Source organism: Theobroma umbraticum, unplaced genomic scaffold (assembly GCF_002168275.2).
Source record: "Theobroma umbraticum cultivar Fairchild unplaced genomic scaffold, ASM216827v3 scaffold_204.0, whole genome shotgun sequence".
Lineage (NCBI taxonomy): Eukaryota > Viridiplantae > Streptophyta > Magnoliopsida > Malvales > Malvaceae > Theobroma > Theobroma umbraticum.
The window spans coordinates 6,140,817-6,210,198 of NW_018397267.1; the positions used below are offsets into that span (position 1 = coordinate 6,140,817).

Consider the following 69,382-nt stretch of genomic DNA (forward strand, 5'->3'; position numbering starts at 1 on the left):
GATGATCTTAGACTCAACTTGCTTTTGCTATAGAGATATTTGATGCAAAACAAAACTGCTGTCACAAACACAACCCACAATGAACTCTCCATCATGGATGGATTTTTCTTCTTCCCCGCCGCACGCACGCACGCACGCTTTCTCTCTCTCTCTCTCTGTGCTGCTCTTAAATACCCTTAATCATGCTAGTAAACAATTGTACTCTCAACAGACAATTTTTTTTCTTACTTTGTGTTGTTATGGAAATATGATATGCATGCGTACGTGCACGCGTGTGGATGACAAAAGGAAAGAACAAAGGGATAAAAAGCCAGCGAGTGAGAGACAGAGAGAGGAAAAAAAAAAGATTGGAGCCTTGAATCCAGTTAGGGAGAGAATATTTGTACCGGGAGATGCATCATGCATGGATAAGCGAATTAGAATTACATTTCAATGAGTTAATGTTGATATATTTTCAAAATTAAAAGTTATGTCATAAAATGAAAAGTTATCTTAATTCAAGAATTATGTCATATAAACAAATATAATGTGTTTATTGGATTATGGACAGGTTTTCATATGAATAGTTATGTCTCTTAATAAAATGACATTCAAAAGTTATGAGACATATTGAAAAGACACCATAACTTAAAAGTTAAATATGAAAAATTATTGTTTCAAAAGTTAAAATTTATGAAATGAATAGTTATCTTTTTATAAAATAATAACTTTATTTAAAAGTTGTATTTGGTAAAATGAAAAAATATTTTTTAAACAAAATGATGTCTTAATAAAAAAGTTGTGTCCATGAAGAAGAGTTTGGTTACAAGTCTATATAAAGGATTTGTTGCCAACCACTTTGACAGATCAAAGCAAACACAAAAATAAAAGCAAAAATATAAAGAGAAAGAAAAATATTGCATTCTAATAACATAAACAAAGTTTCCATCAACTACAAAAGCTTTCAAATTTCTAATGGTCTATTTGCTGCAGAAAGTAGATTTTAAAACCAAATAACTTTGTAAACCCTCAAGTATCTAACGGTTTACTCTCGTTAATTATAAGATGAAATAAACGTTAGCTTTATTGTATTTTTAAAGCTATTCGTATTATTACCTTTTACATATAAAGTGATGAGGTAAAATAAATTTTAAAGATAGTATCTATTTAAAGACTCACATTGAAATCAATTTTACCTATTCTTTGAATTCCATCAAATCCCCATTTACACCAACGACTAATGCATTATATAATTATATACAAGGGGTCCGGTTCCTTTTGGAGAGCACCTATCCCTTTGTTGCTTTTAGACACAAAGTTCCAATATTTGATGCTTAACGGTAGCTAATTACATAAGGTTACCAATGAACAAAGGCAGGTAAATTATAAGTTAAAAGGTTCCTTTTATATATAATTTCAAGTTTAGGTAAAAGCAAGAATTAGAAAGAGATCTCCCATTATTTAACCTAACAAACAATTTCAGTTGTACAGTATATCGATGTTAATGCAAAAATATAAATATTGAATTGAAGTACGTGGAAAAGCACGGATTGGCATCAAGACTGATACTATACTACTATTTTTTTTTTTGCTTCTTATTGTACGGTTTCATGATTGTCTCCTATATATAGGAAAAAACAACTTTGGGAAAGTACATCTGGATCTGCTCAAACTGTTTAGGGTGGAGCTGGGGGAAATAATTTCACCCAAGCATATATATATATATATATATATATATATATATATATATACACGTAACAGTTATATGAAGATTTGATTTTAAAATTTATATTGTTATAAGGTGTTTAAGCACTTTGATTTAAGATAATAGATAGGTAATAGGAGCTGTTAGTTTGGGAGCAAAACCATGTGTGATTATAAGAATAAAGAAATCCTGAAATTCAAGTCAATAGTGCCTTGTTTGTGTGTATTAATAATGATAATAAGAAAAAAGGTTGAATGAGGAAGGGAAACGTGAAAACATGTTGAGAAAGAAACATCCCACGGATGAGTTTTTTCTTTGTATGGCCCCCATTGGGGGAAGAGTTTGGTTACAATCATGGGTGGCATGCGCCAAATAATTGTTACCAAGGTGAAAGAAAAGAGAACAAAATAAATATTGCTATAAAAGAAATTCCCTTGATGATAATGATAAAGTTAATTAAATAATAATTAATAATATTAGGGGGAGGAGGGGAAAACTAGTCCCCACTCAAAGTTGCATGATTGGTCTTGTGGTAACTGTGGGTTTGATGAGAGGCGTCCAGGCCAGGCCCTCTTCCCTTGACAGGTGCAGGGTAGCAGCAGCAGCTGGCTGCCCTCGTGCTTTCATGTGAGATTCAATAAGTCCAACCACATTCTCTCCATCATCAATATCTTTTCCTTTTTTTTTTTGTTTTCCCTTTCCTCTCTCTCTCTTTCTTTCTTCAACTTTTGTTTTGTCCTTAACTCTTATCTCTCTCCAATGAAATTATGACCCAATCCTTTGATACAAATACATGCACAAAAATCCTAGGCCAACCTCTCATGCTTCTTTCGTGCCCATCCTTTCTGATTTTATAAGGGAGAGGCCGCATGTGGCTACCTCTCTTTATATACCCAAAAAATACTTTAAATTATGTCAATCTGCCCCTATGCCTTCCCTTAATCTAATAAACATAAACATGCCAAAACTTTTCAATCAAAAAGATGAAATGGGTGGTCATGATTGACCTCAAATACAGCATCAAACATGGCTTGGTTGAGGCAAAAATGTCATTTCAGAATGCAGAAAGAAGGAAAATAAACAAAAGTATGAAGCCCATTATAAACCTAGCTTTTCTTAACTTATAAAATTCCTCCTTTGACTGTTGTCAGATTTGATTCAATATTCATCACAATGGCCCCGATTTTTTCTTGATTCCCCATGTAATATTTAATTCCCTAATCCGCCAGCTCCATTCCATGGCTTGCCTTTTGCCCATATGTTCAAACAACCCTAACTTATGATTAAGTATCTATGTTTTGTTAAATTAATACTCTAATTTTTCCATATCATGATTGCGTCAAATTGCTTTGCTAATCAACCGGCTTTCTCTCTCATGTTCTTTTTATGGGTTGCATTTGTTTAATTCTATTATATCTTTTAAGAATCCTAGAGAATATATCGGGTATATTTGATATATTGCTATGTTCTTTGAAAAGGTAAAGAAATTTAGAAACCTTAGATTATATTCGTATTACTTAGGGGATATCTGGGGGAAAGAAAGATTCATTTGTAGAGCTTAGAATGTTGGCCTGTTAGGTAGTTTTGGAGTTGGTTTGGTATTGCATGATGTGGGAACTTTGAGAATTAGGGGTGCTGTCCACATCCTTTTGGGAAATCGTGCATGCTTGCATAGTTGCATTAGGCCCATGTGAATCTCTACGCCTTAAAGTTGGACAATATGCCTTTCATCCCCATATTTAAAACAAAAGGAGACAGCAAATGAGATTGAATTCCCCCATTGCAATGATAATGATGATATGAAGATGAAATTCATTAGTTATTCCCTAGTCCATCCATTATCTTAACTTGATATTGCTAATTCAAAGTAGACAAGTGGGTTTAAGGTTGAGACAGCATGAACCGAAATCTAAGCTTGGTAAATCAGGTGGACTAAGCTGAGCTCGGTAAGTATAAATAAGCACTGTCCTTATAAACACCCCTATTACTTCATTGACATTTTAGATATAAGAAGGCAACCCACAGCCAGAAAAAGTATTGGAAGGCCAAAGCTTACTCCACTTCAAAAGGAAGATGAAGTTTTGGTGGTGTATGAAACACTGCTCCTTTTTTTGCCAAGATTACTGGAATCTAAGTCGCACTATTATTTACTTGCACTTGGACAGTCTATCAAGTTGAACAATTTAGGTCACTCAAAAGAGATCAGTCTGACTGGACTTCAAGTTCCATTCACTTCTGGACGTCTGCTGCTGGAAGCCAGCTGATGGTTTAACGAGCAGACACAAAAGTGGCAGCAGTCATCTAATCTCCAATAATGCATTGCAGATTTAAGTAAGAGTGGCAGAGTAGGCAACATTGTCACGAACATTACCCTTTGTGTGAAATTTACAGGGTGACAATTATACTAGGAAAGTACTTCTCAAGAAAATGATACAATTTCTTGCAGATTTTACCAAACCAAAATATTAAAACAAGAGAACTTGAAATTCAATAGAATGGAAACTAAACTTCCAAAATACTTAAAGAAAAGTTCATATCGAACTTTAAACAAAGCGTTATCAGTCATATCCGAGGAATGGATTCTGCTCGAATATATTGTTTGAGTATGGCTTTCTCTTCATCAAGGCGCTTCTTCTCCTCAGGGTCTTTTGGTTTGATTTTCCTTTTCTCTTCCAGTATATGCTTAAAAAGTTCACGCTGCTGGCTCTCAGGAATGGGTTCAACCAACTTCACAAGTTGTGTAATGGATGGTGAAGGTAAGGGCTTTTCAGTAACTGGAGGAGCAGTGACATCTGTAGTTGAAACAGGAGTCGCACCAACATCTCTTGCAACATCTTCATCAGTTATGCTTGTATCCTTTTTCCTTGTTCTCATGAAAAGGTAAGCTGCATCAATCATACAAATTTCTATCAGACAAGCTGCAAATCATGTTTCTGAGAAATTAAACTGTCAAGAACCCCACCTAAAACCTCCAACATTCACAAGTTTGACAATATTAAAAAGAAAATAAGATTAAAAAGTTGATTTGGGACCAGGGGAGGGGGGTTGAAGGAAGAAGGAAAGACCAGGTGTCATAAGTTGGTGGGATGGACCACAATACAAAATATGATTCTGTCAGACAAGATAAAAAGATGAAACTGTAAATATAACCAGATACCATGAAAAACAAAACAAACTGTTAATGCTAATTACTACAGCTTGACAACCAAAAGCAATCAAGATGTGCTCCTTAACTAAACAACACATATAGAGAAAAAAGAAAAGTTAGAGCTCATTAAAACCAGCTAGTCCTATTCGCATCTAAAGGTTATTATCATTAACTATTGGTAATTATAGGAACACAACACTGGAAAGAAATCCAGAGACAACATATCAAGACATTCTTTACTACCAATGAGCAATTGCTCATTTTCATCTCTTTTAAACGTAATTCAGGCTCTCTGTCGGTAATCATCAGTGCAAAAAGCTAGAGACAAAACTAAAAGCAAATAAAAGATATGCTTTCACTGATTGGAGACTACAAGTTCAACTTTCATCTAAAAGTAATTGCTCTATTGACACTAAAAAGAGCATAAAATATATGCTTTCACTGATTGGAGACTACAAGTTCAACTTTCATCTAAAAGTAATTGCTATATTGACACTAAAAAGAGCATAAAAGATATGCTTTCACTGATTGGAGACTACAAGTTCAACTTTCACCTAAAAGTAATTGCTATATGAACGCTATAGCAATCAACTACACCTGTAATCTTCCATTAGCTAACTTATGACTCGTACAGTTTGCAACTGATCACTAATATGTTGATGCACATATATAATCAACCAGCAGCTAAGCAGTCATTGTGTAGGTAGGTGCAGGGGACAAATTGTGAATATTTTCGCTCATCATCATCATTATAAGCCCCGAAGAATACGGAGATAATTACTGCATAATGCTCGGTGCTTGAGTTTGTAATATGTATTGAACAGAATACTACAACATGGTGTTTGCATACAGACATTTACTAACCCCCAAAATGAATGCTAATTCCAGCCAATTTACTAAAAATATTTAACTGCATTCATCCAATAACCCTTAGATTGTAAATACACCCAACTTAAGCGGTACTCGTTTATATCTCTACATAAACCAAAGCTCCTCTTTTGGGTGAAAACCAGAGAAATTAGCTGATGTTTCCATCTCTGTAGCTTAACTAAATATTTAAATAGTTGAAAAATAATCTGCTTGGGAGAAATTATCATAGTATTAGAACGTGCCAACTCATCATCTCTACTCCTAAAGATGATATTTTCCTTTACTTATCACAATGTGTTGTTCTATGTGAAGGTCTGAAGTGTATGGTTGGTCACTTCAACAAGTAAAAGATAAATTATTCTCTAATTGTGAAGTAATTACTCATTCAGTTACATGTACTAAAACATAACAATAGATCAGTGCTAAATGGTACACCAAAAGTATTCTTCCAAACAGAGAAGAATACACAAAGAACCTATAACCAATCCCAAGCACTAGGATTATGGCTGGGTTAAGTTGAGTTGTGTTAGGATATGATTGAACAAGAGAGAAATTCAAAGTTGCAGACTCACCTTATCATGCTTAGAGTGTCAAAATTGGTGCAATGGTTTCATTTTCATCATATCTCAAAATCTTAGGCACAAGGATAACAAAATTGCTTATCATTTCCATATCTTTTGCATCAAACCATGAAGCAAATTGAGACATATGCTTAACATGTCATCATATTGGTAGCATTAATATGTTTATCCAATAAAGAAAATAAGTAATTATGACTCAGCAGAATAGTTTTTGATTGTTTTAGAGAAGATCTGTGAAGCAATTCTCTTACCAAAGGTGCATAAATAATGCAATGCACCACATCTATGTTCATAGATTATTAGCATTCTTAGGCTCCATTTGATTGTTGCATTTGCTACTCACACTTTACTTCCAAAAGCAAAAACAAAAAGTGCATTCTGTTGCAAAAGCAACTAACATTTTTGAAGATTTAAAAGTCAAAGTTTCAGTGTGTAGGAAAAGAAACTTTAATTTTCTTGGAACATGATTTTACTTTTATGGGAAGCAATTATGTCAGAATTGGTGGTACCTTTTAACTATTTACTCATTTTTAATCAATTATGATTTTATACCCTACCATTTGCTGTTGCTTTATAACAAGTTTGAGGATGCAGAAAAGAAATAGCAAAAACTAGTAAAAGCAGCAACTAATAAAAGCCTTAATGGTATCCTTCCAGAATCCTCACAAGAGTCCAACTCTGAACATATTATTGGCATTCATGGGCTATGGCCAACCTTCAGTATTAAAAACATTTAGATCATCCAGATTCTGTCTTCTGCATTGGTATCATTCAAATCACTGAAGGTACAACAGACACAGTACTAACTTAAGCTGGAACATCTCCACAATATATCTTTAAGATTCAATTTGGGTGCATTTTACTTCAAGACATTGCTCAAGACAAATACACTTATCTCCCTTATATTACTAGTTTCCAGATGTAGCACATACATACTCTCAAATAGCACAATACATTTATTTTCCTAAGCAAAATCTTTATGACAGCTATCACCTACAATTATTAACATTATAATTCCAAGTCATTCTGCACCTAAGTATGACTTCTAGATCTGATTATGATGAGAGCTATAACCTGCAAATATTTTAGTAATTCCCAATTAATCCATAGAAGGAGGGTAAACTAAATCCAAAATTGTTGATTTAAATCAATGTATCTCAAACAAAACAAATGAGAACGCACTTGAAGAGCTTATCACTCTTGCCCTTCCTGCAATAGACAAAGACCGTCATATGCTTAATCTAATAGATACAAGGAATGGAAACTTTAAATTAAAAGTATTTACTTTCACTTCATATGTCCCTAACATAATTGCAGGATTTTTTAAGGCCTTAATATAAATTCTTACCTTCCTTCCTCACATGTAGAGAAACATAACCTTAACCAATGCTACTTTGAAAGCTTAGAAAGCTAGAAAATTTCTAGTTGAAACATAACATAGTATGGGTATGTTTGTGTGTGTGTGTGTATATTACACCCCTTAAACACACCAAACCAGGTTTACACCTAATAGAAGTATTCAACAAGCAAAGATGCCTTCTTATTTGCTACTCCACTATAGAGATATGGTTCAGCAGTAAATAATCATGCCCAAAAAGACAATTTTAAGATTCCTAGGACCCTCTAGCAATGGAACAAATAGACTATTTGCCAAATTTGGGGGTGCCCAAGTTTCTTAGATAAATATCAACAGCTAAATAAGTCTTCATTCAACGTAGGCATCCACTATCTAAACAGAATAGTTAGTTAAGACTTTAGATATATTTGTAACACTGTAGCATGCCGAGATAAATTGTGAAGGAGCAAATTTTAAGCAACCTTCAACAAACTAAGCCTAGGGTCAATTTTTCAACATCAGCACTCATAGGTGTCATGCAGCGCATATTGTTACTAGCAAACACTTGAGACAACAGATGATCGAAGAACAGAAGGCTTACAGTTAGCTAGAAAAGGGGAAAAAAAATAACTGAATATGTATAAAAAAAAACGTGTCACACAACACCATACATTTTCCATGGTTATTAGAAAGCAACAAAGAAGAATTATAATCAGGGGGTGTATCATGTACTTAATAATTCACAAGGAAAACCTGTCTTGTAATGCAACCTCTTAGTCACTGCTAAACTACCACACCAACTTTTCTTCAGGGCATGTTTGCTTATTCAAAACCACTTACCGATGCCAATCAGAAGGTTTGTAACATACACATACATGACTTTGGATGCTTTGGGATTTTATCAGCTCTACTTAAATTGTCAATCCTTAGCACATTGTTAGCCATCCCTCATTGATATTTGACCATTCTTGTCGCACACGAAGAGTGTCAATCAAAAACGGTAATTAGCAAACACCACATAACCAACAGAAGCCACAAAGAAAAGTCCATATTCAAAAGAGTATGGGTGCTCCCCTGATGTTCAAACCAAATAAACAGAGCATTTAACAAATTCTTAACGCTCAAATATATTTATTGACTCTCAAACTGAACTATGGTCAATCAATATGATCGGTCAAAAAAGTTCTCCAGCATATTAACCTCTTAAGACCTAAACTTCTTTCCAACAACAAATTACCCATAGACAACAGAATCAAGCAATGCATTCAACAAGCATAAAAATCAACATTCAAGCCAAATTGAAAAGAACTCATTTAAACTCCTAAGCATTAAACAATTTCAAAAGAAAGGAAATGACCTCCAACAGAAAGGTTGACAGCCAAGAGAAGAGGCCAAAGAAACTTGTAACGCCTTGCAAACGATTCTTTTGGAGGCTGAGGTGGTGGTGGAGGATTTGCAGCAGTCTGAGAACCCATTGTGTATGATGCTGCTGCAGCTGATGATGTTGAAGCCAAATCCTTTCCTTTTCGTTGCTCTTGGAATTGTTTCAGTTGAGCTGTAGTTTTTGCGATCGAGAAAAAGGAATCAAATTATTGACACCCATAAACCTCTATTATTTGAGAAGCAAAGAAAGCTCGGACCAAAAAAAGGTTAAAAAGGAAGATTACTTTTTGTTTAAAACCAAAGGAATTCAAGTACAAAAGAATGATGGGTTTCGAGATTAGTTTGTGTTTTTTGTTTCCACCTTTTTTAGGTTTGTTGGTGTAGAGCTTTGGACCTTCGCTCATTGCTAGGTGAGGTTCCTTTTCTTCCTTCTCTGCCCCCTGACGTTTCCCTGGTATGCCCACGCAGCTATGCCTTGACTAATTGGCAAGCCACCACATTAATTTAAGTAAATATTAAGCAACTAATCTAAGCTTTAGACGGAACTAGTTAGTTTCTAGTTGCACTTTCGTTTACTCTGAAACACCACTATCTTAAGGTTAATTTGCACGTCTGAATTTAAAACGTATGCCTAATGCTAGTGAAAAGTCATTGATTTTTTTTTTAATTTTTGAAGAAATGCTTGATTTATCATAATTAACATATGCAAATGACTTATTAATTAATTTTTGCTTAACATTTGAAGCCTTCGGCTAAGAGGTAGATAAATTTATAGACATAATACTTAATAAATTTTTGAATTATTCATAAATTTTAAATAAAATATTTTTAATTATATTTAATCAAAGCATTATTTTTTTAAAAAAAATCATTTTTCTTTCCTATCAATATTATATTAATATCACGTACATATAAAATAACAAATAATATTTTAATTAATAAAAATTAATCTATCGTCACCCATAAAAATCTATTTAATCTAAAAAAAACTTATTTAAATTTTCTAAATAATTTAAAAACTTTCTCAAACATTAAGACTACATTTATATTATTTTAAATCAAAGAGGTAGATTTGGGTTACTCTTGATTGATGGGACAGGAGTGAGGTTATAAAGTTACGATTGTAAGATTAAACAAAGTTAAAGCAATTCGAATGATATGGTAGAGGTAAAAGACGATAAGAAATGTAGTAAAAAGGGTATTCCTTCCGATTAGAAATCCAATCCCCATTTGAATGCAATACAAGATTAGTATTGAAAGGTAAAAACGAAATGGAAAAACCTTTCTCCCATCCTCCCTCATCCCCAAATTTAACACAAATAAGTAGCTTTGCGGTTATATGCAACAAGTCATCCATTGATAACATCACGTTATCAGCATCTGAACATTTGACTCATAATCTCTACTTTCCTCAAAATCAAAAAGGATGAGATGATCAAGGCCAATACAATGCAACTCAAATTGTGTCGCTCATGAGTTCTTTGCTTAAATGGAGAAAAAAATGGATTATCAGAGAGTAAATACAGAGTTCATTTACAAGTTCCATCTGTACTTACTCTTCCCGCTAGTCCTATCAGTAAGACCGTTGAACCCTGAAAAATAGCAGTGACAGTCAAACGAAATATGTCTACACTACACTGTACCCTCATAGTCTTACAATTTTCCCCTCGTGGGGATCTTCTCATTAATCAGCTCCGTGGGCGACTGCTACCATAACCCCTACCTCGGTCTCGAAAACCACCGTGACCTGTATCATCAGATAAACAAAATGAATATGGGCAATAATGTATCAAGTTTGGGAACTCGTACACATCATGCCAGACATGTCTACTAATGCATAAAAATCAAGTATCAGGCCGTTCAATCAGCTCAAATTAGCTCCTACCACACCAGTGAAGTTTCTTACGTAATCACCAGCCATCATAGCAAAATGTAGCTCAGTAAGAATTTACTTATTTTGAAGTGAAGAAACACAGCAATGATCACATAACACCAGGGTAGCAATCCCTAGTGTTTTCTAATGGTCCCTTTATGAATCAGGTCTCTAGATATGCAAGAGCAATGAAAATAAACGAAAATCACTCAATTGACATTTAATTTGCTGCTGCCTCAAAATGTGGCAACGTGTGCATGTGCCTGCATGTCCAAAAGAACTACAGTAAACTAACCTCATGTGTTGGCAAAAAAGGAAAGAAAGACTAACCTGATGGTGGAGGAGGTGCACCACGTCCCATCGCTGCCAATTCAGGGCAGACCTTTTGTCCAGCTTCCTCAAGTATGACAATAAGTTCTTTTGCAAATCTGGCGTTTGCAGCTGTGAAGAAAGTATAGGCAGTTCCTTTTGCTCCAGCCCTTCCTGTTCGACCAATACGGTGGACATAATCCTCTAGCGATCCCGGGAAGTCATAATTGATTACATATTTCACATCTTTCACATCTGCCGCCAAACCAAAACAATAAGTAATCAAGATATTGAGGCCAGCAGAGTTAACACTCCCCTTTCTGAAAATGTAGCAAGCCAGAATTTTGCACCCATTCGTCATTCTAAACATGTAAGTGGTTCTTTCTGTCAAGCCTAAGGCAAGCCAGATTACCCCAAACTCCCATGTGACTTTCTATTTCGTAAAAGGAATCAAAGCACTCATACTAGCCAAACAAATGGCAACAAGGAGTTGCATGCAACAATACGGATGTTGGATACCAACAAAAATAAAAACCTAAGGATAATCCTCAAAATTCAAGCTAAAAATCTCATCATAATCACAATTTAATTAATTAAGAAGACCATCCCTCGTTCACTAAAGCTACATGCAAAGGAAAAATGATAAGCCTTGCAAAATCAGGATAGAGCACATGCATGCTGTACATGCATCATATGAGTTATGACAAAAAAATAAATTGATACATGACCAGTGCTACTAAAACGTCAACATAATGAAAATGAATGGCTATGGCTAAAATAATGATTTGTTAACATAAAAAAGAAGCAATGGATATGGTAATGAGACCTTTGGGTATTAGCTAAGCGGCAATAATTAAGAACTCCAACAATTTAAACAGGTGTTGTTTCAGACAACTAAAAAAATGGATTTATCAACATTACTAGCTGGCAGATATCAGATGCAAGATTCAAGTATAAAGAGTTCAAAAAGGAAAAGAAAAACATTCAATAAAATATCAATATACATAAGAAAAAGCAAATTAAAATGGGCCTGCCATCTGATATATCTTTTGACAAAATGTTCTAAAAGGAAATGGCATTCAAACATCTAATCATAGAAAGTTACAAATAGAAGACACATCTGATGGAAACAAAGAACTTTATCAGAAAAGCGATTTCTGGTGGATTAAAATATAACTAAAGAAGTACTATATCTTATAAAGTAATAACAGCAGTAAATTGGGCACATCTGACAAAGAAGACACATGAGGCATAAATCCTAGTCAAATTACAAGAAAAAAGCCATACACTTAATTAAAAGAAGGCACAAAATAGGCATTTAATGAATATACATACCTAAACCACGAGCTGCAACATCTGTTGCAGTCATTATAGGGCTCTTGCCAGCTTTAAACTCTGAGAGGACCCAATCCCTTTCTGCTTGACTTTTATCTCCATGAATTGAGAGAGCAGGCCAACCATCCATGCGAAGTCGCCGAGTGATCTGGTCACAACCTTTCTTGGTATCCATGAAAATCAAAATTCTGCTACCATCCATGATATCCTCCAGCAGCTTCACCAATCTGGAACATCAAGACAGATCAATAAACATCCTCGATATATTTCATCCCATATGTTAACATTAAAAGAATTCAAAACCATAGGAACAATGTAAACTGGTCTTACTTGCTATATTTCTGACTCTCAGGAACAATGTCAACATGTTGGCTAATTGCATGGTTAGCTTTTAAATCTGCAGATCCAATTATCACCTGCACAAAGTCCAAGGAAACAATCAACTAAGTAAAGAGCTTAGCTTCGGACACAACAAATTAAATAGCAAAGGTCCTTAAAAGTACTTATACCATAAAATCAGATTACCACATTTCAGAAGCCATGAATTATATTAGGAAAGACTAGAAATCCTAAGTAATAAAAATAAAAGAACCTAAACTAGATGATAGATTAAAAATCACATCCGCATTAAAGATGACATCTGCTCACAGAAGAAGCCAATTAAATATTAACAAAACTATAAAGTTTCTTACTTTGTATGGGTTGTAAAGAAACTGCCTTGCCAACTGTTCAACCTCCTTTGGCCAAGTCGCACTCCAGTACAATGTTTGGCGGTCAGGACGGATCTGCATATAACACATAAGTACCACTCAGAGCAATCGGTGGTGAGGTAGAGGGTTTGATGGGGCCAATACATTTCGCTGCTTATACAAAACAACACAGGCTCTACATGAGCATATTCTTAGCTAAATCACCAATAAGGTTTAAGACTAACACTACCTTCCCCCTCTGATTTTGTCCTTTTAATTCATTTTCCTTCTGGGGGATGCGAGGCTGCATTGTATCAGAAATCAAGGCAAAGCCTCTATTTTATGCACTCTGAAAGCATTAGCTTAGACTTCTGAAATCAACAATCTTATCACCCTAAAGACTTAAGTTTCACCACATCAATTGGATAAATTAAGAATAAAGAATAAATAGTAAGTCTGACATCTTGTTTCCTTGAAGTGCAATACTTGAGTGACATAAAAAGATTAATGATTAAGATTAAAGAAGAGAGGAAGATAAACCATTACGCCCACAATATACCGTTCTCATACATAAAAAGAAAGTGTATGACGCGGGAAGACAGAGAGAGAACAAAATGAAAGAGAAAGGTGAGAACAAAGACCTGAGAAACAATTTTTCGTATCTGAGGCTCAAATCCCATATCTAACATCCGATCTGCCTCATCCAAGACTAGATAAGTAACTCTTCGCAAGTTTGTGTGATGTGACTCCAACATATCTATTAACCTCCCTGGTGTAGCAATAACAATCTCAACACCTGTTCCAACAAATAATTAACATTTTCATTAGTAACTAGTGTAGGCAATTACAAACCAAAGATAACTCCATTTAAATTACTAATAAATGTGTCAGAAAGAGAATCTTAAACTTAATTATCATGCATTAGAGAATAGAAGCAGTTCAGCAACTACAAGACACAATAAAACAGTCACCCAAGCATATTACAACATGCCTTTCTGGAGATCACGCACTTGAGGTCCCTTTGGAACCCCACCATATATGCATGTATTCTTGATCCTAGATGATGCACCAAATTTAGCAGCCTCTTGTTGTATTTGAACCGCAAGTTCACGCGTTGGAGCTAAAGCTAATACAATTGGGCCATCTCCGGGAGCTAAAAGAAAATAGGAAAAGGCCAAGAGTTATTCCCTCCCAATTAACGGAAACATGCTGACAACAATTAAGGGCAATTGCAAGTTATTCTTTTACCTAAAATTGGTTGTGCGTTAACATGGACAATTGCAGGTAACAAATAGGCAAGAGTCTTCCCCGAGCCAGTTTCAGCAATCCCAATGAGATCACGGCCCTTCAAAGCCATTGGCCAGCCTTGAGCTTGTATAGGTGTTGGTTCAACAAAGCCAGCTTTTGTGATTTCTTGCAGCACATACTCTGGCAACAAGAAAAGAATATCAATTATCACCACAGAAGAATCTATGAAGAGAGCAAGTTGATAATTTTCAAATACAGAAGTAAAATTCCATATAACCAAGAAACACCCAAAACGCTTAGAAAGTAATAACTTCTCCTTAACCATCAAAACAATCATCTTTTTACATTGATAATAAAATGTATATGCAAAATATATTAGACACAACAAAAACAACTCTTTAGACTGATTAAACAATTCATAACATGGCAGCAGTAGCATCACCTGTGATTTAACATCTAGAAGCAAAAAGAGCATATCTATGAAGATATAGGAAATGAAGGTTTGAGATGAGCCTAATTCACTCCCCAAAGGAGTACATCCATAAAGGCAAGAGATAACCACTGCCCTGTGAGCATTTGAATAACTACTAGCAACAAATAATATAACATCAAAGTCTTCTATTAAGCTCACTCAAGAAAAAAAAAAATCCTTCTAATTAACTATTCGTTAGCACTAATTCTAATTAGACATCATTTATAAAAGTGATCATACATGAAAAAGATCAGAAGCTGTGACAAAAAAACTATAGTCAATACAATGGCTGTCTAGTAAACAGAATTAAACAATAGAAACTTTAAAATAGTGCAAAATTAGATAGAGTGCCTTCACTTTAAAGAGCAATTATCACCTGTGACTAAAAAACTATAGTCAATACAATTTCAGTTATTTTCTATGTTAGATAAACAACAGAATTAAATAATAAAACTATAGAGTGCCCTTCACTTTTAATCTTTAAGATTAAGTAAACAGAACTAATGTTCTTCATTACAACAACTAATACATTCTTGGCTTGTCCAATCATCATATTTGATATTGAAATAACTAACTTTAATTACTGATGAGAAAAATCATTACAACAATACACTAAAAATGCTGATTGGTTGACAATTTATGTCTGGATCAAACACTAAATATGCTGGACTTATTAAAAGAACCAACAAATTACCGGGAAATCCCATGTCGCGAAAACTCTTTACGGGCTTCGGAACATCACGACCTTCAACTGTAATTTCCCTCCGCTGCCGATACTCCTCCACCTCCGTTTCCGACATTGCCGTCACCGACGGCGACTCAACATAAAAATTCTTCTCAAAAGGAGTCAATCCATCCAAATCCAACTTCCTAGGAGGTTCAGCACCATCATAATCCCTTCTGCTCGAGGACCGCATCGAACCGCCATATGCTGAAGCCCCACCAAACCCTGAGTCACTATACCAACATACTAAATTAAACAAACAGAAACTTCCTTTCAAACAAAAAAAAAAAAACAAACAAACGGAAACTTCAAAGTAGTACAAAATCAGATAGGAGACCAGAAACTTCATAGTACTACAATTTTAGATATGAGAAGTTGCTAATGGCCTTATGCCATTATGTTAAAACAACTGAAATGCCACTGTATTTGAACTTAAAAATTAATCCTTTAGAGCAATGGGTAGCTAAAACAACATAAAATTCATTGAAACATTTAACAGAAGCAAATTCAATTAAAATTTATCAGTCTTCAGTTTTAAGCCAAGCTAAACTAAAGAAATGCGAAACCCAGATTAAAAAACATAGCTAAAACTAAAAATAAACAAGAATATCAGTTCTAATTCAGTAATTTAGGGGACAAAAGAGTAATGAATTGAATGAATTAATCTAGATAGGAAAAAGGAAACATCAAATGAACTTAAACATAAAAAAAAAAAACGAGAATTACATTAAAATTTAGGGAAATGCAAAAATTTGAGTAGTTACCTTCTACGGTCGCGGTAGGAGGCGGGATCGCCGGAGCGGCTATCATATCGACTCATATCGTCTGCTACTGTCGGTGATATTATCAAAACTTGGTCAATATTAATGTAACCAAAAAAGAATGAGTGCTATCTCTGCTGTCTTTCTTGCAAATTTATGGTTTAGGGTTTTAAGTGAGAGGGCTTTTCTCAGACAGCTTTTTTGTTTTTTCCTATCGGGAGGAAGAAGAAGAAGAAAGAAAGAAAGAAAGAAAAGCTTTCCCTCTCGTGATGAAGCGTGTTGTACTTTTTGCCTTGTCTGTGCGCTAAGCCTACGGATGAGAAATTAAAACCTTCCATTCAAAAAATGACATGTGGATACATATGTAACTCACTGTCACTGCCGTTCACCCTCCTGCTATAAGCTGTTGTACCTAAGATTCTCATTTGAATTACTGTTTTGCCCCTTTTTTTTGAATCATTTTTTACGTATCTAAGTATTCTGTAACACTTATGAATTTATAATGTTTTTACAAATTTCAGGTTACATTTTTTGTTTGTTTGCAAAATAAATTGTTCCTCAATAGCACGTAAGAACATACAACTTCCAACGAGACATGAATTTATGAATAGAAGAAATAAAGGAAAAAAAAAAGCATATGTAGTTGGGAACTATACAAAAATTTCATTGGTATGGTACGATATTTTGCCCAGCGAACTACTCCTGTTGCCCATAGAAGCAGCAGAAGCAATATGAAGGCAGCCTGGGAAGCTTCTTGAGTGCAAGACTCTTGATGAAGAACCTCCCAGGCAAGTTGACTGTGGTTGGCTATCATGATACTCTCTCCTGTCACGATTGAATGCGCTCTCTCGAAGTACATGACGCAGCCAGACTAATGCTTTCAACAGCATGATAAAGAAAGCATGGAAAAACACCCTGATCCACTATATTTCCAATTTTCTTTTTTCTCATTTTCATTAGAAGCCAGCTTCCAAATCAGCGAAACACACATGTTATGCTACAGAAAAGAGATAGCTTTGCTCAATCACATCTCCTCAAAGCAGCTGTGCTTGTTGGAGTGAAACCAGCTGGAGATACAAGAGCATCCACGGGAATGTCAAAGGGAGTAACAGGCATTGCTCCTTCCTCCATAATTTGCACAGAATATGACAATCCAATGAGGAGGGGCTGCTTCCATCTCCTCTTCTTCGTGAGCTCTTGATAGTTCTTTAGGAACAAATCATAGTAACCCTCACTACTGCCCAGACGGCTTCCAGATTTTTCTGATGCAAGCCATGTAGGTACCCCACGGTCTGCATCGCCACTACAAATAAGTGTGGATGTGGGAGGTGTAAACTTTCCCCTTTTTTCATATTGATTTTGAGGGAGAGAAGGTGTTGGAAAGGGTGAAACTTTCATGATTATTATTTTATAATGCATGTTCTCCCCCATCAAATGCAATTCTTTTGTAAAACTGCACACTACTCCAATCACTAGCTATATGTTAAAAAGTAAAACTAGCTTTTCCATTTTCTGCTGAAATTGCTGATAATCTACATGCTTTTGATGTTGTGAATGCTCTATATAGCCTCAGTCACTTGGCCACTAAATCAGAAGCTGCCTGCCTTCTCATTGACCAAAAATGCAATTTCAGGGTATAAATTCCTTTGCAAACTATATTTTAGAATACCCCAAATTAATTATGTTATTTTGATAAAAGAAAATACTTTGCTACTCAATTTAATTGACGTTTCTCTACTATCCAAAACTGTAGATTTCTACATTCTCCAAAACTAAAAGGCACAAAATTGTCAGATATTAACTTGCTAAGCCTTGGCATCAGCCATTTTAACTACAACTTTTACTTTCTAATGAGGAACATCAAGGGCATGGGAGAAGGCCTTTTCATGGGCAGCGCCTGGCATTGTTTGGCGTTTGCAGTTAACTGAATACAGCTGAGCGGTACTATTGCCACTGTTGTTTCTGTCAATGGAAATCCTGCTGATAAGATGGAGCAACACATGCTCAAACTCATCTCCATAGCTTGGTATGGTTCTTAACCGATAAACAAAGAATAATCTTTTCTCTGTAACTTTGGTCGCCACTTGATTTTATGGTTTATGAGATTTATGAGCTTGAATAAGGAATGACAACAACACTCACTACTATTGTGTGAAATTAAAAATAAGTAATTTTTTTTATTTTTTTATTTATATTATTTAACTATTTATATATTTAATATTATGTGAAATTCTCTGTATCTTATTTAATCATTTATATTTTATACATTATAGTTTTATATTTAGTATTTTAAGCTTAAATAGAAATAAAAAAAGAATATTAGATGTTGAATTAATTTTTTTTAGGTTTAATTAAAGGATGAGTAAATTAAAAACAATTGACAAATTTTTTTAAAAAAAATATAAATCGTTCAAATCATTCTCTTATACTTGAGCTACTAAATCTCAATGCTTCAACTCATGAATAAGAGCAATGTGATTCAAAACATTCAAAGTTAAAGTGAAATTGATACTTTTTATGTAAAACTTGATATTAGATTATGACCAATGATATAAAAATTTCTTATCAATTAAATAGATAAAATTCATCTGTATTTATTTCAAACGTAAATCATGTCAACCCATTCTTAAGAAATATTTAATTATCCTCATCTCCGATCATCCTCTTCGTTTTCAACCTTTTTTGTATTATTTTTTATTTACATATTGCATATGATTATTATCTATTATGAATTTTTTTATTATTGGTTAAGTTAAACGTATTAATTTTAAAAATTTTTAATCTTTATTTCTCTTCATCTTTCGCCTCCAATAAAATATTTGCTAGCTTCGGCCCTAATCCAAAATTATAGATTACTACATTCTCCAAAGCTCAAAGACATAAAATTGTCAGAAATTAACTTGCTAACCTTTGGCATCAGCCATATTAAGTACAACTTTACTTTCTAATGAGGAACATAAAGGGCATGGGGGAAGGCTTTTTCTTGGGCAGCGCCTGGCAGTGTTTGGAGTTTGCAATCATTTGAACGCAGCCGAGCAGCATTGTCACTGTTGTTTCTATCAATGGAAATCCTGCTGATAAGGTGGAGTAACACATGCTCAAACTCATCTCCATTGCTCCATTCGCATATTTCTGCCTTCATTACCCTCCTGTTTTTGCATATCAAGTCCCAAACAGGGAAATTCTTCCTTGGCATTACGTAGTCTCCATCTGCAAGCTTCAAACTCGGGCAGAAATCACCAACCCCATCACCAAGGTAAATTATTGTTTTCTTCCCCTCCATGGACATAGAAGCTTGAATCCTTTCAATCACAGTACCCTATCAAGTAAGAAATCATATTCAATTAATAGCATTAAATTATGTTGCAGCTAATAATCATACTTTGAGATTGATTACGAGTAGGTAATTTTTTCGTAAAATCATGTGATTTGTCATGATCCACCAAACATAGTTCTTTCTATACTGTAAGATATTGAAACACAAATGCAGGGTGAAAAAGAAAATAAAGTCAAAAGATATTACAATAATGCATTTGATTAGATCCACATCAAAGGCATGTCTACAGTGCTTTTTCGTTGGCAAGAAACACATATTTAGAACTTTGATGCATGCATGATTCCTTGTTATTTACTATTTTTAAGTTAAAAAAGTTACATACCTTGCACATATTTGGAGGGCAGGGATGATGACATCCATGAGGAGATTGAGTGAAATCATGATGAGAGAAGATACGTAGCCTGCCTTCTTGATCAACGAAACCGGGGTTTGATTGATCTCTGAAAAGTATTCCCTCAGGCCATGATGTTTCAAGATTGTCTCAATGAAGAACACGTTAGCATCGCTTACAATCTTCAAATCACATCTGAAAATAACATCGTTCCCACCAAAACTTTCAGTATTTTTTAGCTAGAAGGCCAGAAAGGAAAACTATATACAAAGAGCAAAAGATGCATACATACCCTAAAGCATAAGCCGATTTAATGGCCTGGATGATTCGAGGATGTATCGGGGTCCTTTAAGAACAGCTTTAATGTCCTCAATTTTCGTTCCTTGTGAATGTAGTTCTTTCATCATTCGATCCTATTAGAAAAATAGCCAAAATTATGCTTACTTTACTTCGAGAAAGAAAAGAAAAACTAGAGCAAGAAAATGCAAAGTAAGAAAAGAAAAAAAAACAAGACTAACCATAAGAGGGTTCCAAGGCATAGTGGGGAGGAGTTGGTTGAACAAATCTGTAGCACCCAATTCATCCAACACCCAGTTATCACTATCACAATCGATAATGTTTTATCAAATCAAAATCACAATATATCAGCCATTGGATGATGAATAATGAAACAAAGTTTAGTGGACAAAAGAAAAAGATTTTGATCACAAAAGAGGAGGATATTAGCTTGAGGTTTAAGCTATGTTTTGGATTATAGAAGAAAGGGAAGGTATTTATAGATTGTGAATTTCAAGATGAAGGGTTGTGATTTTCTTTCAATATTCTTTAAACAGTCAAACACAAGTGCCTCATATTTGCTATTACGCGGTGCCACGAAAGTTCATAAGCGTGTGTTTTTCTTTGGGTGTGATATTGACTCCTCAATATGCTGACAGTTGAGAGTTCAAATGATTTTAAATATTAATAGTCTGATTTTGTTTGCTGTGGTTTTAATTAACCAACTGCTTTTATGACAGAAAAGCAGGAATATTGAGAATATGCCATGCGAAATGCCTTCAAAAAGGGTATACTGTTCTTATTTCCAGCTTGAAATTAAGTTAGTTTATTTGAACTTATAAGTTACTTTCTGATCCTAAGCCTTATATATGTTTGGGATTTGAGTTATACAATCAAAGATAATTTATATTTATTTATAATCATAAATATAAATAACATTGTCATTTATAGCTTCAAATTTAATAAACCTTTCATATCACATATATAATCTTTTAAGATATATATAAATTTATACTTTATTCTTATTCTTTTGAATCAATCTTTTATCATTAGAATAAAATCTATATATATAAGTACACATTATATTCATATTCCCAATATATACTTTGAAAGGTGCACCTTAGATTGGAGGGCTCTATGATGGCCGGAATAAAGAAGTAGCGTCGTCAAGATTTTGAGCCTTGGTCCTGGGGCAGGTAATTAAGTTATACATTATTTATTCAATTACCGAAGTATTCCATGGTTGACGCTATTTATCCAACATGGTACGGAGCGACCACTCTTGTTGAAAAACACAATAACCGGTGGAGGCGTTGATATTTTCTTTTTCAAGCACACGGGGACATGCGAAAACTGAGGTGCGGGCCATGTGAAAAGAAGTGTTAGGTTAACCTTATATGATTTGTTTTACTTCGGTGCCTTCCTTTCTAGACTATTACTGTATATAATCTTCTCCTTCTTAACCAAACTTAAGCTTTGCAAAAATTGATGTAAAATTAAGTAACTTCCTAGTTATAGAAATAGCAATATTCCTTATTGGAATGTTCATCACAATTATCAAATTAAATTAATCTTAACGCATAATTCCTTCAATATAAACTAAACTAATGGACACATATATCTACATTTGGCATGTGTAAGACATTAGACATCTCAAGGGATGGTATATATGATGAGGAAAAGAAAATAATGGATCAAACCTAAGCTGAACTTGTTTTGAGCATGGATTAGATTCTATATAATTCATAAAGCAGAGGGTAATGTTTAAATCAAAAGATTTCATTACTCCTTGATTATGGTTCTGTTTTTTAATTTTTTTTTCTTTTAGAGGAAAATTTATGAAATGTACGTAAATATTAAGAATCAAACACTACATCATCGTTCAATAAAGAAGCAAGTCAGAATAATGAGTACTAATCCATTAATCTTCAAAAACTTGGAAGAAACGTAACCATACTTGTATTCTTGTATTTAGAAAGAAAACAAAAAGAAACACAGCTAAAAGCAAGTTGCAAAAGAAGGGATCTATTCCAAACTTTGAGAATAGCTCGGTATGGTTCTTAACTGATAGAAAAAAAACTAGGAATAATCTTCTCTATAACTTTGGTCCACTTGGTTTTATGATTGTCACCAATGGATTGGCACATATGGCATAATAATAGAGCCATTACATCTCTTAACAGAATTGATGAATTTAATTTGGAAACAATTTTCCAGTCATATTTTCTTTGGAAAAATTTATTTACAGTTATTTCAAACACACTTTTCTTTATAGAAAATGCATAAGGCCTGACAATCAAAACCCTATAAGCAACTCAGCAGTAATTCGATGAGCATTGGCATCTGTCCAACAATTTCTCTACTGAGGAACCGGCAGGGCTTGAGGCAGGGCCTCATGGGTAGATGCTGAAATGGTTTGCAGTTTGCAGTCAACAGAGATCCGTTGGGCAGAGCTGCCTTTGTTTTCTTCTACAGATATCATGTTGATTATTTGCAGCAAAAGGCGTTCAAGCTCTTCACCGTCAGACCATTCATGAATCTCAGCCTTGATGAGCATAGGGTTCCTGCAAATCAACTCCCACACTGGGAAATTCTTCCTTGGCATCATGTAATCTGCCTCTCCAAGCTTTAGGCTTGGACAGTAATCCCCGCTACCATCTCCAAGGTAGATAATTTTTTTCTTCCCCTCTAAAGAAGCTTGAATCCTTTCAATGACCATCCCCTGTTGCACAAAGCACAAGCCAAAAATTAGAAGTTGAAGACACTTGATATATCATATTTCATGATTGTAAATTTATATGATTTTAAAAAAAAAAATTGTTGCCCCATGTCAATATCATGGTTATGATTTAAGTCCTCATATGAACCATTAGTTGAATAGATTAAGTGGGGTCAAGAAAAGAGGTTGATATGTCTAAAATCAAAATAGATTTAAAAAATAAAAATTCCAAGCTAGTGGGATGAAATTGACTATGTACGTGTGGAATACCTTCAACTAACAAAATTTTCTAGAATTTGCAGGCAAAAAAGAACCTTCATAAAATTATTCACTTATATGAAAAAACCAAGTCTTTCTACAAGATTTGGTGTCTTGATTGACAAAAAAGTATCATAAAATGAAATTAAATCATTTTAAGTGGTAAAAAAATATGATACCTTGCACATATTAGGGGGGCAGAGGTTGCAGCCATGTGAACACTTGGTGAAATCATGGTAAGGGAAGATCCTCAGCCTTCCTTCTTCATCAACAAAGCCGGGGTTGGTGTTGATCTCAGAGAAATATTCCTTCAATCCAAGATGCTCCAAAATTGTCTCAATGAAGAACAAGTTTGCATCACTTACGATTCTGAGTTCACATCTAAAAACCACAAATCAATTTGATCAGTACCAACATAAATACACAGGAACAATATGAAGAGGAGCGCAGAAAGAAAGGGAAAAAAAAATACCCTAAAGCATTAGCTGCTTTAATAGCTGGGACGATCCTAGGATGTATAGGAGTCCGTTTCAGTACCTCAGCAATGTCATCGATGGTTTTTCCTTGTGCGTGAAGCTCCTTCATCATCCTATCCTGTAATTTTATACCACAAGAAAATAATTAAACATTGAGTTCTATTTATTTTAAAGACAAAACAAGAGAAACAAAAATTCCAGACGTTTACCATGAGAGAATTCCACGGCATGGTAGGAAGAAGCTGGTTGAACAAGTCGGTAAAACCCAACTCATCACAACCCAGTTATCACTATCACACAGTCGATGATAGTTTTTGTCAAAATCAAAAACTACAACGATTCCAGCCATCTCTTTGAAAGAAAATCAAATAACTGCAAAACAAGAGGGGAAAAGAATATCTCTTGCTTAGAGTATGGATGTAGGATGGAAAACTCAAGAACTCTGAATGTTTTCTTGGCACAGATGAACGTAATAGGACAGGGTATTTATATGTAGAAAAAAGTCATGTGCATGTGGAGAATAACACAGTTATTAAACAATGGATTTTTTTTATGCCAAAGGAATATTACTTGAGGGAGTTTTAAAGGTAAGTAGGAATTAGGCCAGAAGAATCCTTTTCCTTTTTTCTGGAAGCTTTCTGGACTACCCATCCTAATCTGATACGACTGCTTGTAACCTGTTCCTCTGATGCAAGCAACATCACCCATTGTTGATGACCTTGATTGGACCAAGTGGTCAATCAAGTTTGGTCACTGGATCGGACGGGTAAAAAGGGTGTTCCATGGGGTTAAATATTTGTCGGTTTAAGGTTTATCAGAAGCAAAAGAATGGTGGGAGGAATAAGGGAATATTCTAGCGGAACTAAATTCAGTTGCCCACCTTCGAAAACGCACTTGCTACAAACACAGAGAATATTCTGGGAATGGTTCAGTTGTTGATTCTTGCGTTTCACTTTTTGTGGCTGCCACGCTTCAAGGCTTTCGAGCCCACCTTGCTCTGGTTCACATTGATTTAAGAACAAGGACGTGGACACAACACGTTATATCCCTGAAATTAATCCTGGCATTGATTGAATTGGCGTGTGAGCTAAACGAAGAAAGAGAAATCAAGCTATCTCAGTGTTCATGATTTTGTGTTTCATTTCATTTTTAGTAAAAAAATTGGAGCTTTGTTTACCATTCTATATATTCATCATTTGCTTTGCCTTAACTTAAACGCCTTCCCATCAAATAAAACATGAAATTTCTTCTTCAAATATCCCTAATTGAGCTGAAAATATGTGTTTGTGTACTTGTCCAGAAAGAAGGAAAAAAGACTAAGAGTAATCAATAAGACCTATTCAAACAAAGCATATATTATTAAAATTAAAGTGAATCATGTGAAGTTATACATAACACATTAAAATTGAAGAAAATTTAAAAGATAAAGATTTGAGAACAACTCTAACATTTGTCAGGTTGCTTGCATTGATATGGTTTTGGAACCAACCTAAAGATCATAACAAGTTGCTAAGTGTCAATAGATCCACTCTTATGTGCGATTTTCCTTGTCCTTGCCAAGTTGAGATTTTTTACTAAAATAAAGAGGACATTAGACAATTCTTTCAGATAGACTTGATTGCATCAGGGATGACACATATCAAATTGATTGGTGCAAGCTGGCTATGTTCCTTTTGAAACTGAAAACACATCTTTAATCATTCCCTTGCTTAATGCATCCCAACTGCACTCTCCTTTCCCACCTTATTATAATATAGGTTTAATTGAAAAAGAGAATTAAAATTCTGTTCTTTAGACAAATAATTATATACTAATCAATAAATTAAATATTCAAATATTAAAATTAAAAGTTACGTAATGTCTATTTTTAACAAATTTATGCCAACAGACTAAAACGAACAAGGTACCTAATTCAAAACTAAAGTTTGTGGATGTATCATGATTTTGTTAGGATACCAGCAATATTGGCCTTTTGTATGCTTTATATATACTATCTAGATTTTGCTGGATGTCTTCTTTCCTTAATTTGTCAAATACCAAGTCTCTCATGTACAAGAGTTAATAATCAGGGCAAAGGCAAACCCCCCCAATATATCAATACATTTGGGGGAGGCTTTTCTTGATCTTAATTAATGTACGTGTATACATCCCACCCTTGAATAAATTTCAAGCTCTAGTTGTCATGTTGAAGTTGATGACCATGACTCAATTTAAAACTTAAGCTGTCGAGTCAAGTGTCTGAGCATTGAGTGAGAGTTTAGTATTGATTTTAGAATAAAATATTTTTATTTTTTAATATTTAATCAAAATTACACAAAAATTTATTAATTTTTAAAATAAATATTCTGTTTTAAAAACTTAAATATTATTAACAAAAATTATAAAAAATTAAAAAAAAAACATCCCAGAGCTTCGATCAAATGAAAAGTTTTTTTTATTAATAAAATTAATAAAATTATGTAATAATAATTTTAAAAATTAATTAAAAATAAAATTATTTTTTTAATCTTCGTCGTGTCAGTAAGTTAATAAAATTTTACAATTGATTAATATTTATTTAAAAATTAATAAATTTTTATATAATTTTGATCAAAATTTTAAAAATAAATATATTTTACTTTTAATCTTAATATTTTATTTTAATAATTTTTAATTGAAAGAAATAATATTGAATTTTATATGGGCATGTATCGCCGCCGCTTTGGCAATGTCACACAGCCATTTCAGATATGACTGGTAGCCTAGGCAATGCTCCAAAAAGCCTGGCTCATCCCAAAACTGGTTCCAGCTAGCTCTGCACGTAAATGCTTGTAAGATATTGTGAATGATTAATACTATATCTTTTCCTCAGCCATGTTATGCCAAATTCATTTAAAACTTATTATCTTAGGGCATGGGTGGCAGGATGATATGTAGTCTCGTCATTGTCCAATCTAAAGACTAACCCAAAAGTTAGGATTTATGATTGTCAGTAACTTGGAAATTGCCCAGAGGCTGAAACTTCTCTTTGCTTTTATTTATTTAGTGATCTTCTTCTCTTTGAAGTCCAGCGGTAGTTGCCTACACTCGATCTATCTCCAACTTGGGCCCAGAAAGCAATTTCTGAAAAACCTGGTAACTTTGGTTCACGTGGAAGAGGCCATACTTTCTTCAATGGCAGAGACAATCAGTGGAGGCTTACTCTGCATGTCTGTAAAAAAATTATATTTCTGAAAGCTAGGTGGCGTTGTTCATATATGAGTTTAATGCTCTCATGTGCTTAAGAGATAAAATCTATGTTAAAGATTAAAAGTCATACTAATTCTGTAATAGTAAATGGAGAATTAATTCTAAATAAAGCAGCTTTATCTCCCTCCTGGTTCATGCATACTATAGTTAGAAATTCTGAGTTTTACCCCTGTTTTTCAATGGCAAGCAAGGTGGAGTCTGATGTCTAAAGTTCAACCTTTTCTTTTTAATTGAAGATTTATATACAAGAGATCATTTAAATTTGAGTAAAAGGGGATGCCTCTTCAATTCCACATGGATTTAAAGTAATGAAGAGTTGAAGAGAGTGGCATCATGTGCCCTTCCTTCCACTCTCAATTTTTTATACTTCCATTCAGTCTTATCATCATAAGCACCGACTATAAATATTCAGTTGATGGTTTAATGTAATCTTATAGCTTAAACCATTGTTTATTTATTTAAAGTTGTCAGAGATAAATGCAACTTACAAAAAAAATTGGGCCTTTAGAATCTCAAATTTGTAGTAAAATGTTTGTAAATGGCCATTGCAAAATGTAAAATTAGATTGCTGTGCGAATTGAATCTCTAAATTTGGACTTGGCAAGACTTTTAAGGAAAAATTACACCATTTGCAGAAGAACTTTGAGTCTTCACTTGTGGAGAATGTAGAATGTAGAAAAATTGTAACAAAGGCGAGTTGAGACTTCTAAAGATTCAAAAAGAGAAGACTTCCATTGAGAAGGCTGCTGCTCAAAGTGAAACACATGCCACATCTTGGAGTTATTGCATGGCAAGTTGTTATTTCACCTGCCTATAACTGAAAGCGAAAACCTTAACAGAGAAAGAAAAGAAGCATGACAAGTTAAAACAATGCTTTTTATCTTTGCTTGCACTATTGAACCGGTTTTTAATGGACAGAAACAAGGCTTTCCACATAAATCGTTGTAGAAAAGCGTTGGCATTGGGGTGCCCCTGGAATACAGAGAGTCTCCCCTGTTTCATTCTCCAAATTGAACCAAACAGACTGACAACCTCCGCCATCATCTAGCAATATTTTTTCACCACCCTTAGAATATGCTACAGCTCTGGTGTGAAATATATTCGTCAGCCATTCGTCTCGTGACAGATAAAGTAGTTCAGTCCAAGACTCTTTGGCTCCATATTCCTTCATCACCCACAAATTTATATGATCCTCGACTGAACAATTTGAGTAATCACGGGAAACGCATAAGCGTCCTCCCAACACCCCCGCATTCATGTAACTAAAAATTGTACAATCACCACCACATTTTTTCTGTCTGAAGCTTATGTCACCTTCAGGAACCTCGTAATATTCCTCAGTACCAAGATCAACAGCAAAGATCACTTTACCTCCACAAAATCCACCTATTTCATCCCCTACCCAATGCAGGGAACCATTAACATAGGCACCGTCATTGTAATTAGTGAAAATGTCATAAGGGCAATCCTTAATCCTCTTCCAAGAATTAGCTTTCAGACTATAAACCATCACTTTGAAGCAATTTTGAGTCTTGGATCTGAGCATTTTCACCACCTTGTAGTCATTGCCGCTGACATCATATCCAAATCCGAGTATGGTATTCTTGTCATACCCACATCCAGGCAGAGTGTCATGATCCATGGCTATATCATCACTTCATGTCGACAGATAATGGCATTTTCTGGTTGATGGATTCCACAAAGCAATGCCTTCTTGACGATGATATACAGCAAGTAAACCGTTGCAAGAACCAAATATTCTGGACTGATATTTGTTCGCTTCAGCTGTAAACGGACGAGGAAACTGCACCAAGTTGCACAGCGAGTCGAAGTCCACTGCATAGGCTTTGTTATCATTTTCTACACAATTATCAAGAAAGAGCTTGACATTGGTGTTGGTTTTCAAAGACTGATGGAGATGGAGTTTGACGAAATCTGAGTCATCTATTAAGGAACCCCATGGCTTGGACACGCATTTAAAGCGAAGTAATGTCTTCACGGGAAGCCGACAAAGTATGTCAGTGATCAGATCGGATGGAAAAGGAGACATTTGTGGATTCGGCAAGAGAAAAGAAAGCTCGGTTCAGGGTTTTGAAGAGAAATGAAAATTTCTTTGGACGAGGATGGTCAACACTGCATCAAACAGGAAAATGAAAGGACAAAGCCATAGTTGGAACCCATAAAATGAGTTCATTATCAGCTTATGGAAAAGTCAAACCACCATGTGCCCTTCCTTTCTTTCTCAATTTTTTTTTTATACTTCAATTTTCATCTTTACCATCATCAACTCCGACTCTGATCATTCAAATTTATTGCTTCGGAAACGCTTTCATGCTTCGCAGGTGCCACTTGCTACTTAACTGCACACTAACTGCAGGTTGCCTTTAAACATTATATGTATTAAGTCATTAACCCAATGGAAGGGTGCCCGTGCAACTGTTACCTAAAGCAGTCGGTTTTTACATTATGTGCATTTCAGAGTCAGTATGAAATGTTTCTGACGCAGGAAAGTTATTCCGGGCTAACAAATTTATTGGTGTTTCAAGATGTCACATTCTTAGAGTTTAGTCTAATAGCTACATCTGCAGATTCATGGGTGCTTGTTTCATTTCCTTGTAAACTTTGTGTTGGTAGGTTGATCACTTAAAATTAACCTGACATATGCCTGATCCCTTGTACCAATATTACTTGGAAAAAGCTGACAAAGAACGGAGCCAACAACTTCCTTTTGCGGAGTAATAGTTGAGCTCTTTGTTCAAGTTAAAAGAGTTTCCTTTCAGCAACTTTTTGGTAGTTAATTGGCATAGAAGCTCCTGCTGCATGGTGCCTGTTCTTTTTTGCCCTTGATGCACTAAAACTGTAAAACCTAGAATGCTAAAAATCGAAAAGGGCAAAGAAATTACAGAGTAGTGCTTGCTCTTATATAAGTAAGAAAAACTTTTCTCGAATAACATAAGAACCTCCTTTTTTGCATTTCTTAGGCTTTATATAGATCTCCATCTTGACTAAATCTGACAATATCGTATTTTCACTTAACGCTTTAAAAAAATTTCTCTTGTAATAACTTGAAAGAAAACTTAAAGACTTGTAGTAACTTGAAATTAGCCTAACAATGGTCATGTGTTACGGAGTCATTACTCTTTCCCCCATAAACGCGTTTATGGGAGTGTGTAACACACTCACTTATAAAGAGCCCAAGACTTCTCATTCCTGTCCGATGTAGGATAGAGACATTTTCCTCGTGACAAACTCTCCCACCCGATTCCTTTCCCTGGACTCAGGTGCTTTGGCGTGAGTCAGACGAGGTTCGGTCCGCTCTGATAACACTTGTCACGGAGTCATTACTCTCTCTCCATAAACGCGCTTATGGGAGTGTGCAGCACACCTGCTTATAAAAAGCCCAGAACCTCCCGTTCCTGTCCAATGTGGGATAGAGACACTTTCCTCGTGACACATGGATGCCAAAATCGATTTTTCCTTGATCGAATCTAGCTGCGGAGTGTAAATTAATACTTTTTGCAACCAAATTTAAATTTGTTTATAAAAGTACCAGTATCACTGCTTGTCCAATAATTTTTTTAACATATTCTTACACACTCAGAATAGTCTTTATCAAGAAGAGATCCGTCCTGACTTCTCTCAAAACGATCATTTCAAATAATAATCATCTTGTGAACCAAATGCATTCTTATAAAGGAATTAAGAATAAAGGAAAATGGTTATTTCATCTCCCCATCAAGCATGTTCTACGATCTAAGATTTAAAGTTCTGAAAATCTCAGAAGCCCAATATCAATGATCTTTAAGAATTGGGCAATCAGCAATGGCCTGTGGTAACAATGGCCTAGGCAAGTTCAATTGGGCCATACACATGGCCCATCTATAGTGGGCAGAAATAAGATTGAACTATGGTTAAGCCCAGTTTAGTGCTTTAAAATGGGGCTTAAGCTTAAGAGTTAAGAAGCAAAACTTTCCAAATCTTACTCAAATTTGGGTGATTGAGATTGGGCTTTTGACAGGCTCTTAGGGTCACCTGCAAAAGTCAAAGAATAATATGTGCGAAACACCCAACATATTATAAACATTATAATAACATTTGATATGAGAAAAATAAAAATATATTTTTTATAATATAATTAATTAAATTATATTATAATATTTATCTTTAATAAATTACTGTAATGTAAAATTATAATATAATTACATTATAATCAATGGATGTAATGTAGTTACAGTACAAAATTAATGTAATTAGATTGTATTACACTTTATAATATTATTAAAAATATTTTTACTTTTCAACTTTGTTACTTTGTTAAAAATATTTTGTAATATTGTAACTTATTTTTTTTTTTAGATTTCAAAAGATGTCTCTTTGTTACTCTTAATAGCTATTCTATGTTGGATGATGGATAATGGATGGTGAATGTCAATAAAATTTATATTATCTTTTTTAAAAAAATTAAAATAAAATATATAATATAAAAAATTATATTAAAAAATAAAAATAAAATATATAAGATTATAATAAAATAGTTTATATTAAAATATATTTAAAAGATGATATTATATAAAAATTAATGATAAAAAATATAAATATATTAAATTTACATTTTAATGAGTAAGAGTAATTCTAGAAATTAATATTACGTTCTCAACAAAGTATTTGTAAGCCGAACGTTGTAATGTTATTTTTTTTATATTTTAATCATTATTTTATTTATATACTAAATATTATAATATTATTTTTCATATAAATATAATATTTATAATTACATTATTTACAATCATACATAATTATATAATATTATATTATAAAATATTAAATGTCACTTATATTATCATGCATTTGCTTTTACTACACCATGTTAATTGTCATAGAGAACTAAACGACTATTTTCTCATAATATTCTATCATTTCCATATAATGAGCAAGCCATGAATATTCAATAATTACGTAATCCGCAACGATATCTTTTCCTTGAGTAAAAAAAATTGTGAGTTCCAAGCTTGATAGATGGTTGAGAAAGCGCTATCTTTTCTGACCAATGTGCGTAAGCCAAAGCTAAGCTGGGCTAAGCTTCAACTCAGCGAATTGGACTCCTGAGCAGCCCCTCATCAGAGAGTTTGTTCCCTGGAAAGGGTTTGCTTTAATCTGGGGCCCCACGCAGTTGTGGAAAGTCTACTATATTGACGCCTGGAAGGGCCCTCAATCAGATCAGAAGCTTATTCAGCTGAGACCTTTGGCTGTGGCAAGATGAATGTTGGCACAGTGTAAGATTTGATGGGTTGATGTAATCTTTTGATATATGGTCTTTTCACCCTTTTCTCCATGCACAGTAATCTAAAGTATACATGATTATGGATTTCAGATTCACCATAACCAAAATATACCAAGTAGAGAAAAGGATGTTGCTGAGGAAACCAGAAGTGGCTCAAGAATAATCAAGATACAGTGTCTTTAGGTTGTTTTCAATGGCCATGTTTGAGGTGGACTCTCACTCTCTCAGACATATGCAATGCAATCTTGTTTTGTTATTACATGGGTGTCTTTTTATTGCATCACCAAATCTATTTTTGGCCTTACACTTTCTCAAATATAAAATATCCCAACATATACTAATGTGTGTGCATACTTTGAACAACTCAATATATTTATCAACACTAATTTTCTTTTCTTTTTCTTTTGAGTGCTTATCAACCCAAAGAAATTAATAATTGTTTCCATATAATATAATATATATATTTTTCTATTTGTATCTAAAGAGACATTTCAATAACTAGAATTTGACACTTATAATACTAGAATATTAAATTTAAATATTGGAAACGAACAATATTAATTATATATTGGAATTTAATCAAAATTCAATTTCAAAATTAATATTAACAATTTTACGTTACGAAAGGAGAAAGAGTTTAAAAAATGAAAAAGAAGCACTCGAATTTATAAAACTCAAAATAAAATGCATTTTTTCACATTCAAGTGTATCAAAAATGTTTTTTTTTTCTATTTTTTTAATAATAAATTGATTTTTTAATTCTAGAATGCATAAAACAAATTACATAATTGGAAAACATTGTTTACCATGTATATCATAGTCAAAAGTCATGTACACATTGAATAAGGAAACATAATTTTGAGAATCCCACCTCTAACCCTATAGGTATAGGGTAGATCAAAAGTTTCACTCAATTCTTATCATGTCCTTAAATTGATTTGCCTAAATGTGCCACTAAAAACATAATATGCAATAAATGCAATTCATTACTGAATTTCCCATCTACTAATGGATACCCACATGGCTAATTATACCATATAAATATCAAACTTAACAATTCATCCCATGGTTCACCCACTCCTCATCAACACTCAAGACCAACTCAACTTGTAAAAATAGCCTATACAAAATTAGAGGAAATCTTTTTTCTTTGTTTTTCTTTTTTTTTTTGGAAGGAAATTTTAAACTTTTTTTGGGTTTGTTTAGAGGAAAAAAAAAAGATTGCTTGTTACTAGCATTATTGCTGTGAACATATCCCATGATATTATCAAAAAAGCTTGTTTGTTCTATTTTTTGTTTTTGAAAATTCATATTCAATAAAACCCTCATAAGTCAAACCATCCAATAAATTTAAAATAGAGATGTCTATGTTGTATTGTAATCAAGTATCTTACATTATTTGATCCCATTAAGTAAGATTATGATATCTTCTAATCAAATTTGGATAATAAAACAACTATTCATCATGAGTTGGGTAATAATCTTAGGATAGCTATTATTCAAATTCAATTATAAATAGTGATTTTTAATATTAAAATTTAATCTTACATATATTGTTTTTTTATTGTTTATAAACTTTTTATAATAACTTAATACATTAAAATTCATTAATTCTTTTAAATATAATTTTAAACTTTAATTTATTATTTATGAACTAATTTTATTAATTTAATTTCTATTAATAATATACATAAAAATTATTTTCAATTAAGTATTTAACCAATAATATTTAAGATATTTTGATAGCAATTCAAAATATTAATTAGATATTTATAAGATTTAGGTTTATTATTGAACAATAAGATTTAAATTAAAATATTGTAAAAATAATAAATATCTTAGCTGCTGACATCCCTATCTAAAAACATCTTATCAAACTCCACAATTAGTCCCAAAAAAAAAAACAAATAAAGATGAAACATATATTTTTTCTCGTAGTATGTCTTCTGGGCATGCTACCCTATCATGCCTCTCACAAAGAAAAAGGATTACACACTCAAAAAACCTTGCTCCACTCTCCAACCTCTTCCCTCATCTCTTATCGTCGGATGACTTGACTTCTCAACCGCTTCAATCGAACGGTGCCAAGACTCACCAGAAGATGTAAAGCCAGGGATAGCAATGTCATTTCAAGCCACTTAACAATTCATAATCTCAAACTTCTCTCCCGAAATCACCCGCACCCTCCACCAATCAAACGGCGCCTCTCCATTGAATCACCCACTCAGAACCAACAGTAAAAAAGTAAAAAAAAAAATAAATCGGAGCAAGTAATTTTATCATATGCACGAAATTTATAATAAAAGAGAAAACGAAAACTTACATTATTGAGAGAGAAGTAGACGATGGAGTAGAGCAAGGGAGACAGTGTTGAATGTATGTTTTATTTTTTAGTTTTCGACTCAGTCATTTTAATCCCTTGAGAAATCTAAAAATCCCGAGTTTCTCCTTCCCACAGAGAGAGAGAGAAAAAGAAAGCAAAAGTGTTTATTTTTCTTATTTTTTTATAATTTTTTTTTTAAGAAGAGGGAGAAAATTTGGGTCTCTGTTGTTTGTTTTTCTTTGGGCTATTATCAATGGTTGAATTATAGAAAACGGAACAAAATTTCAATTTTTTCCCCTTTCGAATTAAGAAGGAAAAGAAAAGGAAAAGTTAACTAAAGATGCGATCTTTCATTTGATTCTGGGAGTGTGGTGAAATCTGAGCCGTTGGATTTTCCGTTCGATTGATTATCAGACAGTGGAAAACACAGAGAGAGACCAGAAAAAAAACAGAACAAGAGAAATGAACGGAGGCGATGAGGTGGTCGCAGCTCCGGCGGGCCCGCCACAGCCGTTGGATTGGAAATTCTCTCAGGTATTTGGTGAACGAACCGCCGGAGAAGAAGTTCAAGAAGGTAAACTCTTTTTTTTGGATCCAATTGGTATTTCGTTGGTTTTGTCGGAATTAGGGTTTATTTCGGTGTTTTGGATCTATTCGGGATCATGGGTTGTTGAGTAATTGTTGTTTAGGTTAATGGGTGCGAGAAAAAATTGTGCCTTTTCTGTTTGGGTTTTGGCTTTGATTTGGGAAAATTAGTGGCTTTGTGTTCAAATATGCCTTGAATCATTTGTGGGAAGTAGTTTTCTGAGAAAAAAGGCAGTGTCGAAGTGAACTAGGTGAAGTTAGTGATGGTGCATGCACAAAAAGTTGTGTCTTTTTTCTTTCTTTTTTTTAGTATTAAATTAATGGCAAAGTTTGGATCTTAATGAATTTTTGTACCCATTTTTCGGTTGTGGGTTTATAGTGCGTGGCAATTGATTTATGGTATTGGGAATTGAATTGAATTTGCAGTCTGGGAATTATCACTCTGTTAGGATGGAGATAGACTATGTTTTAAGAGTTTATGTCGCTTTAAGTGTTAACCCACGGATGGATGACAAGTTGACATCATGGATGTGGCATGAGTTTACTATTTGTATGGTGGTTAAAGACAGCCATATTTTACAGATTCCTGGATTTACCAGGTGGTGGTTTATTTCTAATACGAATGGGTTATATTATGGCAAACTTCCTAGCAAATGGGACAGGCAGAAAGTGGGTTTGGTTATGAGTTGAATGATGTAAGAGTGCATGGTGCTTCTATGAAAGATATAGTTTAGTGATTGGTGGATATTTGACCTTTTAGATACTCAGTTTAAATTTATATTGTTCAGTTCTGTAAGTCATAGTGAAATTTTGGAATGTAAATGGCTTCACAAGTTGAGTTCAATCCTGTGTAATGTGGGTGAACATCAAAGGAAGTAATTTCTACAAAGTAACTTCTACTAAGTAGATGAATGGTGACCTTAGGTTATGCTGAAAAAGTAATGAGTTTGTGAAATCTTGAAATAGAAGTACGGAGAACAAGATCTGAGAAAGTAGCCTAACTAAGATAGCTCAATGATGTATGATAAAAACCAATAACAAGCAATGAGTGAAGAAGACATCCAAAGCGAATTCTCAATAATACTAAAGGAGACAGTTCCTGATTTGTTGGAGTAAGTAGCCATAAAAGACTTTTGATTTTTTCTATGGGACTAATCAGTTGAGATTAAAAGTCTTTTCAAGTTAAATTTTTGAAAAGTAACCCAGAAAAGTATGGCTGTCTTTAGATTGCTTCCATTATTGTGGATTTTTGGACAGAGAGTTGGTGGAGAATTTGGATTGCTGTTATAAATGTCTTTTTGCTTCTAGAAAACCAAGGTAGGTCAGCTCTTGCCTTTATGCATATATCTACTAAGGATTTTGTTGAAGCAATTTGCACATATGAATGGCAGTATGAAAAGGTCATGCATGGCAAGAAGTTCAGGTTGGACTTAGTGGGAGATGGATTGCTTTCAGAAACGTTTGTGTTGATTCTATTAGAATTGCTAATTATTTTCTGTTGACAATAACTCATTGTTTAGCTAAACACTGCAAAATTCTATTTTGGGTTCTGAAAAAGAAATGAATGATAGTCTTTGGTAAAGATGTTTTGGAAAGGAACTATCTTGGACTTCGTGATACTCTTAGAGCTTGTCAGTCACTGTGTAGTTGTTCTTTTTTTATTCTTCTTACCTCTCCAAATCAAGCTTGTCATTGTCACAATGACTTTTGCTTAACCTTGCCAGAAGAATAGTAATGCAAGTCAACCAGGATGTGCATTACAATGGCTGTGGATTATTTTTGGTAGGGCATGGCAGAAATAGTTGATACTATATTGACTTATAACCATTTTTTTTTTAAAAAAAGAGAAAGATGTAGTTTGGAAAACAAATATTATGTCAAGAGACTGAGAGAAATAAAAAAGATTTGGGCTTCTTCCCGAGAAATGTAGTTTTTATATAGAATTTTATACGAACTTAGACAAAATTTTACCATTACTCTTACTGGCAAAGCAATTGTATTTTCTTAACAATTTTTGTTTCCTCCTGCAGTTGATATTATTTCAGCAATTGAATTTGATAAAACTGGGGATCATCTTGCGACTGGTGACCGTGGGGGGCGGGTGGTTCTCTTTGAGAGAACTGATACAAAGGATGTGAGTTCTGCTATTTTTGCTAATGTTAATATACTGCCTGAGTGTTTTTTCCAGCTGCAACTTTATAGTAACTTTTTATACTACAATTTGTAGCATGGTGTACCGAGAAGGGATCTGGAGAGAATTGATTATCCAATCTGTCGGCATCCTGAGTTCCGTTACAAGACGGAGTTCCAGAGCCACGAGCCTGAGGTGCTCTCTCCTCACTTTTTGATGCAGTCATACATGCACATAAGCATTTGTTTCTCACTGATCTAAGATTATTGTGCTCTAACTTTGTCTGCATTTCTTTTTTCAGTTTGACTATCTCAAGAGCTTGGAAATAGAGGAAAAAATTAACAAAATTAGATGGTGCCAAACAGCCAATGGTGCCTTGTTTCTCCTTTCCACCAATGATAAAACCATCAAGTTTTGGAAGGTAGGAAGGAAATTTGTGCTGTATCTCTTTCTTAACTATATATCTTTCAGTTTGCTTGTAGATTGTCATGTGATTACTTTGAATACAGTTAGTACTGTCTGGAATTTTAATATGTTCATGCATTTGTAATGGAATATGTTCTGTAAAACCACTGCAGTGGTGCATAGATAGAATGGTCTATAAATATTTTCTATGAAATGGTTAGGCAAGAGTAAAACACACTTGGTAATGTTTATCATTTTAGTTTATCTTTTCTTCTAACTGTTGGTATTAAGCATGTTTAATGATTGATATTGTGGAAGCTCTGCCCTTGCCATTATACCCACTCATTTGTCTGCTATCTGTCTGAGAATTCAACAGGTACAAGAAAAGAAGGTCAAGAAAATTTCTGACATGAATTTGGACCCATCAAAAGCTGTAGGAAATGGCAGCATTGCTAGTTCAAGTAATTCGTGTAGCCCCAAACCTTGCGTTGCAAATGGAGGGTCCCCTGACCGATCCTACAACGATTTGGGCAATGACTTTTCTTTCCCACCAGGAGGCGTTGCATCATTACGTTTACCTGTGGTAGTTGTACTCTACACAATCATTTTATTTACTTGCTCTGATTAAGTTTTAGGCTAAAATTTAAGCACTTTTTGAGCTATACTAGTGTTACTATGCTTAAGGCTAGGGAGGATGATAAAAACTTAACCAAAGCTTAATAGAAGTGCAAGGTAAGGTGATGAACTTCTTTGTAGCACCAGATGTTTCCGAGGAGCAGTACTTCAACTAGGTATAGCACTTACTCTCTGATGCCTAACTGAATAAGGCACAAAGCCCATGATTCTTTGTCCCCTTCTTGGTGTGAAGGCCAATGAGATTGAATATTTAGCCTTTGATGTTATATTTTTGCATCATTTCTTAAAAATATGCACTTCTAGGTATTTAGGTAAAATAAACTGTTAGATTTTACATTCTATCCTGTTATATCTAGGAATCTGCCACTCTCTGCTCAGCATCTTTTTGGATGACTGGGGCTTTCACAACCATAACTGGCTCAAGTCCTTGGAAGATCACTTGGTGGTTCTGTCCGCTTTTATTTTTATGGCTGAGGGAAGAGGGGGAGTAGGATTTTATTGTTGAAAAATCATGAACGTTTTTTGTTGGCTGAATGCTTCTTGGTCTTTTAATCCACACTAACCTTTAAGATTTACTATATCTAGGTAACAAGTCTGGAGACCAACCTAGTGGCCAGATGTCGAAGAGTATATGCCCATGCTCATGATTATCACATCAATTCTATTTCAAATAACAGGTAGCTATTTTTCTTTTATTTTTATTGCAATTTTATTGTGCTTTGACTTCCTAATATTTGGGTTTATTTGAAAAGCAATTGAAGAGAAGTATGATTTTGTTTCTGGGATAATATATAGTAGATAACAATGCATCTTACCTTTTTCTTCTACTATGGAACTCAATCCATCATCACCTGAGACAGTTGAATGCCCTTATAAAGAGTTTCAGTCTGATATTAGCTTAACCTCTATGTACTGTATTTTGGTTGACTTTTTTTTTGTCCTTTGAAGTATCAATACTGATGTTTTCTGAAAATGTGATGCCATCTAGTTTTAGGTTCTAGATTGGAGTAGAAATTAAAACTGGCATGAATTGGACTTCTAGTTTTTGCTTTTTCCATTCAGACTTCATGGGCATAGGATTTCACCAGCTATAACGATCAAGTATGATTTATTTTTTAATGCAGTAATGATTTAATGAATCCTGATTCCCTGATAACATTCTGTTGCTGGACTTGCTGTGTTGTCATGTCCAAGCAAGAAGCTATAGTTGTGAAATGGTCTCTGAAAATATTGTCATGCATCAGAAATGAAAGGTTGATTAATGATCTTGATAAAACTGGAGAACTTTTAAACCATAGGATGTAAATGCTACAAATGGAGCTTTCTCTAGGAATAATTGTCTCTTTTTTTGGCCTCTGAGCCATGACATTCTCATTTTGCATGAGAATATGGTAAATTTGGCTCTCTCAATTGTACATGCTTTACACCATGCAACCATTGAAGCATTTTAGTTGTCAGCTTATACTTAATATTTGCATCTTGAAGGGTTCATCTTTTATCACATAATTATCTAGCACTTGTCTTAAAATTGGATTGTCTGCACGCCATGTTTTCTGTGCTATTGTTATTATTATCCATGTAATTTGTTTTGAAATCCTTATCGTGATAATTAAGCTTCTTGACATTCAGACTTGTCTGCAGTTTAGGTTTTATTGGATTATAACTGTTATGGTGTTATATGAGAAGCATGTATGTGTCTTTGTTTTAAAACACATCATGTTTCTGTGTTTTCCTTTTTATCATTAGCTTGATTTGCCAAAATTTACTGATGCTTTCTCTCTCTCTCTCTCTCTCTCGCTCTTATATGTCTTAGTGATGGCGAAACTTTTATATCAGCTGATGATCTGCGTATAAATCTTTGGAACTTGGAAATTAGCAATCAAAGTTTCAATATTGTTGATGTAAAGCCTGCAAACATGGAGGATCTAACTGGTAAGCCTCTTAGCATATTGGCAATTTCCTGTGCTGCTTTCACTTTCCTAAATTATTTATTATATTATCTCTATAAACTCACAAAAGCATCTCCATGATAAGCAAACGTCAATGACCCTTTAGATTAATTGTTCGCTTGGAGTTTGTTTTAAGTTCCCAAGTTTTGTTCAACCATAATTTTGGTTGAGGGTTGAACTATTTTTATGTCTATCTCTGCAGAGGTTATAACATCAGCAGAGTTTCATCCTTCCCACTGTAACATGTTAGCATATAGTAGTTCGAAGGGCTCAATTCGCCTCATTGATTTGCGGCAGTCAGCGTTGTGTGATTCTCACGCCAAATTGTAAGTGTTTTTTCTTTTTTTGTTTCTTTTACTGAATTTGCTACATATCCATTTAAAATACCATGCTATAGATCCTGATGTGTGAGGGTATATTTGCTATTTGCTTTCAGTATCCTTTCTGAATAATGAGTGCTATTCTATGCCAACAGGTTTGAAGAACCGGAGGCACCTGGTTCTAGATCATTTTTTACAGAGATAATTGCCTCAATCTCGGATATTAAATTTGCTAAGGATGGAAGATACATACTTAGCCGTGATTACATGACTCTTAAGGTTTCAGCTTTGTTTCTTTTTGATTTTGTTTTGCATTGTTTTTATTTTTCTTGTTTTTGCTATTGCTCGATATATTATTATTCTTTGTATTGAATGAGTGCCACATTATGTATGCAATTCTGCTTAAGCATGCCATAATGACTTTATGTGCCATTTAATCCCTGACTTAATTAGCTATTAGCCTATTCCATTAGACATTGAAGGATATGATTGCAATTGGATGACGTAATGTGCAGAAAGCATGAATCTCTAGTGACCTTTCACTGCAAATGTCTGTCGGATAAAGAATCTGGTTTATAAACATTTAACTGAAAGTTATTAAAATAGAGACAACAATTTGGTTTGTTGACATTTTGGTTAGAACTCAGACAGTTAAAACAGTTTTTTTATCATGTGGAGAGCTTAAAATGAAGACATGAAAAAGGTGGGGGTTGAGGGGATATGTTATGATAGCGTCTTTTATTCGTTATTATCTACTTTGTTTTCTTAAAATTTTCACCGCAGTTGTTACTTTCGTTCAGCTGAAGACTTTTTATAGTTGTTTTAAACTTGATTACTGATTGTGTTCTTGATATCTTGTTTTATGGGGATGTTAGGACTTGTCATCTAACTTGATTACTTATCACTTGGTTGTCAGTTGTGGGACATCAATATGGATTCAGGTCCAGTTGCGACATTCCAGGTTCATGAATATTTAAGACCTAAGGTATGATTTCTATCTTCTAAAAGAGATGAAACTAATCATATTTGTGTTGTGCTGTGTCTGAGCTGATTATGGCATTCTTTAATCGTTTCAGCTGTGTGATTTGTATGAAAATGATTCTATCTTTGACAAATTTGAGTGTTGCCTAAGTGGTGATGGATTACGAGTGGCAACAGGTTCCTACAGGTTTGTTTATGAGCAAGTCCTTCACCTTTTGTTGTTGTTATCTTGTCCTATGTATCATAATATATATTTGCCTGTGATCTCAGCAATCTGTTTCGTGTATTTGGTTGTGCCCCGGGAAGCACTGAGGCGACAACTTTGGAAGCCAGCAAAAATCCAATGAGGTAAATTTGTCACTCAAGCAGAGTAAAAATAGTGATGTGAATTATGATTTCTGTAAACATCCATACGTGTTTTCAGGAGACAAGTTCAGACTCCCTCAAGGCCTTCCAGATCCCTAAGCAGTATAACACGTGTAGTCAGACGAGGTACTTTGATTTGGTGTTCATTTGTTTCCCTCTACTACCTGTTAACTTTTGATAAGTTTCTTGCTAAACTCCTTGGGGGGTAGGGAGGAAGTTAAATGAATTCTTTCAGTTCTTGATTTGTACTCAAATGCTTTTATTTTGGTGAATTTGTCATAACAGGAGCAGAAGCCCCTGGAGTTGATGCAAATGGAAATTCTTTTGATTTCACGACCAAGTTGCTGCACCTAGCATGGCACCCAACTGAAAACTCGATTGCCTGTGCTGCTGCAAACAGCTTGTACATGTACTATGCATAAAGCTTGTCCAAGAAGAAATGTATTTGCTTGGCTAACTTTTGTTGGTTGCTGATGGCGAAAGCTCCTTTTCCTTTCCCGCCAACCAGTGAGCTAAAGGCTACATTGATTCTCACACTTCCAGTGCCCCTAAAATCCGTAGCACACGCTATATTATCAAGGTCAAGAAATGGCTGTCACAGATCCATGAGGAAGCAACCTGTCTTTGTTCCCGGGTGGGCAGCTTGATTCTCTTTTTCTCCACCCTCTCTCCTCCCAAACCTCACAAATTCCTTTTGCCTGTTCTTTTCTTCTTTTTACCCCCTTCCCTATCTTCTTTTAAAATAGAAGATGGAGTAATGTTTCTAGATTTGTGTTGGGTTGATGTTAGAGGAAAATGTGATTGTAGCTCTCCTACAACAAAACTAAAGGATGTTCAATATTTGCCTCTAGGTTTAAGGTAAATGTAGTTTTTTACTCAAATCTTGGTGGGAAGGAGCTGTTAAAACTTGCAGTCATCATTTTTTTATTGATTCTTTTGTCATGTTTGGAACTTCATCCTCTAGTTTAGATTATTGTATCTTTTTCGCTTTTTATTTTTTTTTTTTTTTGCCCCTTTTCAATTGATTTTTGTCACTAGCTTTGCCAAGTGACTTTTGAGTTTCGACTCAAATTACCAAACTTTTAAGATTTGGTGAAAAGGATGTTTTGTATTGGCGACTAGGTTCATATTTCTCTTGTTGACGACTTCAGTACACCCGCCCTTTTTTCCTTGGTCAAGGTGTCCTTTCATTTGGAAAGCAATGTAATTGGGCCAGTGTAATAATAATGGGTGTCGGTCATACATATAATATATTACCATTTTTAGTATTATTATGTAAATGTCTTATCAATTCCGTCCTCATTGACATTCAATTTTAATACTCCACCTTGAATTTGATTGGTATTAGTAAAGAGAATTTTATTTTCCTCTCCAAAACTAATATAGTCAAATCCATTTGTACTATTCTCTTTAGTTTTTGATTTACAAATGGACGCTCCCCGGTCCAAAATTACTATAGGCTGGTCTCCAATCGTGGATGAAGTACTCCCCGTTCCAAATCTGTCTGCTTTCTACGAAGTTTGTTGATATTGTCCTGAGGCCCAGACAGAAATGGGGAGTGTCCCAAAACCCTAAACTCAAAGCCTTATGAGGAATCTGAGAAATAACTTAATTACCATCTGAATGCCTAACCTCCCCCTTGTTTCATGGCTTCATATGAGCAAAGGTCACTCTTTAACACAGTTGAGACTTTACATTTTCTCCAACAACTAGGAAAAAGAAGAAGAAGAAGAAGAAGAAGAATTACTGGAAAGGTATAATTTGCTTACATTGATAAAAGTTCTTCCTTTGTTCCTTCTTCCAAGTCTTTATTAGTTATATCCTAATGTCTCTTAGCATTGAATGTTGTTTGGTACCTAAGAAAAGAAAGGAGAGGCAAGAGAAAAGAAATAGGTTTCTATGAAAATTATTTGTATTGAAACTTCATGCTAAATGTTTTTTTCACACCACTTGTTCAATACTTTGTACTTTCCTCCAATGCTTTAATTTTGTGAAGGAGCAAGAAAACTGCGTGTAATGCAAACAAAGTGGTTAACATTTGTTTGTAAAATTCTTTTTTTTTTTTTTTTTTTTTGTTTTTGCTCTTTTCAATCTGGCGTACTAGTTAAGGGGTTTTCATTTAAAAACTTTTATGAGGCATAATTGATTATACAAATAACCAGTTAAAAGAATTGCACTACTTGTTAAGATTAAAAGGCGAGTTTGTCTTTGGCTTCTTGTAGGCATTGTCCTGATGAAATTCTGATCTTATTCGAAGGAATTGCATGGCTTCAAAGTTGCAAACAAAGGCAGCTCAAGTTTCACATTTTGTGACCAAGAATGGAAGTTCTTACTACAAGGAGTTGATGGAGCGAAACAAGCAATACATCCAGAAACCATCCAGCGCACAGACATGCCAATTGTTGGCAAATCAGTTGTTTTATACTAGACTTGCCAGGTACTTTCTTGGACATTCAGATACGTTGAAATAGTTTTTACCTTTACTGCTTCAAATGGGTAAAATACTGGGCATTCGTCGGCTGCACAGTATTGCAGGATTTTACCAATATATTCTTGGTAGGTCCATGAATAAATAGCTGACCTAAGTTTGCCTTTGCCTTAACATAAGTATGTAAGGCCACCTCATCGACGTTGATTCTCTTTTTATCTTTTTCAAAAAAATCAGGAGTACATCCCAGATAATACATGGGTAGCATTCACGAGTGGTTAGCCAAATTTTTATTATCAAGACTAAGCGATTGAATCAAACCCTCGTTGATCATTATTGAATCTTTAACTGACTTGACATTGTCCTTATGGTGGAGAATTCTAGATATCTAAAAAGCTCTTTTAGAAAACTGTGGCGCTGTCCTCCTATTTTGGTATTTGATGAATTATGGGATCCCTTCAACTTAAGATCAGATAAGAGAAGTAGAGGCAAGCATGATATCTACCCGTGACTCACTCGATATTCAATAAATAGTACAAGGTCTTGAAACTTGGATTAGTTTTGTGTTATTGATTGGTGATATGAAGGTCTTTAATCCCTTATTAGTATTGGGCCTTGGAAAAAACCTTTTTCCAAGGAAAAAATTAGGTTATTGATGCATCCATAAAAACTATGTATGCTCCTTGGTTTAACACATTATTCCAGGGTATTTCCTTAAAAATAACTTATTTAGAGTAAGATCACATCATGTAATCCGATTTTTAGCTCGCAACTCTTAGTAATGTATTACCTATATATATATATTGACTACTCACAATCTGTCTGGATATCCACCTGTTTCGATGATATGTACTCTTTAAGCTTGTGAGTGAGGGCGAGCACTAGGAAGGGCTCATCACAGTTTCTATTAGGTTCCCATGGAACAGATGCAGGGTAAAGATGCCCTTGTTAGTTTTTGGAATAAGGAAACAGAGAAGAAAGAGAGACTTCATCTCTGATGGGTGCAGAAGGTGGAAAATATAGAGATTTAGAGAAAGGCAAGATAAAAGATTACTGCATAAATTAGCTTGATATATGAGCACTGGATGCAGTGGCATTATGCTTTTGTGTTGTCTAATTATTCCATGCTTTATAAACTGTACTGATGCAATTTGAAGAAGAAGCAGCTATGAGATTTTACACTTTCTTTTGGTGTGGGCATGCTGTGACAAGCATGCCAAGATGGTTTTTGGTTTCAAGGACAATATACATTTGAGCCCAAAGGCTGGTTTTGTTGTGTAGTTAATTACTGATGCAAGGCTTAATTGTGCCAAAGAGAACAGGTACTTGTGGCATTCAAGTGTGAAAGCTCAGTTGCTTGGAAAATGCCTAAAGTTGAGTTAAATGGGTGGAAAACGTTTCCTTAACTTGGCTTTGTTCATTTAAGGTGTTATCATTTTCTTTTCAAGGATAAATAGTCCTAGGATCGATGCGGGCATCTCTTATCACCATTAAATTTCTTAATACCTACTAGATATCCCAATCATGGGGCTGGTCTTCACTCAAAGCCACACGTTGCATTTATTGTCATAGATCGTGCTGCTCTCGATCATTAATTCTATCAACTTATCAGTGACTAAAGCGTCAAAGTTCCATTGTGACAAAAGTAAAATTGGACACGCAATCCATACTCAATGAAATGGGTTGTTAAACTTCTTTGATGTCTCTGCCTGATATATATATGCAGTATTCCTAGACGATTCGAGGCTTTGTGGAAGGAGCTTGACTCCCTCAAACAATTCTTAAAGACCAAGGAGGCATGGAGCATGGAGAATGCTAGCGTGGCTGCTCTGTTTGGAGTCGAGTGCTATGCCTGGTCCTGGGGTGGGGAGATAATCGGGAGAGGGTTTACACTTACAGGTTACAATGTTTGAAAACTGCCAATTCTAGCAGTTCCAACTCCTTTTGGGGGACTTTTGAGTCCTTGAGCTAGACATTTCCAGCAATAATAATTTGTGAACCGTTTCTTCGGCAAAAAAAAAAAAAAAAAACTCTTCAACTGATCTTTTACTAATTTCCTGACGTTTTAGCGAATTTCGGAAGCCAACTGGAATTTTTGCTCTTGAAATGCTCCCACTTGACAGCATTACATGCATGTAAAGCTGCTTTAATAGCATTGACTTGATTAATCAATATAAAGGCTGGAGGCATCGAATCTTGCATAAGAACAATATGACGGTTTGAAAACAACTCTGAGAATATAAGAAAAGGAGCGAAGGAGTCTACTCTATATATAAGCCTATAGGCAGCACATAAATTTCTTTCTTTTCCTTCTTTCTTTTTTTTTCTAGGTCAACATCAAATAACAAGCCAAGAACATGAAGGAAGGTAGCCACTGATGAGGAATAACATCTTTAGGTTTTGATCTGATTCTCCTCCCAATTGATCCTTCCACAAAGAATATCAAGTCATATAATTCAGTTTGCTTTTGAAAACTCTGCATCTCAAATGTTTAAAGCTTTTTGCATTCCCACTAAGCTCTTTTTTCTTTCTTTTTTTCCTTTTTTCTTTGTCGATGCTGAATTAGAAATAAGTAATCAAATTCAGGTTTTGCTTCGCTTCATCGGCTAGGGATATGGCTTACTTAGAATTCTCCTTGTTGTGTACTTTACAAGGTTTTAGGTGTAATTTCCTTGTAACTTGTATTAGAAGATAAGAATAGAATCAAATAAAAGGTATACACGAGTAACCGTGTGCAGCGATCGGTTATAATATTAAAATTTTTTGCTTGGTTTTTGATAAAAATCGATTCGAAACCGATAAAATCGAACCATACACACTTTTACGGACGAGATCCCTTACATCTTACATGCATTTGATTTCTTTTTTTTTAAATAATTTTTTATCTAGATTGTCAACAAATTAAGTTATTGTCACGAATCAAGATTTTTAATTCAATTCTATGTGATCTTAAACCTTAAATTACGTCAGTCATTAAACTCAAGTTAGTCAATAAATCCAATCAAGTACACAACAGAACAAGGTAAAAATAAAAGAGAGAGTAGAGCTTGACAATCCTTAAAAATTAAAAATCATTGAAATTTATTTTTAGAGGTTTAACAAGTATATTTTTTCCTCTTTTCTTATTGATGTTTTTATATTTATAACATAGATTACTATCATATATATTAATCGATTTTTAAACTATTACTAGATTTATATATATTTGACATGTATTTATTTGATAATTATATTAATTTATTAATATTTTAATTATAATATAATACATATGTGACAATTTAAAAAAAAAAACTCGAATTCTATTTATTCGAAAATCAAATACCAATCATTAAATTAAATACTCTTATGCAACTTATAAATCATATGAAACTTTTAAAAAAAATAGAAAACTTGAGGAGGAGGGGGGAAAAAAAACCCTACAACAAAACCTTTATAAACAAGCGGTCAATCCGGACGAAAGATTTCAGGCACGCCATTTTAGCCGTGTTGCATGCGGGAAAGACACGGACAGGACGTTTTACTTTCAAGGCCCAGGAACCCACTCTCTCTTAGTGGGCCTCATGGGCCCCACCCAGCATGCCTCATGGGCCCTACTACCCATCATGCTCTCTCGTGCTACAGTCCTTTTTCCAATCATTCTTTACACTCACGTTCCTGATGCAATCTCACCCGTCCTCGTCTCCATTCCCCTAATCATAGCCGTTTAAATATTTTGAGATGGGACCTAGACATAAACCATTCAATTTTCTTTAAGAAGTCTATAATTTCGGCTTTGATAAAATGAATGGAAATTTGATGTATTTCTTGTATTTTTTTATGAAGATTAATGTTAAAAATGTCAAAAAATAAAACTTTTATATTAAAGTGAGTTTATTTTTCAGACAATAATTAAAAACGATTGAACACTTGTATTATAATTTTGTAAATTAACAAAAATGTAACATAAATAGCATAATATTTTATCAGCTAATTTCACTTTTTAGTGAGAAGTCCAAAATATAACCCAAAAAAAAAATCAGGTTCCCTTATTTTATTTTTCTTTTGACCATGATATGGTTGAGATGATTTTTCTTTTTTTTTTAAATTGTGAAGAATTAAATTTGAGATGATGAATGCATCAATCAAAATAATTATACCTTAATCATTGTTTGCATTTTGTTTTGCCAGTGTGGAATGATTGTTAGTACCCAAAAATAAGCTATTTATGGGATTATCCCCCTTGCCTTGATCATAATTTTCGCCTAAGGATGAAACACAACTTTTGATAGAACCGACAAAATTAAAAAAGTATATAGAATATTAAAGGAAACTCAAAAGCATCAAGGAGTTCGAGTGTGCATTTAGGTTTGTACATAATTTAATGATGTTTAGTACTTTTTTTTAAAATGGAATTTACCCTGAATTTAATTTCTTATAAATCTAATAGTAATAAGAAAATATTTTATTTCACCCCACAAGCTTCCATGGTAACACAAACCAAGCAAAAATGTTATATTTTTATTATTGAACAAGAGTGTTTTTCTGTGATTTAGGAGTACTAAATTAAATTAGAGTTTGGGAAACTATGAAAAATAAATTACTATTTTCTTATTTTTATTCTTGTACACATATGATTTTAGGATACATAGCTCACAATGAACTTTTAATATCATTTCCTTTTCATTGTAAATTAATAGATTTCATTATCTTAAAAATAGAAGGTATATGTGCAATTTCATATTCATTTTGTTGCATAATTTACAATTCCAAATAACACAACCATAGTTGAGTAGTTGAGATTATTGACACTGTTCATCTATGCAGATTTGGTCAACCTTTTGACTTAGAAACAGTTGCTAAAGGGTAAGGACTTGCCCAATTCTTTTGTTTGTTTTTTCCTTTCTTTTCTTCCAAAAGGCGAAAATTACATGCTTAGTAACTAATTATTTTAATCTTTTACTACAATACTGATTGGGCATTACAATTATCATCAGTCTCATTAAGTATTCTTTCTCCTTTTTTTCCTTTAATATTATTAAATTTGGTCACGGTATAAGTGTGAAGTTACAGTCTTACTTTTGTCATTTAGTGGGTTGGTATGAGGAATCAATTTTTTTTTTTAACCATAATCAAACCCACGTGACTATAACATTTCACCTTGCCACAAGGTAAAAAGGCTGTTTTCCGATGTTCGTTTAGGTCACGTCGGCAACGCAAAGAACAGACCAATAGATTACGGATTAAACGGGCCCACCTCAGACACGTTCACATTCCCTTCACCGGATTTAGCTGTAACCCTAACACCTCACTCCGCCCCGCGGCCCCAAAATGCTCACAACCGATCATGGGGTTCCGCCACGTGTTTCCGGTGACTATTGGCTGGAGAGGGGTGACGGCACCTTAACGCTTAAACTCCTATATTGACGGCTCTGATACGAACATGTGACAGAATAAACGGCCCTGATTCGCTGCTCTAATCTAATATGATGCCTCGTAGGGTAACTTGCTTTATTTGCACGCAGGCTTGGGAGAGTTGCCCTTTTGGCTTGGCTTAGTTGGCTCACTTGATGAATATTGTGGCTTAATGATTTCATTTTAGTAGTACCCTAATTTAATATATCTTACAATTTATTATTTGTATTGAACGCTATGATTAAGTAGGCACTATAATGGTATAGTAGTTTATAAATAAATTAAATATCAACATAAATATTTCCTTATGTCCATTAAGATATAGTGTGGATACAATGTTGGATAATAAATGTCACCCACTTTCTTTTATTTAATTTACATATTGAAGCTTTGAGCTATTGCAATGACCCTTTCCCAAATTTTTTCTTTGATTGCTCATTTCATTTTCATTCTTTGGGTGATAAAGGCTTGTTCTCTAACAAGACTAAGGTAGCATATTAAACGTGTCATTGTGTTGCTTTTGGATTGATTAAGTTGTTTTATTCTAGAATGTTATATAGCTTCGGAGTTTCTTTCGTTTTTTTTTTTAAATTCCTTTTTCGTATATTAATAATGCTAATGAATATTTAATTATTTGATTGGTAAATCTTTTTGTCCTAGGTATTTTACTGTCTTTTTTGCCTCTACACTTTATACACTCTTTAACTATTTGCCTTCAATTCTTATGTTGGGTTTAAATTCAACGTTTTGCACTTATATATGTTAATAAAAATTGTGTATGTTTTATGTATTGCTTCTTTAAATTAAAAAAAAATATGTATAGTAAATGCATAATTATTTTGCTAAAATATCATATGCAAGAATTGAGTGGAATCTACATAATTCAATTGTTACATTAAACAAAAAAGAAGAAGTAATAAATAATTCATTCTTATTGACTAAACAAGCTCATTGCCAAATTAATCATATTTTTAAGGTTAGTGAAAACAGTTAATCATTCCAGTTGACATCTGTTGTCTGTCCAACCAATAAACTATTTGTAAAAGGAAATAAAAAAAAAGTCAATGAACACCAATGTAAAACAAGATCACTTAGCAGCATTTCCTAACGGATCTAGGCGAAAGAATAATGAGGGCGCTGTACAGAAATATATTTTACTAAGAAAACTTTGGATTACTTTTTAATTAATTACTAGATTAGTGGAAGCTTTTGTGGGTCTGTCCAGAAAGGCTTGAGCCAATCCCAAATCCCAACACACCCATAGAGAGAGAGAGAGAGCAGTGTCTGGTCTCTCTCTATTTGAAGTCTGGTGGTCACTCTCACGCGGAGAGACGCCCATAGTCATAGATATATCATCCTCTTCAAGGATTTTCAACACCCAAATATCTGCCTTGTTTCTTTCTTTCTACATCTTTCAATCTTTGAATCCCCAAGTTTTGAAAACAAGACCAAGTTTGACAAGTTAGAGTGGTAAGTATTTCCTTCATTCAAAACTGATCAACTAGTGTTTTCTTCTGGTTTGGGTTTCTGGGTCTCTACTTTTGATGAAGCTTGAATGTTCTGCTTTTTGTAAAAGGATGCATGTGTTTGAGTATCTCCCAGTGTTTATGAATCCCAAGATATTGGTCTAAAACAAAGCATCATTTCTTTTTGTCTTGTTTTCAGTTTCGCTACCTTGGCCTTTTTGCCGTTTCACGAGCTTCAAAGGCTAACAGCTTTTCAAATTCTTGAAATAAAAACACCACCTTCAGATCCTCAAGGCTCAAACTTCAAGTTTCTTCCTTGCCGCCTTTTACAACTCCATTCTCAGCAGTCTATCTCACAAGCTCAACCCAATTCTCTGTGAAGAAACATAACTTTCTCATCAAAAGTCAGTCAAAAACTGATCCTTTTTGGCTTGAAAATTCAAGTCTTCTTGATCCTCAACATCCGACAAGGCGATCCTTTTTACTCCTTGTGTGGTCACCGGAATTAATTAAGAATGCAAGACCCGACGGGATTTCAACAAATGAAAGCTCCGGCTTTTCCAGAGCAAGAGCAGCTAAAATGCCCGCGCTGTGAATCAACCAACACTAAATTCTGTTACTACAACAACTACAACTTGTCTCAGCCCCGCCATTTCTGCAAGAACTGCCGCCGTTACTGGACCAAAGGAGGGGCCCTTCGTAACATCCCCGTCGGTGGTGGCACCCGCAAGAACACCAAACGCTCATCCTCATCATCCTCCTCCTCCTCCTCCTCCTCCACCAACAACCCCAAACGCCAGCCCAACCCCGCTACTGACCCGAACCGAAACCCAAAACTCCCTGACCCTTCCCTGCCGCGGACATCATCATCGACGATTCCCCAGCAAGTCGTCTTGAACTCAGGGGTTCTTAATTCGGGTTCGGACGGTGACCCGACCCGGATGTACGTCTTGTCGGTTAATCATCAAGATAGGAAGATGATGGATATCGGTGGGAGCTTTAGCTCGCTGTTGTCGTCGAGTGGGCAGTTTGGAAACCTTCTAGAAGGGCTGAATCCAAATGGGCCGGGTTTGAAAACGGTGCAAATGGGTGAATTTGGGGGGAATTTGGATTCAGGTCATGGGATGAATCAGGTTCCGAGTCGGGATCCGGGACTGGGTGAGAGCAATAATAACGGGGAGAGTTATTTGGGTGTGCAGGGTAGTGGGGATACAAGTTGTTGGACTGGCGGTAGCAATGGGTGGCCTGATCTTGCTATTTACACTCCAGGTTCAAGTTTTCAGTAGCGTAGAGATAGAAAAACATATATATTTTTTTCCCTTTTAATATTTTTTTTAAAAAATCTCTCCCCGCTTTCCCTTTGTTTAATTGTGCTTGTCATGGTAATTAAAGCTAAGGTTGTGAAGATAATTGCTTGATTTTGTAGTATCTAATGATACTACGAGGGATATCTTATGGTTTAGCTGGATGATAAGTAATAGAGGAGATGACAATGCCGCGAAGACTTAATGCTACAAATAGCATTCTTCTATATATATTATATATTGAGTTTTTCATTTTCATTTTTCTTTTTCTCTTGTGGTGTGTTTGTATGTGTTTTATGAATGATAATAGAAGAAAAAGAGAAGGGTGTTTGCCCATTTATTTGAGGTGTGGCCTTTAATCCCAAAAGGGCTTTTCCCCCTTGTTATATATCCTTGTTAGATAGTATGCCATTCATGTGTGGAAAGGATTTGACACCCTTTTGGTTGTTTATGAATTTGGTGGAGTAGGAGACCATATGGGAAACCCAAATCCATGCTCCATGGTTCCGACCTCCAATTTTTTAAAACCTTTTTGTCTTTCAAGAGCTAGACAAAATTAAACTCTCCCCCTTCACTTTGGATATTGTTTGTTATTTCAATGTTCCCCTCTTCCTTTTGCAACATTTGTTTATTTTGATTAATCCTTTTTCCTATTTTTAGTTTTCTTATATCTCAGCTTATATGGAGAGCATGCAATGGATTTCTCTTTTTTTTTTCTTTTTTTTTTATCTTGCAAGGTAAACAAGTAAATTGGGTGCATAAATTACTTGGTACTATCTTATAATGTCAATTTTGAAGTTGCTGTTATAGGTTGAGGAGTACCTGTGCCTTAGCCTATCTACCTAGGTTCTTAAGTTGACTTTGGAATGACATCTTAACATTATGAAATTAACGTCATATCACACCCTACTAACAGGTGGAAGGTTTTCCCAAGGCTTTCTGCAAAGTACGGTGAATGGTGCCCATTAACAGTAACACTTGTTAATCATTGCTGCATGTATTAAAGAAGCTGGTATTATTTTTTCATGAGAGTAACACGCCTGGAATACTCCATTGTGTTTCCCCTCTGAATCACTAACTTTGAAAAACTGCCAAACCACTGTTTTGAAGGTGATTAAAGTTAGGTGCTTCTTTCATAAGTAAAGTGATACTCTGCAAAAAGTTGAAGAGAGAATCATTCTCTATATGCATAATCATAATAACCGTACTCGTGAAGAAAGGAAAAGTGATAAAAGTATTTGCAATCTAACCTTCTTTGTAAGTAGTTTTCGAATGGTATTTTATACAAGCCATCAGGTTGTAAGGATTGTTTACCCAAGAAGACGTAAAATCACAGTTACAGGAATTTGTGAGGTGTGGACATGCACAATTCCCTATCCTCTCATTTCTAGATGTGTTTGTAGTGGAACATGATACGGAAACGTATGGGCTATATTGCTAGGTGACTGTTGAAAGCAGATTTGCAAAGCAGGCAGGGTCCTAATTTGGCAAGGATTGCCTAATAGCTACAATCTAAGAGGAAATGGTAGGTTTGGAAGAATCAATCCATATATGACTAATTGATGTGATGATTTTTCAACTAGAGGAGCTGAATCATCAAATGCTGCTGCTGCTCTCTCTCTCTCTCTCTGCCTCATGGGCCACCCACTATAATGTGTTTGAGAATTGGACCACCCCTTCGGTTTAGCAATGTCATTTGCAGCCAACCACATGTACAGGGTTTCGTCCAAAACTGGAGAAATTTGGCCCACAAGGAACATATACATTATATTGTTGAGGTGGACCCCTGAGGGGGAAAACTCAGATCAACGGCTGAAATTGAAATATTCAACAAGTCGCATAATTCCCATGGAAGGCAAGAAACTGGATCATGCTTTTGTGCTGCTCCTCCATGCATTGGTAGCAATGGGCTAAACTTGGAATCCTACTTGATGCACCTCCAAAGGACAGGAATGGGGTTCATAGTATTATTATTCCTTAATCGAAGGTACAGTTGCGATTTTGTTTGGTCAATGCTAATAAAGGTGGAGATTAAATCTGGTTATGTTATTCTCGTAAACGTAAATCTCGTTCGATAATTGAAAAATAATTTATTATGCATAAAATTTTATATATTTTTTTAATTGTCCGAATAAAATTTCCAAAAAGATTTTGTTGAAAAATGTGATTATACGTCCTTGGGACTTAAAACATTTTTTTAAGAGAAGTTTTTCCAACTTTACGGAACAAAACCGTACATGTGTAGTGCAGATTTTCCGAGAAAGAATGGAAGGGTGAATGTGTAGTTTGGTGGCCACGGGGTGTTTTTGTATTGTCACTTGGGCACCAACGTCGAAAAGCAAGAAGCTATGACTTTGCTTCCTTCCCCGCAATTAATGTAGTCAGCATCATGGAAGACCAAATGGGGTGCCGTGATTCACCACTCAGGCTCGTCACCACATTGTACAGCAACGCTGCCGTTGAACCAAAATCATCGGCTAAGATAGAAATGAAAGAGCTCCCTGCCCCTCGCCCTGGCCATGGCCGTCACGTCAAGTCCAACTAGCACAGGGCTTTTCCTTCCTCTTTAAGCCTTCAACTACTGCCTATTGCCACTTGGACTCTTTTCTAATTTTGGCACCCAATTCCATCTAGTCCTCAACGGACTTGAAACACATCTGTCACTGTTGATTTCCCAAGCTTAATAGGTGGAGTATTTTAACAATTATGCCATTCGAATTTGTAAACAAATTATCAAATCGAGTTGCAGCCACAAGCTCGTAGAATTCTAAGAGAAAATTCAGCAATGGCAAGTATGTTATGTCTCAGTTTAGTTCAATTCAATACTAGTCTGTCGATGTCAATGATTAATTACATGCCAATACTAAATTACAATCATCATCAAACTCTCAAACATTTAAGGCACAGAAGAAAAATATATGGCTGTGGTTCAAAAGTCGGTTTTTTTATCTGCAAAAATAGAATTTGCATACAACATGAATCATACAAGCAGTGATACTGATAAATGGATATTTGAATAGAAATTATGGCAGATCACAAATAATTGTGGAGACCCAAAATTAAGCTTCTCCAGTAAATTTTGACACTCTTGATCAAAATGATCTCCAAATAAATACAATCATATTATTTAAAATTCAATAAATTTAAAAGCACACCCTAGAAACTGCATGGACGTGACAATTTATACAAGTACAACACAGTTCTGTAAAAATCTATTTGGACATTTCACAATTCTCAATATACGAAGGTGGTTCCCGTTTAATGCAAAAATAAATCAAAGTACACCACATATCAAAACAAGATTACATTGCAATGGTTCGAGCCTTGTACATGCAGATGTATGCCATGTGCCAATCACCTACAGCCAAAAACAAAGGGGTCAGTGAATGTGCATGTTAATTGTAAGCAGTAAATCAATGAGATGAATTGTCTATTCAAAACATTACTATTATTAGAGTTTGTTTGTATAGACCAGCTTATGAGCAACAGAACAAGATGCGTTAGAATTTCATAAAGGTCAGGTTGAAGATTACCTCCTCCAGACAGTTTAACGATGTCTTCCTCCCGCTGAGGAATAGGGTTATCATCATCGAACTCAATCCATTTCCCTGTAATTAGTGACAATTATTAATTATTACAATAATAATACGTAAACCACATGGCATAGATATAGAGTCCTCAATGAACTATTCCAGGGAACTGACCACTTTCTTGCTTGACCCAAGCAACGTAATGCCCTGAATCAGCACTTCGACCTTTGTGGGTGAGCACAGCAACCAAATCATAAATCCCAGTTAAATGTGATTCCTTGTCAGAGGGAACCCCTGTAAAAGACAAAGTGAGAAATCAATCTGTGAAGAGTGTAAAGTATCCTGTATATTACTTGAGGAATATAATTGTAACTTCACAGAGAACAACTATGGTGTACAATTTGAGTCTAATCATGTTATTCAGGAGCTCACTATGAGGAATTAGAAATTATTTAAACATAGCAGCTTAATACAGTCTGATGCTAGGAAATTCATCCATGTACAATGGGCTTCAAAACCTTAGATTTTATTCATCAGATATTCATTTATTTAAAAGAGGAAAACCATGGCTCCTTACATGCAACCACTAAATGATACATATCTAGAGAATAAACAGCAAAGAAGTAGTCGTAACCAGTTTAGAGTGACAAGATATTTCAGGCATCGAGGGATTTCACCTTCTTGAGGTGTAGTTGCAGATGGTTCTGCACTTGCATTTGATGATCCCTGCATGCATTAAACAAACTGTATCAAACACAAGTACTCAGGACTGCAATTTCATGTCTGCGCTTGTAACTAAATCATCTAGTCACCTCTGCATCAGTCATCTTGACATCATCATCTTTTGTGCCAGAGCTCTTCTCATTAGCTTTCAAACCAAGCTTTTTACCTTCCTCATCCCTCAGAAACTAAAAGTTGCATATCAAGAAAAACTTGATCAATGCAGTGCAAACTGAAATCTAATTATTCATCAAAATAAGGCAAAATGGCTACCTGGCGAGGGCCTTCCAATTGTTTGCGAAGTTCATCTGAACACAGATCATAAACATCCAACTCCAGTGGATAATCCACTTTCTGAAAAGGGGAACGCATATCATGTCATTCAAAAGCTACAACACAGTTCAGTAAACAGACAGAAGGGTCTCAATTTTTTATGTGCCTTTACTAAGTCATCTCCTGATGGTTATATATATATATATATGTTCATGAAAACATATAAAAAATCTAATCATGTGCCTAGTCAAAATAAAATTTGCATACCCGCAATATCTTAGCCTTTTGATTTGACTCCCTCTTCCAGAAAAATCGTACAAACTGAATAGTCAAATACCTGTCAGAATTCGCCCAAAAAACCAAAAAAAAAAAAGTTACCAGAACATTCTTCTCTTCCAAGAAAACATGAGGACGGTATGAAGCATGAAAATAGCAACTGGACATCAGAAAGAAATCTGACATTACATTGAGCAGACTACCGTACATTATATATAGATGATGTAAAGAAGCCATTGGTTACCTTGGCAAGCCATTTATTCGAGACTCTTTCAAGTAAATTGCACTACGCCCTAGGGCAGGAGAAGCCTTTTCCAATTCTGATTTCAAACCCTACATATAGAAGCCTTCTTATTCATGTCAACTATCAAAGGATTAAGAAGAAGATGCATCATTGAATTACTGATGAAACTAGAAAAGGATGAACAGTAATAGACATTAACATAGTTTGTAATACCACGTGCAAGGCAGAGTAGCTAGGATAAACCACTCATCAGATAAAAAAAGATTAAATTAACTCCAATATATTAAATTTGTTATTCCATTTCTTAAATGAATTTGGAGAAACTAAAGCCCATTAGAAGTGGAATCAGTGGCAGCAGGACACTGAACACAGTAACTGCCCCAAACTCAAATCTTTTTCATTCAGGCACAAAGTTACAAGACTATCAAAAGAAATCAATTGGACACAGGAATGGATGTACTTTATTCATATATAGTTGATTACGGGTAAAACTTACATGCTTTAGACCTTCATGCAAATGGTTCACCTCTTGAGAAATATGGCATTTTAGTGAGTAAACTGATTCTGTTTCAGAGCTTTCTTCGCCACTCTCTTGGCAATGTATCCTAGCAATCAAACATGGTTGGATAATAAAAGAAGGCTAAATTGTCAAGAACTCTTCAGATAAAGAGAAACAAAATTATATGAAAGGCAGCAAGTTGTACAATGCATTGTTAGGTAATACATAAACTTGGGGCATGTGAACAAGTCAGCTAGATATTGGGTAGATAATTATCTAAAAAATATAACATAAAGCAAAGAAAGAACAGAAAATTCGTGTCTTTTGAGCTGTAGAAACTACATAAACTACTTCGATGCAGACATGAGAAGACAAGGGATGTTCTGGTTTGCTTGTCTAAACTATTTGAAGTCTGATCTTGTTTATCTTTTCCCCAGTTAGTATACTGATGGTTTACTTTATCTTTATTTCTAACGTGGACAGCTGCAGTTGGAGTTTGAATAGCAGCAACAATTATCCAAAAGTTACAGAACATTGCATATTTAAACCGTCTAACTTGGTACTATTATCATTAAATAATAATATGGACCAATGACCAAATCTGTAGATATCTACCTGCTAGCAAGTTCAATACCAAAAAGGTCCTTTACAGTATCAAGATTTTCACTGCAAGAAAAAAAAAGGAGAGAGAATAGTATTAGTCTTCTAAATAAATGTAGAGATACATGCTAGTAAAACACTGTAGTGCCAAAACAACTATGTAAGACATAAATGCTCAAAATAATAAACCCTAATTTTGCTGAAACGCTGAGATAAAATGAATGGCATAAAGTGAGATGTGTGTGAAACTTTCAATTATCAAGAGCACCATGGATATTGCTCAAACTTATGCCAGTAAGCATAGCTTAGGGATCTAAATGACAAAGAACAAGAAAACTACCTAGAACCTGGTGATCGAAGTGACTGAGAAAGGGTGTATAATAGTTGTGTCCAACATTCTTCAGCATCCTATATAAAATTCCAAATTACATATCAGCACATAAACGAATCTAAAACAGAAAGAGTATTATGTACAGTAGATCAAGAATAAAACACCTGCTGCATGAAGACACCATTATGTAACTGGCCAAATTGAGGATACTTTTTACGCAATACCTACAACCACAATACATATAAACAATGAGTTCTCCATAATTCATTAAACTAAGTTTAGCAACAAAAAACCAAAATAACAGAAGCTTCTAATCAACTTTAAAGAACAAAGCAACAACTCTGTTGACAACAGCACAAAAAATATTTACAACAAGCTCCAGCACTAAAAGAGTAGACTGCTTGGAAAAAAGAGTTCGACAAAATCAGCAAAATAATGTTAGACAAGGCACAGTATTACACCATTTCCACGAACTTTGCCTAATGTAAATAAAAAAAAAAATAGCAGAGCACAACCTAAGACAAACTTGCCACATGCTACATACTATAATGTCACCTAAATTCTAGCAGATCTATTTCTTCCATCGAGTGATATCCTCTGAGCTTCACAGGTCAGAGAAAACATGGAGATGCGAATATGTATGACAAGAAAAAAAGGAAACATACCATCCAAAATTGCATAGGCGCAACTGGCTTGACACTTTTATCAAGTTCACTAAATAAATCACGAGTTGCAACTGTCAACATATGAGAAGTCTGATCCAAATCGTTGCTTCTTCCTGAATGTGAATACCTGATCACAATTAAGACAGTGTACATTATATCTGCATCATATGAAAAACATGAAAATATAGTGCCAGATTCTCTCATAATTTATTTTTAGGTACAAAAGAAAAACTTACTTTACTAAAGCAGACTTCAACTCAGGAACTGAGTGCAGGCATTGTACTGTGGAATTCATGTAGCAAGTATTTCCCAGGTTAAATAGCCCAGCACTATGACCCTGAACATACAAAAAGCAACTAGGTAAGAGACCTAAGTTGCAAGGCTAAGGACAAGGAACCAATTACAAAGACTAAGAATGAACCCAAAACATAGATTAGGACTTGAGTTGATTGTAAATTTTATCAACAAGAGACAAAGGAAAATTAAACCTAAACAAAAAAAAAAAAAAACAATCAAGGTACAGCCTCTTGTCAATTCCCTCTCTCACTGATACATAACACCCCAAAAAGATATGATGAATTGCTCTGAATAAACTCAGGTTAAACAACTGAAACTCAACTGAGTCCAATATCAGATTAAGAATAGTTAGCTAATATGCAACCATTCGTTAATACAAAAACAGTCAAATCCATAAAACATTTATCATATGAGGAAGATGAGCATATTTACAGATATGTAGCCTATTGGCAAGTGATTGCAAAAGAGAAGCACGAGTGTGAAGCCATGAAGCTCTTGGAAGATGAGCGTAAGCAGAAGACTGCTATGGAGTTACTTGAACAGTACTTGCAGTTCAGACAGGAAGCAGGGGAGACCAAGACGACCAAAAAAGAAAAGGATCCGTTGAAGCCAAAGCAACCACTGTCAGCAATTTTCTTGTTCTCCGACGAGAGAAGGGCAGCTCTTCTTGCAAAGAACAAGAATGTCTTGGCGGTTGCAAAAATCGCTGGTGAAGAATGGAAGAACATGACTGAAGAACAAAGAGAACCTTAGGAAGAGATAGCGAAGAAGATCAGGGAGATACATGCAGGAAATGGAGGTTTACAAGCAGAAAAAGGAGGAAGAAGCTCCAAGTCTTAGAAAGGAAGAGGAGGAGATGATGAAAATTCAGAAACAAGAAGCTCTTTAACTGCTTAAGAAGAAAGAGAAGGCAGAGAATATTAGTAAGAAGAACAAACAGAAATGCCAGAAGAAGCAGCAGCAGAGCTCTGACTTTAACAGGCACAAGAAGCCTGCTTCTTTATTTCTTTTGTTCAGTAAGGAAGCAAGGAAAACTCTGATACAAGAGCGACCAGGAATCAACAATGCTACTCTTAATGCACTGATTTCTGGGAAATATAAGGAACTTAGTGAGGAAGTGAAGAATGTTTGGAAAGCCAAAGCAGCTGAAGCCATGGAAGCATACAAGAAAGGTTTGGAGGAATACAACAAACCTGCTGCAGGAGTTGCGAAGAGCATGCAGCAGCACAGTGAAGGCTAACATCGACTCTATTGATGTTTTGTTGAACATAAGTCAAGTTGATAGCTTAGGCTTCTAGAGCTGTTCAACTAGGATCTGATTGTTTCAATTTAAACCTTTCCGACTGAAATTTAAGATTTAAGCTCTAATCCAATGTTCTCTGGTTGATGTCAAAGAAAAAGTTCCCCTTTTTCCATATTTTCCAGGAGGGTAAGCAAGCAAAGCTTGTAACATGTAGGGAACGATTTCATCTAAGTTTTGTGGTACATCTTGCAAAGGCTCTATAATTAATTTCACTTCTTTGAAAAATACATGTCAACCAACAACCTCAGTGATTTTTGGCTCTTCTTCATATTCAATGAGATCAAAGGAAAGTACCAAACACTTGAATAGTGTGTAAATCACAAGTAACTTAACTATTTGACAAAAGCTTGACATATAATGAAATCAAATGACATACTACAATAATACCATATTGTATTCCTCATACAATTACAATGAAGGAGCATATTTTACAGTTAAAAGAGAAAAAGAAGAACATGAAAATGATAGTAGAAAACAAAGAGTGAAATTGGCTCTTACCAAAGACACCACTAGTTCTTCTTCTGGAAGATCTTCCATAAAAACAGGGCCCTTTTCTGGGGCCTTAACAATCTCATCAGCAGTTCCCATCATCATCAATTTTTGACCCTGGAAAAAACATTATGAACAAGACACAGCATGCTCATTACATAAATGTGCAGAAGCATGGGATGAAGGGAAAAAAGAAGTGCTATGAAGATCGTTCACCTGTTTCACCCCAACTGTAGACCAATCTGCATCATCCTACATTGTCAAAAGAACATGCAAAGAAGGCACATTAGAAAACCATGAGTTGACAAATAGCGGGTTAGTATCTCTAATCTTTGCACTAAATAGTTAAAGTACTTTATCAAGCAATTTTGCTAGCTATTTTATACAAAGCTATCAAGTACCTTCAGTAAGCCACCTTTAACCATAATCTTCTGCCTTTCAGGAGGTACTCCGGTTAGATCAAACAACTGGCACTTGAAAACATATGGAGGCTGACTGGTGTCAATTTCTACAGCCTTAAAGACTTCCTTTTGCCATTTCACACTCACTACAACATTCAAAGAGGATTATTAAGAGCTCAAAATCATTATAATATCACATACAAATGCCTTAACCCTCAGGAGAGAAAAAGGGCACTATGGAATGGATCAAGCCTCAACACTGGTACCTGATTCCTTCTCTAACTAACCATCAATCCAACCCTTCCCAAAATATGCAACATAAAACTTGAAATTTTGAATTTCATTCATAGTTTCACCTTCTTTTTATAGTGAATAAATTGTCTATCTAGTTGCCTCATACATTTTACAACTCTTTACTATTTTTACAGTCAAAACTCAGTCCTATAAGCAAAACTTTTTTCATAGCATTAAAAAATTGAATCTTCTCAAATGTTAGATGGATCTGCAAAGTTCAAGTGCATATAAAGTTCAATTTTTTTTAATGCAATATAGATGCCTCAATCAATTGCTTTAATTAAATATCTGAATACTCAATAATTTACTTCCACTACCTACACTTAATTGTAAAAAGAAAAGTGACCATTACACTCGTCAAAATTAAACGCGGAGACAACAGACACTCACATTAGCGTAGTTCTTTAACAGCTATTATAACCACAAAACACCAAAAAAAATACGACCTCAAGAAACACATACAGGAGCAAACACGGGACGACAGAATCGAATCCCAAAAAACCCAGATAAAAAAAAATCCGAAAACCAAGAAGACCCATTTAAAAAAAAATCCAAATTGAAGTCCAAAAGTAAAAAGTTCTAGCAGTTCCATTAATCAACAATAATAATAAACCAGAAATTTAAAAAAAGAAAAACCCCTTCCAGGTAGTATCCAAACGAGACATTAACTATGAATGAAAATGGAAACAATCAGCAAAGTGTTTCGACTAGAGAACCTGTCAGCATGATTGGATTACTGTTGGGGATCGACCTAGAAAGAGCGAGAGACTATGGCTTTTCGGAGTTTTTTTTTTTTGCTGGCTTGAAGAACAGGAAAAGTACTTTATTTTTTACTCTGTGATATTTGTTTCGATATTTTGATTTGTCTTTTATAAAGGAAAACGGGAAAGATTTCCGAACCCGGTTCTTATTAGTTCGGGTCGTATCCGATTGCCATTGAAACGGGTTGGGGTTTTTTGCTTGTCAACGGGTCAAAGTTTAAAAAATTTGGATAAGAATGAAAAGATAATGTCCTATTATGAAAATCTTATACCAAAAATTAAAAAAAATATATATATTTGTACACAAATGAGTTGGACTTTTAATATTAGGATTCCAACTATTAATGGCACTAAAATTAAAGTCATGCAAGTCAATAGATTAAAAATATGAATTGTACTTTAAAGAGATACTATTTAAAAATCCCTTTTTTAAAATTTTTATTTTTATTTAACATAAAATTTTAAAAAACTTATAAATAAAATTAAAATATATTATTATTTTATTATTAATTAAAATATTAATTATCATTTTTATGTGACATAGAAGATATTAATTTCATATGATCATATCTTTATACTATATCAATATATTATATTATTATCTACTATGATATGTTAGTATGACACATTAGCATTATATGACTGGAAATGATATATAATGTTTTAAGTAACAATAATTAATTAATTATAAATAATTTATTACACCTAAATGTTTGATTCATTAATTGGTATTTCTTGTCTAAAGAGTAAGTTCTAATCCCCTTTCACAATTATAAAAAAAAAACTTATTAATAATTTATTCAATTTAAAATAAAAATATAAAAATTAAATATAATAAAAATAAAAAAATTATTTTTAAAATGATTCAAAGTTTTTTTTTTAAATATTATGGCTATTAACTTATTAACAGAAAGCAATCTCAACGAAAATTATATACATGTAACTAAAATCTTTTAGTATATTTTGAGTGTAGTTTATTTTTCATATTAAATTATGTTAAATTGGCCAAAAATAATTATGCCCTTACAAGATATATCCATGCCATGCCAAAAATACTCACTACCAAAAACACACATTTTATGATGTTAGAATAAAGTTAAGTTATTTTGACAACATATACAGCTTTATTTTTATTTAAATTTAAAGGAAAATTTAAACTATATATATTTAAAGAAAGAGATAATTACCACTAACAAATTAAGAAATAATACTATTATTATTACTAAATAATAATAATAATAATAATGATAATGATAATGATAATTATAACTCTAATTATAGTTGTGAAATAATGGGAAGCATAAAACAGGAGATTTTGTCAATTCCAACATTTTACAAGCTCCGACTAACAAAGAAAAAGGGAAAAAAGACAGAAAGAACGGCCCCTGCCCTCCTCTATCGCAGGACTCTTCTCCGCTCCTGTCTCTCTCTCTCTCTTTCTCTCTCCCTGCCTTCCGCCATTAAAAAAGCCAAGCGCCGCTATTCTTTCTATTTATATTCGTACAAATACGGAAACGCATACGTATAAATATTCATATGTAAATAAAATTTTCATGTCTCGATAACGCAACGGAAACAAATCTAGTAAACCCCTCCCGCAATACCAATGTACGGAGGCTCCTCGAAGATAGGCCGCGGAGGAGGTGGCGGCCGTGGGGGCGGAGGCCCTCGGAACCACTCTTCATTCCCTCCGCCTCCGCCACACCGCCCGCCGCCCCGGCTGGAAGGCTCTCCCTTGGCTCCGCCCCTCGTAACCGCCCCGGGGTCGGGGGCGGTTTGGGACCCGCACCGGCTGTGGAAGAGAGCTTTTCCCTTGTGTCTGGGAGCAATCCTTTGGCTTTCGCTATGATCATAAGGTTGGCGCCAGACTTGGTGGAGGAGATCAGGCGGCTTGAGGCTCAAGGAGGGACGGCCAGGATTAAATTTGATTCAATTCCGACTAACCCTAGTGGAAATGTGAGTTCTTAAAGGAGAATTTAACTGGGTTTTTCATAATTTTTTAAAATTTTATTGCTATTCATTTCAAATGGTTTTTTTTTTTTTAATTTTATGGTTTTTAGGGATATAACTAGTGGGAAAGAAGCTGCTTGATTGGAATTCATCCGAGTTTAGCTTAATTTTCTAAATTATTTTGTTTCTTTCAATTCTTTGAATTTTGGTGGTCCATAGGGATAAAATAGTAGGAAAGAATACTGCTTGATCAGAATTCATCTGGGTTCAGCTTAAATTTGTTTTCTATTTTCTTTTAAAATGTTTGTAATGCTTGTTTGAATTGTTATAAAATTTAGTTTATAATTTTTGTATTTCTTGATTATTTTCTACTGGCTATCTTTGGGTTTTCTGTATTTTGGTGTTTTACCAATGGTTTTCTCTGGGTGTGACTATGTCAAGGTTGTGTGTTAATGTTTGTGTAGTTCTTATTTTACAGCTGGTTATGGAAATGTAAGTTGCTTGATAGGGTTTTTCAACCTGGTTTAGCATCAAATTAGGCGACTTTGTGCGGTAGGTTGTGGATTTTGTTATATTGGTGCTTACGTTTTTAGCGTTTCATGGATATTTTGGATTTTGTTTTGTTATTTTATTTAGATTTTTGTGGTTTATTGGGATATTTTGGGTAATTCTGCTGGGCATGCTTGGTTTTTGATTTTGAATGGGTTGTTCTTCTCTTGATTCTAGTAGGCCATGAAGAAGTTTGGTCCATTTGGCTTCTATTTTGTTTGTGTAATCCTTGGCATGTCTATATTGGGGTGTAGTCTAGTCTTCTTTTCCTCCTGAAATATTTACATTATGCACCAATTACATTCAATCTATAGAAACTTTCATTGTTAGTTAATTTTCATGATATGATGGTTTAGCTTTTATTTCTGAATTTTGGTGATTCCTTCTTTGCTTGTGATATGTCTTTTAAGTCTTTATGTAAAAGATGTACTAGGGGGGGAGCTTAAGGTAGGAGCAGCAATAAAGCATGTAAAATTATGAAAATAGTGCAGAGTTATATACACACTTTGTTATTGGTTGAGAACATGCTAACATTTAGTAGGAGGAGATTAGTCAATTTTCAGGATTGGTCACTGACCGTAACCTCTTAAATAAGATGTGATTGCAGAAATAGTGAACTTACCTGGCCAACTGGTTTAAAATGGTGGCGCTATCTCTATCTACCAACGTTGGTATTTCTTGTATATAAACAAAAGGTTGTATTATTCCCATGGTATGTTTGATGGGCGCAATTTAACGGTAAATAGATCCTTCATATCAGTGGCACAAGAATTTTGTGCAGGAAGGGTTAGATTTTCTTTGGATTGCATATTTTTTCTGGGGCACCTTTTTATATCGATCTGTTTTATGGATTGCATCAATGGTTTTCTACTTGTTTTTGGGTGGATTTGTGCAGAGCATTTTCATAATTGATGGATGGCCTTTTAAGCATGACAGTTTGTAGCATGGGATACTGAAAAACTGATTAGGGCCTGATAGTTTATGGTCTTCTGTTTTGAGATGTTGCTGCTCCAAAATCTTGATTAGATGTTCTATTCTTATCTGGAATTGATAATTGTTCCCACCATTTGATAGTCATTTGGTGACAGAAGCTGCAGTTGAATTCTCTTCAACATTTGTTCTTTTTAGAACTTATGTACATAAATGTAGCCTACCAATTATCAACAAATGTGGTTTCTAATTTATCATCGCTTGTGCAGGTCATTGATGTTGGTGGCAAGGAGTTTCGGTTTACATGGTCACGGGAATTTGTTGATCTATGTGATATATATGAAGAACGTCAAAGTGGTGAAGATGGAAATGGTTTGCTTGTTGAATCTGGCTGTGCTTGGCGGAAGTTGAATGTTCAACGCGTCTTGGATGAGTCAATGACGAACCATGTTAAGATGCGGTCAGAGGAAGCTGAGCGCAAGCATAAATCACGCAAGTATGTTAACTAGGATGGTTTTCTTGTAGTCATTACATAAGCATGCATATTTATTTCTCTCTTTTAACCTTCTTTTTGTCAGCTTATGTCCAGTTAACATGATTTAGATCAAGTTTTATATATTCAACTATAGTTGGTTGTCAAAATACAAATGTTTTTATCGCATATAACATGTAAGTAATGGACAAATGTCAAATGAACCTTGTCAAGAGACAAGTTCTTTCTGTCCCTTTTTTGGGTAAATAAAGACAACTTCTTTTTGTGGACACCTCATGCAATACCACAAAACGCTACAGAATAATTAGGTAGGGAATTGGTCTCTCCATACACATGTTTGTCAGTACATTGATCAAATGCTGAAATTTCATTATCTCCTGAACTAGTCTTTTAGCCCTGCAAGGCCATCTCTCCCTTCTCTTCAAATACTGATAGCATTGTGAGAACCTGAAGAAACAGTACTAAGGGAAATGCTATGCAGAAGTGCAATCTTTGGGTCTTTTTTTATTTCTTCTAATTAATGCAGTGGAACAGTTGTAGGCAAGCAAATTCCTGTGAAAGCCAGCACTGCATCACCTTGAGAATTCTTCAGAACACTTCCATATCCTCATGTATTCTCAGATAGAGATCCATCACCATTGTTTAAAACATTATGCTTCTTCCATTACAAGGATTCTTTCTCACGTTGAAGCTCACCTCCAATATTTCAGTTATAAATAAACTGTTCTTAATCTACCTCTAGTAACTCAATCAAATTAGTCTCAAATCAATATCATTAATAATTTGCTAAATATAATCTTTTAAATCACCTCCTAAACTATTGTTCTCTCATACAGATTCAATATATAATAGCAGCTAAATAATTCTTCTCACTTTGCTTTTCCATCATTAAAATAGCAAAAGCTCACCACCGAATCTTTTGCAGTATTTCTGATGTCATAGTGCTTCCTTAAGAACTCAGAATGGATATGAGCTGAAAAGGAACATTCAGAAAAGAGATGTGCATAACTCTCCCAATACAATTGCAGAGACAGCGACTCAAACAATTTCAGAAACCCTTCTGATTAAGAAGCTTTGTCTCGATTTTAGTCAATTTTTATCGTTTCCGAGTCTGCATTAAAATTTTGGATTCTTCTGTCCAATTATGTTTCGTGAAGAAACTCTGACCTTTCTTTTATATTTTATGTCATCCTGGTTATTCATTGTTGTAAATATTATACGATGCTACATTCTTATGTCGCTGGGTACTTCTGGAAATAAGGTTAAGTTAAATGACAATTATTGATTTTATCCTTTCTTCGTTTGGTATTGATGACAGAGCTATTGTATTAGACCATGGAAACCCTTCTATGAAGAATCAAATAAAGCAATTAGCTGCTGCTGAGGGTAAGCTTTTATTTGTGATGTTATGTTTGTGCCCTCTCTTTACTTCCATAACCCGTAGTCACTATATTTGCCTTTTCTGACATGTAGAATGGTATTGATGTAGTAAGAAGCATCATGGTGAGGGTATACTAGGACTTAGGTCTATTTAAGATCTCTTCCCTTGCATATGTCCTTATGATGCTTTATTTGTGCATTTAATTTTCTTTTGAGGTCCTGCTCATATGCTGCTTATTAAATCGCTTTGATGCCCATGCTAATCAAGATGGCATCTTCAAGCTACTTTTTCATTCACGCAATCCCACATTCCCACAATATTGATGATTATTCTGGTGATATGTATTTCTAGCCTTGGACTTCAATTGCTTTAGGGAAAAAGAACTCGTGTGCACAATACATTCTAAAATATAATTGAAGAAAAAACCCATTTAAAATGATTTTCACTGAAAGTAGTTGCTGGTAGAGAACATTTAAGATAAAAAAGATCACTTTTTAAACCTTAAATCTCAGTGTTATATGTCTCTTACGTTTCCAGCTAGTCCGTGGAAGTCCCACTTCAAGAAGAAGGAGCCTGCTTTTAAGAAGCGGAAAGTTGAGACAGCTCAAGGTAAATCATTTGAATTTCATTTAATTAATTAAAGTATGAAAACTATCTTATGTTTTTCGCATTGTCTTTCCAAAAGTAACAATCTGTAAGAGGTGTTGAGATTATACTTTTAAATGGTTTCAGTTTTTTTCGCTTTTGTTTAGGTTTCTTAATAAGTTTTTGCAATGTATGTGTCATGCACCA

The 69,382-nt window shown here is 34.6% G+C and overlaps 9 protein-coding genes and 4 pseudogenes across 14 annotated transcripts in view; 5 read left to right on the top strand and 8 right to left on the bottom strand.

The window, feature by feature from the left end:
- CYP90D1 (cytochrome P450, family 90, subfamily D, polypeptide 1) overlaps positions 1–193 on the bottom strand; it is a 4,703-nt gene extending 4,510 nt beyond the window's left edge. Inside the window, 1 exon segment of the mRNA XM_021439123.2 lies at positions 1–193. This exon segment is cut by the window's left edge and continues 129 nt beyond it. Within this exon segment, the coding sequence (XP_021294798.2) occupies positions 1–95 (95 nt within the window). The 5' untranslated portion in view covers positions 96–193.
- Positions 194–4,030: 3,837 nt separating this feature from the next.
- Positions 4,031–9,512, bottom strand: LOC110424277 (WAS/WASL-interacting family protein). The gene is made up of 3 exons (XM_021438826.2): positions 9,364–9,512; positions 8,977–9,174; positions 4,031–4,569 (listed from the first exon to the last, which is right to left on the bottom strand). Exons 1-3 carry the CDS (start codon positions 9,404–9,406, stop codon positions 4,247–4,249), a joined length of 564 nt encoding a protein of 187 aa, XP_021294501.1. The 5' UTR covers positions 9,407–9,512; the 3' UTR covers positions 4,031–4,246.
- A 940-nt stretch (positions 9,513–10,452) lies between these two features.
- Positions 10,453–16,717, bottom strand: RH20 (DEA(D/H)-box RNA helicase family protein). The gene is made up of 10 exons (XM_021439098.2): positions 16,417–16,717; positions 15,623–15,885; positions 14,457–14,636; positions 14,200–14,361; positions 13,850–14,004; positions 13,212–13,304; positions 12,850–12,935; positions 12,520–12,746; positions 11,206–11,439; positions 10,453–10,749 (listed from the first exon to the last, which is right to left on the bottom strand). Exons 1-10 carry the CDS (start codon positions 16,470–16,472, stop codon positions 10,691–10,693), a joined length of 1,515 nt encoding a protein of 504 aa, XP_021294773.1. The 5' UTR covers positions 16,473–16,717; the 3' UTR covers positions 10,453–10,690.
- A 716-nt stretch (positions 16,718–17,433) lies between these two features.
- On the bottom strand, positions 17,434–17,811 carry LOC110424407 (5-formyltetrahydrofolate cyclo-ligase, mitochondrial pseudogene; annotated as a pseudogene).
- Positions 17,812–19,224: 1,413 nt separating this feature from the next.
- On the bottom strand, positions 19,225–20,733 carry LOC110424452 (inorganic pyrophosphatase 1-like; annotated as a pseudogene). The gene is made up of 4 exons (XR_016351741.1): positions 20,600–20,733; positions 20,374–20,494; positions 20,073–20,276; positions 19,225–19,732 (listed from the first exon to the last, which is right to left on the bottom strand). The product of XR_016351741.1 is annotated as an inorganic pyrophosphatase 1-like (transcript).
- Positions 20,734–22,469: 1,736 nt separating this feature from the next.
- Positions 22,470–24,171, bottom strand: LOC110424170 (inorganic pyrophosphatase 1-like). Its single transcript, XM_021438688.2, has 4 exons — positions 24,020–24,171; positions 23,807–23,928; positions 23,514–23,715; positions 22,470–23,079 (listed from the first exon to the last, which is right to left on the bottom strand). The coding sequence occupies exons 1-4, from the start codon at positions 24,038–24,040 to the stop codon at positions 22,717–22,719; spliced, it is 708 nt and encodes a 235-aa protein (XP_021294363.2). The 5' UTR covers positions 24,041–24,171; the 3' UTR covers positions 22,470–22,716.
- A 3,774-nt stretch (positions 24,172–27,945) lies between these two features.
- LOC110424672 (F-box protein CPR1-like) lies at positions 27,946–29,088 on the bottom strand (annotated as a pseudogene).
- Positions 29,089–34,496: 5,408 nt separating this feature from the next.
- Positions 34,497–42,971, top strand: LOC110424046 (serine/threonine protein phosphatase 2A 55 kDa regulatory subunit B beta isoform). Of its 2 annotated transcripts, none has more exons than XM_021438521.2 (14): positions 34,497–35,216; positions 37,258–37,361; positions 37,455–37,553; positions 37,660–37,779; positions 38,140–38,349; positions 38,985–39,076; positions 40,213–40,331; positions 40,551–40,674; positions 40,824–40,947; positions 41,585–41,653; positions 41,745–41,836; positions 41,920–41,997; positions 42,074–42,141; positions 42,301–42,971. In XM_021438521.2, the coding sequence occupies exons 1-14, from the start codon at positions 35,105–35,107 to the stop codon at positions 42,435–42,437; spliced, it is 1,548 nt and encodes a 515-aa protein (XP_021294196.1). In that variant the 5' UTR covers positions 34,497–35,104; the 3' UTR covers positions 42,438–42,971. The 2 variants fall into 2 exon arrangements, with proteins under 2 accessions (XP_021294196.1, XP_021294197.1); XM_021438522.1 differs by having other exon boundaries at positions 38,140–38,346.
- A 700-nt stretch (positions 42,972–43,671) lies between these two features.
- On the top strand, positions 43,672–46,446 carry LOC110424728 (uncharacterized). Of its 2 annotated transcripts, none has more exons than XM_021439383.1 (3): positions 43,672–43,769; positions 44,238–44,452; positions 46,170–46,446. In XM_021439383.1, the coding sequence occupies exons 2-3, from the start codon at positions 44,280–44,282 to the stop codon at positions 46,354–46,356; spliced, it is 360 nt and encodes a 119-aa protein (XP_021295058.1). In that variant the 5' UTR covers positions 43,672–43,769; positions 44,238–44,279; the 3' UTR covers positions 46,357–46,446. The 2 variants fall into 2 exon arrangements, with proteins under 2 accessions (XP_021295058.1, XP_089640934.1); XM_089784808.1 differs by lacking the exon at positions 43,672–43,769 and adding an exon at positions 43,884–43,908.
- Positions 46,447–51,052: 4,606 nt separating this feature from the next.
- LOC110424591 (dof zinc finger protein DOF1.7-like) lies at positions 51,053–52,963 on the top strand. Its single transcript, XM_021439189.2, has 2 exons — positions 51,053–51,304; positions 51,500–52,963. Exon 2 carries the CDS (start codon positions 51,816–51,818, stop codon positions 52,584–52,586), a length of 771 nt encoding a protein of 256 aa, XP_021294864.1. The 5' UTR covers positions 51,053–51,304; positions 51,500–51,815; the 3' UTR covers positions 52,587–52,963.
- A 2,636-nt stretch (positions 52,964–55,599) lies between these two features.
- On the bottom strand, positions 55,600–63,400 carry LOC110424759 (ubiquitin carboxyl-terminal hydrolase 6-like). Its single transcript, XM_021439434.2, has 18 exons — positions 63,243–63,400; positions 62,233–62,378; positions 62,048–62,083; positions 61,841–61,948; positions 59,979–60,079; positions 59,743–59,869; positions 59,242–59,301; positions 59,087–59,154; positions 58,762–58,812; positions 58,144–58,252; positions 57,648–57,736; positions 57,395–57,464; positions 57,128–57,208; positions 56,947–57,042; positions 56,812–56,860; positions 56,309–56,428; positions 56,138–56,212; positions 55,600–55,962 (listed from the first exon to the last, which is right to left on the bottom strand). Exons 1-18 carry the CDS (start codon positions 63,250–63,252, stop codon positions 55,907–55,909), a joined length of 1,452 nt encoding a protein of 483 aa, XP_021295109.1. The 5' UTR covers positions 63,253–63,400; the 3' UTR covers positions 55,600–55,906.
- On the top strand, positions 60,291–61,824 carry LOC110424760 (high mobility group B protein 6 pseudogene; annotated as a pseudogene).
- A 1,210-nt stretch (positions 63,401–64,610) lies between the features above and the next one.
- The window catches only part of LOC110423962 (dentin sialophosphoprotein-like protein), a 10,352-nt gene continuing 5,580 nt past the window's right edge, over positions 64,611–69,382 (top strand). For 2 of the 3 annotated variants that reach the window (XM_089784932.1, XM_021438406.2), the window contains exons 1-4: positions 64,611–65,243; positions 66,986–67,212; positions 68,528–68,595; positions 69,128–69,199. In XM_089784932.1, the coding sequence (XP_089641058.1) occupies positions 65,133–65,243; positions 66,986–67,212; positions 68,528–68,595; positions 69,128–69,199 (478 nt within the window). In that variant the 5' untranslated portion in view covers positions 64,611–65,132. Of the gene's footprint in view, positions 65,244–66,985; positions 67,213–68,527; positions 68,596–69,127; positions 69,200–69,342 lie in introns of those variants that run through there. The other variant, XM_089784933.1, reaches the window with a different exon arrangement.

Excerpts from the sequence above, each read along its gene's own strand:
- LOC110424277 (XM_021438826.2), bottom strand. The coding sequence starts at position 9,406 with ATGAGCGAAGGTCCAAAGCTCTACACCAACAAACCTAAAAAAG. Across the intron at positions 9,175-9,363 it reads CACCAACAAACCTAAAAAAG|CTCAACTGAAACAATTCCAA; the intron begins GTGGAAACAAAA and ends CAAAAACTACAG. Across the intron at positions 4,570-8,976 it reads TGTCAACCTTTCTGTTGGAG|CTTACCTTTTCATGAGAACA; the intron begins GTCATTTCCTTT and ends TGATTGATGCAG.
- RH20 (XM_021439098.2), bottom strand. The coding sequence starts at position 16,472 with ATGAGTCGATATGATAGCCGCTCCGGCGATCCCGCCTCCTACCGCGAC. Across the intron at positions 14,005-14,199 it reads AGTGCGTGATCTCCAGAAAG|GTGTTGAGATTGTTATTGCT; the intron begins GCATGTTGTAAT and ends TTGTTGGAACAG. Across the intron at positions 12,936-13,211 it reads TTCTTTACAACCCATACAAA|GTGATAATTGGATCTGCAGA; the intron begins GTAAGAAACTTT and ends GACTTTGTGCAG.
- LOC110424170 (XM_021438688.2), bottom strand. The coding sequence starts at position 24,040 with ATGCCGTGGAATTCTCTCATG. Across the intron at positions 23,929-24,019 it reads TGCCGTGGAATTCTCTCATG|GATAGGATGATGAAGGAGCT; the intron begins GTAAACGTCTGG and ends ATAAAATTACAG. Across the intron at positions 23,716-23,806 it reads AAAGCAGCTAATGCTTTAGG|ATGTGAACTCAGAATCGTAA; the intron begins GTATTTTTTTTT and ends TGTGGTTTTTAG.
- LOC110424046 (XM_021438521.2), top strand. The coding sequence starts at position 35,105 with ATGAACGGAGGCGATGAGGTGGTCGCAGCTCCGGCGGGCCCGCCACAG. Across the intron at positions 37,554-37,659 it reads TCCAGAGCCACGAGCCTGAG|TTTGACTATCTCAAGAGCTT; the intron begins GTGCTCTCTCCT and ends TTCTTTTTTCAG. Across the intron at positions 41,998-42,073 it reads GCCAGCAAAAATCCAATGAG|GAGACAAGTTCAGACTCCCT; the intron begins GTAAATTTGTCA and ends ACGTGTTTTCAG.
- LOC110424728 (XM_021439383.1), top strand. The coding sequence starts at position 44,280 with ATGGCTTCAAAGTTGCAAACAAAGGCAGCTCAAGTTTCACATTTTGTG. Across the intron at positions 44,453-46,169 it reads TTTTATACTAGACTTGCCAG|TATTCCTAGACGATTCGAGG; the intron begins GTACTTTCTTGG and ends ATATATATGCAG.
- LOC110424591 (XM_021439189.2), top strand. The coding sequence starts at position 51,816 with ATGCAAGACCCGACGGGATTTCAACAAATGAAAGCTCCGGCTTTTCCA.
- LOC110424759 (XM_021439434.2), bottom strand. Across the intron at positions 58,813-59,086 it reads CTTCGATCACCAGGTTCTAG|TGAAAATCTTGATACTGTAA; the intron begins GTAGTTTTCTTG and ends TTTTTCTTGCAG. Across the intron at positions 57,737-58,143 it reads TGCATGAAGGTCTAAAGCAT|GGTTTGAAATCAGAATTGGA; the intron begins GTAAGTTTTACC and ends TTCTATATGTAG.